General features: G+C 44.5%; 3 protein-coding genes and 2 pseudogenes across 5 annotated transcripts; all 5 read left to right on the forward strand.

The window, feature by feature from the left end:
• Positions 1–6,404: 6,404 nt before the first annotated feature.
• On the forward strand, positions 6,405–8,514 carry LOC136484840 (putative F-box protein At3g58860). Of its 3 annotated transcripts, none has more exons than XM_066481798.1 (5): positions 6,405–6,543; positions 6,627–7,018; positions 7,201–7,629; positions 7,758–7,919; positions 8,010–8,514. In XM_066481798.1, the coding sequence occupies exons 2-5, from the start codon at positions 6,659–6,661 to the stop codon at positions 8,259–8,261; spliced, it is 1,203 nt and encodes a 400-aa protein (XP_066337895.1). In that variant the 5' UTR covers positions 6,405–6,543; positions 6,627–6,658; the 3' UTR covers positions 8,262–8,514. The 3 variants fall into 3 exon arrangements, with proteins under 3 accessions (XP_066337895.1, XP_066337897.1, XP_066337896.1); XM_066481800.1 differs by having other exon boundaries at positions 7,988–8,047; XM_066481799.1 differs by having other exon boundaries at positions 6,441–6,506.
• Positions 8,515–8,870: 356 nt separating this feature from the next.
• Positions 8,871–19,608, forward strand: LOC136490239 (F-box/LRR-repeat protein 13-like). Its single transcript, XM_066486726.1, has 5 exons — positions 8,871–11,814; positions 11,917–12,841; positions 13,006–13,167; positions 13,530–13,683; positions 19,290–19,608. The coding sequence occupies exons 2-5, from the start codon at positions 11,945–11,947 to the stop codon at positions 19,304–19,306; spliced, it is 1,230 nt and encodes a 409-aa protein (XP_066342823.1). The 5' UTR covers positions 8,871–11,814; positions 11,917–11,944; the 3' UTR covers positions 19,307–19,608.
• A 1,129-nt stretch (positions 19,609–20,737) lies between these two features.
• Positions 20,738–27,509, forward strand: LOC136490241 (uncharacterized). The gene is made up of 4 exons (XM_066486727.1): positions 20,738–21,829; positions 24,111–24,220; positions 25,673–25,794; positions 26,824–27,509. The coding sequence occupies exons 1-4, from the start codon at positions 21,120–21,122 to the stop codon at positions 26,845–26,847; spliced, it is 966 nt and encodes a 321-aa protein (XP_066342824.1). The 5' UTR covers positions 20,738–21,119; the 3' UTR covers positions 26,848–27,509.
• Positions 27,510–31,200: 3,691 nt separating this feature from the next.
• Positions 31,201–34,379, forward strand: LOC136488639 (F-box protein At4g22280-like; annotated as a pseudogene).
• Positions 34,380–64,839: 30,460 nt separating this feature from the next.
• Positions 64,840–68,701, forward strand: LOC136490243 (F-box protein At5g03100-like; annotated as a pseudogene).
• The last annotated feature ends 2,885 nt before the right edge of the window (positions 68,702–71,586 follow it).

Raw genomic sequence — 71,586 nt, forward strand, 5'->3', positions numbered from 1 at the left:
AACCGGGACTAAAGGTCCTCTGCCACAATGGCCTGACGCAGGAGCCATTGGGCAGGGACCTTTAGTCCTGGTTGGAGCCACCAACTGGGACTAAAGGTCTCTCTAGTCCTAGGCGCAATATTTATCGGGACTAGAGCCTGGTTTGGCCCTTGGATCAAAGGTCTGTTCTCTACTAGTGAATATCACAAGACGATGCACCTGTTCTGTCTAAAATATGGAGTTGTCTTTGTTGTGTACTATTTTTGACAACCTAAACTACAGAATTTGGAAAAGTGTTCTGTAAGGAAGTTGTAGGGAATTTCATCAGCTTTCCAACGGTATAAGCTACAACTTCATTGGATTAACAGAATGAGAGTTACGGCTGTTTTACTACGCTGCTGTTTTTCATACCGCGAGGAATTTCAGATTTCTTGTCCTTGCCCATACACAAGAGTATCATTGGGATGTCAGAGTGTCTTGATACTAGTTCGCTCATCTAGAAGGAGGTGTAAGCTACCCTTTTATAACCTCTAGATGATTTTCTTAAGAGGGTAGCCAAGTTGAAAAATTTGCGAGATGAAGTATCATATGTTCTAGTTTGCGCAGCAGAAGCATGGTGGACCCATAACCCATAGGTTCTAGGATCAAAACCTTTGGAGGAGATCAATAAGGTAGACAACCATGCATGTGCAAACTATCTAACTAAGAAGGGTCCGAATGCTCAAGGTGCCATATGAAGTTCAATTATGCTCTCTAGCTCTCACTTGTAAGAATCGGTTAATCTGATAAGAAAGGTGGTACCAAGAGGATGTATGTCACTTAAGGGCTTCATCATCTAGAGTAAGTATCCTTTGCTCGATTGATAAGTTATTAGATCATCTACGAGGAATGGATGCATTCATCAATATGGCTCTGTAATTCAAGCTATCCTCAGCTGGGAGTCCAATCTTCAACATATCTAGGACAAGTAGGCGTTGATGACAAAGGAAGGAGATATCTGATAACTACATATGGTTCTATGGAGTCTCAGGAAATCCCAATAATATACTAAGCATGATAGGAAGGTTTGGATTGAAGAGAGTTAATTGGAATCCACTCGAAGATGTGAGTGGAATTCAGAGTTTTAATAATGAGATTTGGTTAGAGGTTCAAGGGAGGTTTATCCAAGATCATCAAGATATTGATAGAGTTACTAGAGAAGGTTTCAAGTTAGTTGGGATCAAGAAAACCTTATGTAGGTACTTGAAGGGGTTAGAGAAGAGGTTGAAGTAAAACATATGCATTAGCTTGGCCAGATCCAGACAAAGAGCTTTATATCCACTATGATGCACCCTGTCAAAGGTGTGGGATGTGTTCTTATGCAAGAAGAAAAAGTAGAGGCTTATGCAAGAAGACATGAGATGGAACCTCTGATGTGTGATCTGGAGTTATCCATTGTGGAGCATGGAGATACTATCTACTTGGGCATGACAAGTGACATCTAAGTGGATTACGAGAATCTAAAGGACATCTTCACTAAGATGGTTTTGAGCTTGTGATATCCTCGTTGTAATGAAATTGATTATGACTTAGAAAAGTGCTATCACTTCGAGGAGCAAAGTCACGGCCGATGACCTTAGCAATAGAGAATTGTGCTAAGAAGATTCGGACGACACCATGGACTAAGAATAGTTGTTTGAGAGTTGAGCAACTTGATCTGAGCATCTGAAGTCATTAATGTTTTAAAGTTGGCAATAGAATCTACTTTAGACCAAGAAAGTAAGGAAGCTCCGTTGGAAGGTGAATATTTTAAGAAAAAGAATTGATATTATGGACTAAAAAGGAAAGGTGGGCTAGTGATTGGAGATACCTAAGAGTTGTTCAATGTGCCTGTTAAAATTTTAGAATTAGTTGAGCAAGTTACTTGGAGTAAGGTTAACAGGTATGCAAAGTAAAGTGGGATCCTTATCAAGACGATGGAACTACACGAGGAAGTAAAGAAGAATCTAAAGATAGAGTATCCCTATCTCCTAGTCGAAGTCTTCCGAATCTCGAGTACGAGATTCATCTTAAGGGGGGTAGAATTGTAACACTCTAAAATTTGCTTCTTTTGAAATAGATATAAATTGAGGTAATTTTGAATTTTTGTGCTCATGAAAACATAGGGAAATAATAAATTTTCATTAAATTAAAATTCATCATAAGGAGTAGCAACATGGATGTGCATACATGCTAGTGCATTTGATTTATTGCAATGAGTGGTTGAATCCAAAATTCAAAATGAATTCAAAATGCTTTGGAAATAAATTGGAAAATGGCTTTGAAATAAAAGAAAGAAGGAAAAAGAAATTGGAAAATAAAAGAGTTTAAAAAGTTACAAAATTTAGTTTTGAAAGCCTACCAAAATTTCTCATTTTTATTTGAATTGAAAAGTGTATTTGAAACCATATTCAAATTCGATTTGTATTTGAATTGGGTTTTGAAATATGAAAAGAAAATAGAAAAGGAAAATGGAAAAAAACCCTTCCTCTCTGTCTCTGCTAGCTCGGCCTGCTCTCCCTCTCCTCCGCGTCACGGCGCGCACCGGCCCAGATCGCCTTCTGGCCCAGTCACGCCCAAGCTTCCCCTCTCTTCCGCCTTGAATCATCGACACCCTAGGCCCACCTATTAACACCAACTCCTACCTCCATCGTCTTCCTCCTGGACTTTGCTCCACCGTCGGGACTCACGCCGCTCCCGCCTCGTCCGTTGTCATGCCACCCACGTCTTCCCACCCCTTATAAGCTAGAGCCCCTACGTCGCATCACCCCCCCCCCGCATAGCTCTAGAGCAAGCCACATTCGCCGAGTCGCTGCACCGAGCCACAACCCTAGCACCCACCGCCGCACGTGATTCCACCACGGCCGTGCTCCGTCGTCGATCTAAGCTGCTCTCCGGTCTTCATAGCTCGGTAAGGAAGCCTCCATGTGCCTGTGCTCTCCCTCTCTTGCTCTCATCTACCGTAGCACCGCCGCCGTAGTTTCGTCAGAGCTCCGAGCCGCCAAACCGAGCCTAGGCTCGCCTCTGTAACGCCCGCTGCCACTTCTGAACCCCTAGCCACGTTAGCCGGTTCCTCCTCTAGCTTTTCGTGCTTCTCCTGTGGCTTATGACGTTCGAAACGTCGAAATCGACGAACTCCGATGAGTTTTCTCATCGCCGACCAGGGTGCCGCCGCCAAGTTCACCATCCATCGATGCCGGTCCACGTTCTCTCTCTCTGATCTATTCCTGGCCGTCCGAATCTAGATCAATGGTCAAGATTAGATCGCGTTAATTCGTACCCTTTCGGTCCACGGCATAGTGGTGGACTTGGTCCATTTTCCCACGTCAGCTGGTCCACGACCGACTCACCACCCCGGTCCACTCCCGCATTGCCACATGGCGCTCATGTGGACAATGACCCAGTCAACCCCGCCGGCGCCAGCACTTTTGCAAAAAAGCCCCTGAGTTTCCTTGAAAACAACCTGCGGTCCACCCTCTGTTGAAATTATTTCAACATATGCCCTTAGATCTTCTGCTTTAGCCCCTTAGTTTTTATTAAAATGGGGCCCGATCCCGTTAATGTTTTATTTCAGTTTTCTGTTAATTTAAATACGAAATTGATTTCCAAGTATTTACAAAAATGCCATTGATCTTATTTTATGCGTAGTTTCTCCGTTTTAGCTTCGATTTGACTCGTTCAAGTTGTGTTAGATTCGTAACGACATAACCTACACATTAGTATCAATGTTTTTCATGTCAAGAGCTCTAGAATTTCATGGTTTAAATCCTAACTTGAATAATGATTATGCAATTGGATTTTTATAATTAAAAGTAACTTAGGGTTTTTCACCTCTGTCTTTTGTAAGTAAAATAAGATTAATCTTATGTTGGTTTTCTAATATAAATATAATTTGGCTTAAAATAATTTAGATATTTCTCTGAAGTATCTTATATATGTTTTATAATTAAAATAAATAAAGCCTATAGTTTCTTTTTGAAGCAAATCTATCGGTAGATGTATCTTTTTTGTTATAGCTCCGATTAGAGTGCTTTTCGCGTCTGTGTGTTCGTAGCGAGATGTAGATTCGTTTTACAAACTTTTCATCTTGATTTTATGTTTGGTGTACTGTTCTAATTTAGATCTATTGTTTGCTTCGTGCATGATTGCATGGATGCTTATGTGGTGCTCTATGATCATGTCCAGTCGGTGAGCTATACGTGGTGAATCTAAAAGCAGATCTTTGAAGTTTTGTACTTGAATAAGGATCTAAGTTTAAGGCAAATATAGCATGGGATCTTTCTTATTGTCCTATTCACATTAATATCATTTAATTCATACTGCATGTGTCTACCTTGACTACCATTAAGGATTTCCTAGTACTTTGTTACCTCGTACCTTGATTCCTATGGGTTATTACATTGGGTAGTATGGTGCTAATGCTCAACTACGACTATAATCTTATAACTTGACTAATGGTATATGCAATAAACACTTATAGTTACTTTTTAGCAACATAGAACAAGGGGGCTAGAGCATTTGGCTATTTTATGGTGCTCTAGATTTCTCTCTCTAAGGATTTATCTGTAAGTGATCATCCGGAACTTACAGTACAGCTGTGAGGGCTACATGGCTCTAGTTTTAGCTCAGTATGAGGACCTTTTCTACCTTGTTAGTGATTACCTTTATTGGCGTAAGAATAACTTGCTGGATCCGGTATAGTGTGGCCTCTATCCTCTTTGTGTATATGCTACGCGTCATTGTGCCATCGGGAAGAGGGGCTCTACATCTGTTTGCCGAGTAAATCTAATGGCCCTAACTTGTTAGACGAATCTTTGAAAGGCTTCATAGTGAACCCTGCCAACCTTCCTTGGTAGTGGGTCAAGAGGCTAATCACCTTAGGCGAAAGGGTAAATCATGACTCACGGTAAAAATGTACAACATCTGCAGAGTGTAAAACTGTTATAATAGCCGTGCTCACGATCACGATCGACCTTGGAACCCTTACGGAATAGATGATGAACACTGATGATACTGATGATAAAGGTGCTCATTAATGGTTAATTGTTTATGCTATTTATTATTCATGTTTACCTGATCATGTGTTTGTATGGACTTATGATAAATTTGTTGCTACTCCAGTGCTAAAATTGTGATAATTAAAAGCTAATCATAGTTAAATCAGTGTTAGCCTTTTGAGCCTCATGAACACCATGTTGTATTTGTTGAGTACGACATGTACTTACGCTTGCTTTATTTTTCACATATTTAGAAAAAAATTCTGAATGGATACCAGATTATTAGAGTTTGGAGGAATTAGGCTTGTGATCAATCAGTCAGTTGTCCCTATAAAATTAGAGTCTTCACCTAAAAATTAAAGTTGTCTTTCCGCTGTCTATACTCTGAGGTTATATTCTTTATACTAATACGCTATGTAATAAGCATTGTTTTATGATATTACTCTTATTTGTAGCTATATGTGAGATTTGACTTTCTGGGCTCATATATGGTGTGTATCTGGTTTTATTCTAAAAACCGGGTGCTACACCAACTAGCATTTACAATTATGATCTACATGTCAGCAAGATACATCATCCAATAACATGTATTTAGTTATCCACATCAGCGTGCCACGTCATCCACTAACATTAACTTATAATTGTCTATTTCTCTAAACATGCAAGTTGTCCACCTAATCAGTCCATTATCGGATGTATTTATGACCAACTAGTATTTGCAATTCTGATCTACATGTCAGCAAGACACATCATCCACTAACATGCATTTAGTTGTCCACATCACCGTGCCACGTCATCCACTAACATTAACTTCAATTGCCGAGTAAATCTAATGGCCCTAACTTTGTATAAGTAATTTTATTCTACATCATCAGCAATTCCACGGCAACGCGTGGGATATTCACCTAGTATCTAAAAAACTAAAGTACTTAATTAGGTCTATATTTGTTACTCAACTCTTGCTTTTGTCTAAATTTGGCACTCAAATATTAAAACCGTTCAACTTTGACCTAAGATACATAGCCTGTTCGGTTGGCTGGTTCGTATCGTTGCTGGTTCATGAAGAAATACTGTTGGCTGGTTTGTGTGAGAGAAAAATACTGTTCCAGCTGAAAATTTACGATCAAACAGGCAACAGTTTTGAGCGGTATTTAGATAGCTCTGGGTGAAAATTAAAAGGATTTAGACAGTCGAGCTGTTAAAATTAGACGAGGTTGTAGTTGGGTTAAAATTAGACAAAAACAAGGACAAAAATAGACTTTATAATCCTTTTAAAATGGCGCTACAGCTAAAAGCTTTCGTGGCTGCAGAATATGATATGTGGAGCCCGCTTGTCAGTGCGGCGACTCGACTCCCAGAGTCCCACTGCCTCGTGGCTCGTGCCCTGCTTCGCCTCGACACTTCCGTTTCCCCACCACCCCTCTCAGATTCTGACTCCAGTGCTGACCACCGGCAGGCCGGCACTCTCGGCCTGAAATTTCTTCTGCTTCTCCCAAGCTCCACACGTCTCGGGTGAGATTACAGCTAAAGCAGCCGCCGGAGAGTTGAGGTGGTGGCCGCCATCCGAATCCGCCTTCCTTCTCTGCTCGCTTTGCACCGCCTCTAATCGTTTCTTCTTTCTTGGTTCCGCAGCGTCAGTCGCCGCCCACCACCTGCTTGACAGAATGCATCGAGTAAAAAACAGCAAGATGGCGGTGCCTCCGGCGGATGGCAGCGGATGCAGCATAGACGCCATGCCGGACGGCATCCTCGAGCACATCCTCGGCTTCCTGCCGGCTCCGGAGTTCGTGCGGACATGCGTGCTTGCTCGGCGCTGGCGCCATCTCTGGAGGTTCGCCACGGGAATGCGTGTCGGGTGCGGCAGTGACGATGATTTCCTGACGCCGGCGAAGGAGCGCCGGGAGTTCATGGACCACGTGCTCCTCGGTGGAGAATCGCCCCTCGACACGTGCGGCCATGCTTATCCTACAATGTTTTTCTCTGACAACGAAACAGCATCAGCCGGTGAACAGGGTGCGAGCTCGGTGAGTTCCAGCACGAGGACGTGCCCCGGGTCAACCACTGGCTCCGGCATGCTATGATGCGCAAAGTGTGTGTGTTCAGTCTCAATATGTCTCCAGGGGAGGCTCCAACTCCATACCTCGAGCTAGATGATCAGCCGCTCGCTTCCCAGCACTTGACAAGGCTAGATCTCTCTTATGTACAGGCCCGCAACAGTTTCCTCGACTTCTCGAGCTGCCCGTCGTTGGAGAATCTAGTGCTGCGATACTGTGAGTTCTGGTCTGCCACCATGATTTCATCCAAGTCACTGAAACATCTAGCCATCATTAGCTGCAGTATCACAGCTTCCGCATCCGAGCATCCCCGCCTCCGAATTTATGCCCCACATATGGTTTCTCTTCACATAGATGATATTGAGGGGAGAACTCCCGTTCTTGACAGCATGCCATCATTAGTGGAGGCTTTTGTCCGAATAATTGATGATTGTGAGGATACTTGTGACAAACTACTGGATAACTCACAGTGTGGTGAGTACTGCACCACTTCTGGTAATGGCGGTGATGATAACCATTGTGTGCTTCTAAAAGGTTTATCAGAAGCTAAGGATTTCGAGTTGATTTCTTCACCAGAATTGGTACGCCTACATTTTTCCCTCAATTATTTATGACAAGTCGCTCCCCCTTTTCCCTCAATTTTAGATGCATTCTCACAAACTAGGCTTATTTCAGATCATTTCGTCTTATTTGCTTGCAATTTGTCCAGTTTATCTTCAAAATGGATTTGAGACTGTGCCCTACATTTAGCAAGTTAAAGACTCTGTTTCTCAATGAGTACTGGTATATGCCTGATGACTTCACTCCGTTAGCTTGTATCCTTGAACACTCACCAGTTCTAGAGGAGCTCACACTTGAGCTCTTTTGTGAGGTACGTGCTTTATTAATGAACAATTGCTGCCTATCCGAATAGTTACACTGCTGATTGTTCTTGAGAAGAGAATGTTTCATTTCATTGCAGAGTTCTGAGTATGAAGTGGAAATGGAAGGAAGATTTAGTGTGGAGCGACCAACTAAAATTTCAGAACACCTTGACATTGTTGAAGTCAAGTGTCAAGATGTTGATAAGAGAGTTCTCAAAGTTTTAAAGTTCCTGTGTACCTTTAACATACGTAAGCTAACCTGCAACTTCACTCGTGCTTCTGTCCATATGTTCACTAGAAAAATCAGGAATGCTAGAAGCAAAGATACAAAACTGTTCACCAAGATATAATGGAGTTATGTGTGTTATCTAAATTAAGTTGCATTGCATAGACATTAATATGGTATATTGATTTCTAGAATAGTTCTAAACCTTTACTTAATGAGTTTGGAATGGACACAAATGACTCAATTGACTTGTTCTGACAATATTCTAGCTTTCTGGTTAGTACTAGTTGACTTGTTCTAAACGGTACATAGTAGAAATTATGTATTTAGAAAATATCCTGACTCAATTGACTTGTTACATAGTTGACTTGTTCTAAACCGATTGTAATTTGGTACTTCCTCCGCTCCAAATTGTAAGTCATTCTAGATTTTCTAAATACATAATTTCTACTATGTACATACATATACACTTCTATACATAGTTGACTTGTTCTGGTTACATACACTTCTATACAATATTCTAGCTTTCTGGTTACATACATATACATAGTTGACTTGTTCTAAACCGAAAGCTAGAATATTGTCAGAACAATTCTAGAAATTATGTATTTAGAAAATATCCTGACTCAATTGACTTGTTCTGACAATATTCTAGACAAAGTGTATATGTATGTACGTAGTAGAAATTATGTATTTAGAAAATCTAGAATGACTTACAATTTGGAGCGGAGGAAGTACCAAATTACCAATTGGAAAGATTAGTATTTTGATGTAAGAAGGCTTTGAAAATGCCAAATGCATGTACAAGTATTGAAATTCAATTTTCTGAAGAGAGTTGATTTTAATTTGAACACATTAACTGTTTTAGTTACAATATACAAATTATTCCTTATTCAAATAAATTATATCTTCTAGTTTGTTAAGTGCAATTTCCTTTTTAGCCTTGGCCATGTGGGCCAAGAAACGCCATAATTTGTTTTGCTCCATTCTGGAGTCTTTTTGCAGTATATAGTCGCTAGTTTGAAATTTATGAAAAGGGAAAAGGATCAGTGTGAGGGCTGAAGGGGCGCTGGCTTCTCAAGGCATATGTTTGGTTCATAAGCCTAGGAAAGCCAACCAAAATGAATTTGGCTTGCCCAAAAAATTTAGCCACCATTTGCTTCACAACCAACATTTGATGAGAAAAAATGACACTTGCCTATTTGGGCACAAAAGGTAAACATGGCAGATGACGGCTGGCCGAATTGGCTCCTTGAGTTTTTCGTCGCCGGGCGAAACAAGAGATGGTGAGTGGCAGCTGCGAGAATGCTTGTACCCAGCCCATCGATTTTTGGTTTAGAAGCTTTGAATGGCATTATTTTCTAATCCATGTAGCTAATATACACCATGATGTTTCTTATGTTTTTATTCTATAAAATATATAAGACATATGTTGACTATACTTTGATGTTTTAAATATTAGGGATATATGGATCCCACATGTCACGCCCCTCAAAAAAATAGCTGATTTTGGGATTTTAGCTTGGTCACTATTCAAACATTTCTAAAAGCAACTCCAGCAAAGGCCTCTAAATGAAGGCCCCTACTTGGTGTTTGAGCCTCCAAACTTTTGGAGCCCAAATTCTATCATCAACTCCAATAGCAGCCTATAAAATCCAACTTCTAATTCATTCCAATAAACACTAACACGTGGCACTCACCTGTCTGTGGGTCCAAATAGATTTTCCATGTTTTCTCTCTTCTCTTGCCCTCTCCTCATCGACACTTCGTGCAGCAAGCACACTACAATGCTGTTAGCTCTGGTGCTCGCACACGATCATTGTCAAGCCTATCGTCGTGTTAGCTCTAATGCTCACACATGCTCCCGCACGAGTTCTCGAGAGCGGGGAAGAAGACTTCCAATGCAGGTAGGCCAAGCCAGATCAGGGGATGGCCAGTCGTGGCTGACCTTGGGGATGACAACCTCCAGTACGAGAAGAAAAACCTATGGCGCAAGAGGGCGAGCTTTGATGCGCGCAGGAACGACAACCTCCTGTAGGGGTAGATGCGGCCCCTCCCCACCAGACTCAATGGCGGTCACTGCGCCCGAGACCCAAGAGGTGGTGTAGGGTGTTGCCAAGCAAGAGAGTGGTACCGGGGCACCAAGCAAGTAGATCCACTAGCAAGGAGGACTGGGAGGTGAAGCGCGAGGTGGATCTACTGGTCCTAGGAGTGAAGCATGATGGCTAGCGACAGCGTAGGTGGCTGGCGACGCAAGGGAGATCAAGTGCGAGGGCAGCTGTGTGCGTGCACGTGACTTGGTGGCGGCGGGGAGAGGAAAGAGGGGAACGTCCACAATAGGCAAGCAAGAGCTCGAGGAAAGACCCATGAGAATGTGGACCAATATGGACGATTTGGGATTCTCTGGTTCTGCTAGAGCAACACTGGAGCTTTGTTTTTTTCGAAGTCTTAAAATTTAGGTTTAGCAGTTCAATGTAGGGCCTATTGAAGTTGCTTTAGGCATGTTTAGTTCCTCTCCAAAAGTTTATACCCTATCCTATCGAATGATTGGATACATGCAAGGAGTATTAAATATAGACTAAAAAATAACTAATTACACAGTTTACGACTAATTTGCGAGACGAATCTTTTAAGCCTAATTAGTCCATATTTGACAATGTGGTGCTACAGTAATATATGCTAATGACGAATTAATTAGGCTTAATAAATTCGTCTTGCGGTTTACTGACAGATTCTGTAATTTATTTTTTTATTAGTATCCGAACACCCCATGCGACGCCCCCATGTGACACCTGACGTGACACCCTAAAACTTTACCCCTGGATTTAAATAAAACCTTAATGTGTTCAAATTTTGATCCTAGTCTGATTCAAGGTCTATTTAGTACGACTCCTCATCAAGTGCTCATGTGGAGGAGCCAGAATACTTGAGCAGAGTCACTTTTCGTAGCTTTGGCTCTTGGTTTAAAAACGACTTCTACTTTTTTCAACAAAAGAGTTTGTCCTTTTAAAGTGTTTGGTCTAATTATATATATATATTTTTAGGAGAGACTCTAAATTTTATATGACCAAAATTTGGCTTGGCAGCTAGTGTCGGCGGCCCTCAAACTCAAAGTTTCATTGGGCCAGATTTAGCCCGCGGCCCAAAATGGATATAAAGGCCGTTGCTCGTCGACCCAAGCCAAAATTTCCTCCTCTCTCAACGACTCAGCCTTTCCGCCTTTCGCGACGGCGGCGGCGGCGGCTTATCTCCTCAGCTCCGCTCCTCATTTTCCCCTGCCACCTCACTCCTCCCCAGCGGCGGATCCAAAGGGGGGGCTTGGGGGCTCCAGCCCCCCCCCTAATTTCTTGATTTCAAGCCTAATTACTGTAGCAAAAGCTTGATTTCACCGTTAAATTTTCGTGCAAATCAACATCTCCGTTGTTTTAGCCCCCCTTATCCCGCATTCAGCGTCCGCCACTGCTCCTCCCAACCTCAAACCAATTTGTGCAAAGGTCTTCCATGCTCCAACACCAATCCCCGCACCTCCATCTCCACACTCGTCTCCATCAAAACGGAAAAGTTTCTACACCGGGTTTCTCTTCTCCTTGAGGCCTAGTTGCCCGGACAAGCTAGGCACGCGTCGTCGGCGTTCTTGTTGCAAACCACTAACCACCGCTAAAGCCATTGGCGACAAGGTAAGGTGGTCTTCCCCCCGCGCGATGCGGCTTCGATTTTTGTCATCTCCTGATTTATTTTCCCTGCCATTGCATCGACTTATCGTTTCTTTGCCCCTGCAGCCTTGGCGCCCGCCACCTGTTTGATAGAATGCCTCCAGGGAAAAGGAACAAAACCGCGCATGTGGCGAGGAGCAGTAACGGCATAGATGCCCTTCCAGATGGCATCCTCGAGCACATCCTTGGTTTTGTGCCCGCGAAGGATGCCGTGAAGACATGTGTGCTTGCTCGGCGCTGGTGCAACCTCTGGAAGTCAGCCACAGCCTTGAGTGTCTCGTGCGTCGGCAACTCCAATGAGGATCCAGCCTTGTTGAAGGAGCGACAAAAATCTGTGGACCATCTGCTACGCATTCGTGGCTTCCAGCCTCTTGAAAAGTTCGAGGTCAGGTTCAGTGGCCTGTATGATGACGACACCTTTAGCCTAATCCGCTGGATCCAGCATGCTGTAAAGTGCCGCGTTCAGATGCTCATTCTTGATAATGTTTACCAAGATGGCATTGATCTAGGCAGCCTGCATCTCGTCTCACAACACTTGACCAAGTTAGAGCTCATTGGGATAACTCTACACAACAGTTTTTGTGACTTCTCAAGTTGTCCAGTACTGGAACATCTCGAGATTGACTACTGCTATTGGTGGACTGTCGAGAAGATTTCATCAGAGTCCCTGAAACACCTGAGCATAAAACGTTGTGAATTAACAAGAGAATTCCACATTCTTATTTCTACCCCGAGTCTTGTTTCACTAAGGCTAGATTGCCATTTGCCCATGGCTCCTGTTCTAATGAGCATGCCCTTACTTAAAGAGGCTTTTGTTAGAGTTACCCATTGGAATGCATACACTGGGGAATGGGGTGATTACTCTGGGGATTGTAGTTTTGAGGATTGTTACTCTTGTAAAGGTGTGGTAGGTGATAATGACAATAAGTGTGTGCTTCTGGAAGGTTTATCGAATGCTGAGAACATGGCATTGATACCGGAATCCACAGCGGTATGTTTACATTTCTTTCGTTTAACTCGATTCTTTGGGTTACTTTTGTTGCAGTATATATATTAATTCTGGACATTCATAATAAAGCTCAGCAAATGGATCCTGTAATCATTGTAGTCACAGTGAGTATTATTTTAATTTTTTTGTAACTCCATTGTGTGCAGTTTATTTTTGGCAAGGATCTGAAACAGTGTCCTACATTTAGCAAGTTAAAGACTTTGTTACTTGATGATCGATGGTGTGTGGCACCTGACTTCCCTGCACTAACTTGCATTCTCGAGCACTCACCAGTCCTAGAGAAGCTCACACTTCATCTTTTTTCCAAGGTATATATTCGTTCTCTAAACTCCCCCTATGGTGGGGCGCCTATGGTGTCCCCGCATAGCAGGTCCCAAGCTCTGGTAAATGAGGAGGGTTGTGGTAGGCTTGGCGAGCCAATGTAAAAACTTAGCTACTCTTATGGAGATGAAACCCAAAAGAATCCCGTTGGGGCGTAACCCTTAGACGTGCCTGAACCGTGACTAGATGCTCATGTTGGGTTTCAACTCTAGCTTACCCCAACTTGCTTGTGACTAAAAGGCTTTGTTGTTGTTGTATATGTTCGTTCTCTAGATGGACAACCTCTGTTTTTTTGAAGTTATTATACATTTGTAGATTATTCCTGGTGAACTGTTTTTGCTTACTACAGGGACCTAAACATAAGGTGGAAATGCTTGGAAGATATCATCCAACTGATGGTTCAGCTGCAGTTTCAGAATGCCTCAAGGTTGTTGAAGTCAAATGCCAAGTGGTTGATGAGAAAGTTCAGGAAGTTCTGAAATTCCTCTGTACATTTAACATATGTAAGTGAACTAATGACATTCTTGATGCTCTCTATATTTCTGAAATTTTTGTTTCAAATGTGGGAACAGAAGCAGCGAATAAACTTCGATATGTGTTCAAAAAGCATTGAATGTTTCAAGTGCGAAATGTATTGAGCAATGAAACCTCCACTGCATTTAGTGGTGCTGGTCTGGCATGGGGAACAAAAATAAACTCAGTGCAATTGAAAAGTATTTTCCACAAATTCCTTCACAAAAACTCAGTGTTTAAATTGATTTCGTATTAGTGGAAACACAATATCTTCAGTTCTTGTCACTCCTGAAATTTGTACTTGTTAATAAGTTTGACTGAAAAAATAACACAAATATCTGAATTTAGTTTATCTATGCAATTAATACTATAATATGTTTTTTTAATAGTGTTAATTTTGCTCCCGTAGAGTTGAACACTAACAAGGTACCAAGCCCAAAGGAAAATTCTGAGAATAAGCTAGTTACTAATGAAGTGTGAAGGTCTAAGCAAATTGAACAGAAAAAGTAAATGCAAAGAATAAAGATGACCTTTATTGAAGATCTCCTAGGCCAAAACAGCTTGTTCCATCTGTAACAGGCACACCCTATTTATAGTGAAGCGAATCAATGTTTGGTCGCTTTACGATTCATCCAACTCAATCACTACACTCCGAATATTCAGTTGCAAGATAGTCATTACATAAAAATTGCACCCTATTACCATTTTCACAAGAATGGACCGAATTCGGAACGATGGTATACGTGATCGCCTAGGGGTAGCACCAATTGAAGAAAAGCTTGTCCAGCATCGGTTGAGGTGATTTGGCCATGTCCAAAGGAGACCTCCAGAGGCACCAGTGCATTGTGGAGTCCTAAGCCAAGCTAATAATATGAGGAGAGGTAGAGGAAGACCGAAATTGACATGGGGGGAGGCAATAAAAAGAGATTTAAAAGCTTGGGATATGCCTAGAGATCTATGTTTGAATAGGAGTGCTTGGAAAGCAGCTATTGAAGTGCCTGAACCGTGACTTGGGACTTTTGGTGGGTTTCAACTCTAGCCTACCCCAACTTGCTTGGGACTGAAAGGCTATGTTGTTGTTGTTTTTGTTGTTGTATTACCATTTTGTTACAAGAGACCAATGCCTTAAAAGTTGTGACTTGTGGCTGACAGCCGCGTCCCTATTCAAGCTTCGCTTCCCTTCTTTTCTTGAGACCCTTGCTCAGCCACTCCATGCCAGACCTTCAATTGAACCTTCATTTGAAGCTCCATGCCAGACCTTTCCTCAGAACCTTAGCTAATAACGAGAAGCTTTGCTTAAAGTTGCATGCTCATCAGGGCTTGTTTGGTAGGGATCCAGATTCTCCTAGAAACGTTTTGTAACCAGATTCTCCTAGACCGTTTCTCTATGCAGATAGCAATCGTTTGGGTTTGGCTGCCAGTTGTTCAAGATCCAGATTTTCCTTGAAAACATATATGAACTGGAATCAGTGAGAAACACCTTTTTGGGTGAAAATGGGAAATGTTTCAAGGTGGGTGAAACTTTTCTCTTTTTATTCACCATTTGGTAGAGATTTAGGAGAATCCAACCAGAATTAGAAATGTTTAACCCATCCAAATGGGATCTACATCTCTGTTGGAACCTGTGTCACTCTATGCGTGACCTTCTCTTGGAAAATTAGTCAGAACTTTGGCTTGAGCTTAGCACTAGATATTCTTTGGAAGCCTTGCTTGAGACCTCTTTTTGGAACCTTTGCCCAGTAGAACTTGCGTTTGCTTTCTTCAAATCAATCATGACCTCACAAAACTGGCCAACAGATTGGCTAACCGGATGCAACAGATGGTCTTCCCATAATTGAGTGTATTTATCAAGAGCCATTTTGTCTTAGATAATTTCATTCTTGTGCAACAAAATGATTGTTTTCACCATCAAAAGGAACTCTGTGTTCTCCTTAAGTTGGACATTCACAAAATCCTTCGAGTTGGTTTCCTGGTTGGCTGGTCCTTTCTATTACCAGACATGAAAAAATTGGGGTTTGGAGATATGGTGTGATCTGTTCATCTTCAACTCAGATCTTGCTAAATGGTATCCCTAGTGAAGTTATTAGACATCGGCGAGGGCTAAGGTAATGTGACCCTCCGTCCCTGAGGCTCTTCATATTGGTTATGGATATTTTTGGTCACATGGTGTCCAGGGCCTCTGAGGGGGTGTTGCTGTAACCTCTCTTCTCTAGGAATATTCAACATCCGATCTCTACGGATATTGTGGTCATCTCCGTCCGGTCAGTAGCTAATGACATTGATATTGTGCTTGATATCTTAAGCGGTTTGGAGATGCTTCAAGTCTCAAAACTAATGTAAAGAAGAACAATGTGTATCCTATCCAGTGTACATAGGAAGTATGATTCAAGATCGTTTACCTTGTAGCCTGCATGATTTTCCTTGCAGGTATCTTGGGATACCCATGTCATTACAGAAATTAGCAAACTCTCAAATCCAACCTATCATCAATTGCATTGCAGACCATTTACCTGGCTGAAAAGGCTGATTTGATGACAAGAGCTGGCCACAAAGAGGAAAAAACATGAGCTGGAAGGAAACAATTATAACTGTGTTCTCTGCAATAGCAATGTGGAAGAAACTGCTTTTCACTTGTTCTTCAGCTGCACCTTCAGCCTAGCTCGTTGGCAGCACCTGGGCATCCAATGGAATTTTGCAAGTGATTTCTTCCAGATGTTGATACAAGCCAAGCAACAATTTCGGAATCCTTACTTTATGGAGATCTTCACCATTGCGGCTTGGCAGATTTGGAAACAAAGAAATAACTTCATCTTTGATAGGGGTCGTCCTTCCTTAGATTCTTGGAAGTTCAGCTTTAGTGAGGAAGCTCGACTTCAGGCCCATAGGATCTGTGATCCTCAGCGTCCTGCTTTCTTATCCTGTATAGATTCCCTAGCCTAGTTTCCTTGCCTCTCTTAGGCTTCTAGTTTTTGCTGTTCGTTGTTTGCTTGTACAGCTTTGTGTGCCTTGTACAGCTTCTTTTACTTTTATTAATATGAAAGCTTACAGTGGTGGCTTCCCCTGCTGTACTATTTTCAAAAAAAAAAAAAGACGAGCTGGCCAGGAAGATCAGGTTCAATATGGCCTAACGTCTATGCTTATCTAAGTTACCATGACCATTGACTTGTTACCATGTGCCATCAAGGGTGTAGATAAAATATGAAGTTTCCTTTGGAAAGGAAGGACCGCATGGGTGTCCATTGTGTTATTGCTTGTGACAAGGTCCAGCAACCTTGTGAGCTTGGTGGTGTATGCATTTCTTATCTTAAAACCTTTGTTTGGGTTCTCAAGTTGCAGTGGCTGTCGCTCCGACAAAACTGAGCCTAATAGGCCCTAGTCGACATTCTTAGTCCAAGTGCATAAATGTGTCCCCAGGTCTTTGTTTTCTACGGCAGTTAAGACCGAGATTGGCAGTGGAGGAGGGATAGGTGGCTTCATGGGTAGCAATTAGTTGATCTGGCACCTCAATTGGTAGATGATGTTCCCACAAGAAAACCTAATTATTGTACAAGCTTGAAGCACTAACCAGTCACAACTGGATCAGAGATATTCAAGGGGCACTTTCTGTTGGAGTTCTTGTTTGAGTAGTTGGACTTATGGGACATCTTGTCAGACATTGTATTGCAGCCAGTTGTTGATGACACACTGATGGAGGCTTACCCCCTCGGGACAATATTCAGCAAAATCATCATATGAGGGATTCTTTCATGGTTCCATCCAATTTCAGTCATGTGAACACATCTTGAAGCCCTGGGTGCAAGGAAAGTGGCGGTTCATTGTTTGGTTTGTGGTGCACAAGTGCTGGACCGCTGATCAGCTTGCTTGATGAGGCTTACCACATCTAGAGTTATCCCCTATGTGATGAGGCTGAGGAGACCGCATTGATCATTTGCTCACCGTGTATTTGCATTCTTGTCCAGTCTTCTTCAGTTGGGCTTCAAGCTCTTTGACCTTCAATCGAGGAAGTGTCCTTGATGATTGGTGGAGCAGGGTTAACGGTGTTGTTACTGGTCCGACCGCCTGGTACTTCAAGGACTCAATTCCCTCATCATTCTTGGTTCATCGACCCTTTAGAAGAACTGGAACCATTTTATCTTCAATGGTGATCACACAAATATGGCTCATGCCTTGATAGTAGCTGAAGAGGAGGCGCAGGTTTGAGAGATGGCTGGGGCTCAAGGGATTTCCCTTAACTATCCTAGTTCCTGAGGTTTAGCTCTAGTATGTTGATTGTATTTTGTTTGTCTCCATGGGCGTGAATATAATCTAAGAACCCATGGTGTGTATAGCTGGGTGTACTTGGAGTTTCTTCTACCCCTTCTTAAGGAGCTCTCCTCCATGTTCGAGGAAAAAATCATATCCTGCCACTTTATTAAAGATCACAGACTACATATGGACCTATAGGGGCTATGTTGCAGGCTGATTCCCCAACAGTTAGCTTCATACAGAGTCTACAGGGTTTGCTGTTGAAATATTAGTTCTCGTTACCATTTCTTTTACTGTTGTGAATATTACATTTTTTTTACTGTTATGAATATTACCATTTCTTTTAGTGCTAACCAGTCATAATATAGCATATTTGACCAGCTGCATGCTGGACCGAATATTATCTATGAGTTTCACGAAATATTTAGTGTTCCTACTTCCTATGACGATATATGCTCATCCTGTTCTCTAGTATAAACTAATTCCCTGCGTTTGATCAGCCACTGACAAAATCCTTTTGTGCATGCATTTGTAAGCTAGTTATTATATGTGATTGCAAAAGCAATAGCCGTATTTTGAATCCTGAACTACTATGACATTTTTAATTATGCTTTTTTTCTTGAGAACATAACTTGTGCACTATTGTCCGCTAACATTTTTTCTTTCACCAATTTTTGGGTTTCTTTGCTTTACAAGTGATTCTAGGTCATGATATTGTGGTACCTGACCAGGGTAACATCATGTTAAATTATTTTATTTGATTTCCCTTCTCTCATCCAAAATGAAAAAAAGTATTACCCCCTGAACATGCAAGATTATCTGGAAATTAGAGATGAGCATAGTTATTGTACACTTAGTTGAGTTTAGTTCTTTAAATTTATATTCATTGCATTACATATAACTTTCCAAACTTTTGAGATTATTTGTAATGGACAATTATCGAGTTGTCCCTCTAAAGGTTTATCCTTTGTGGAACTAGCAACCGTACCTATCCATCTCCTTAATGCTGCGTTGCCTCGCAATCCTCATCACATTTGCTGCCCTTATGTGGACCAAGGTTCATAATATGTTGTCATTTGGTTGTCCAGTTTGTTTTGGTTCTCCATACCCACTAATTGGCTTCCATGCAAACTGAGACATTAATATATTGCTTGTTTTGAACATGAAACTCTTAGTCCTTGAGAGGATCTGGGTTCTTGATTCTTGTCAGGCAGGAATAGAGCCAGACATAACTAATATGAAAAGAGCCAGACATAACAACTATGAAGTCTCTTTGTTTAGTAATTAAGCATCTTATTTTCTAAACATAAAATCTGTCTCTGAACCATTGTTTCTTTTCACTATTGTACAGGTTTCATTTTCAAGTAGGTGGGGGAAATTTTAGCTTTTGAAGCAAGGTTATCAAGTCGTCCGACTAATCGCGATTAGTCGCGATTAGTCAGGCTGATCGGTGCCATGGCAATCAGCTATGCGCTACGATTAGTCACGATTAGTCGCGATTAATCGTGATTAGTCACGATTAGTTGGGCTGATCGTTGCCATGGCGACTAGGATCGATTAGATGATTTGAAAACATTGTTTTGAAGGAATTACCATCTTGACAGTTTGGAAATGTAAGGCTAAAGTCGGCTAAAATATTTGACAAGGTTTTAATCAATTGTCTCTGGATGTTCTAAGTCAAGTAGGGTCGGTGAATAGACATGCAATATCGTTTGTTCTACTTGGACCTGGTGTATTTTGCTATGTTACTTATGTTGTGTCACTTATGTTCCTGTTATATGGGTTTACTGAGCTACATTCAACGAGTGCGTTTTAGCATATCTTTTTAATAACCGAAAGGTTTGTATTCTCTGGACCCTAAAAAATAATCTGTGTCCACAATTTAAGATAAAAAATTTGTAGTCTTTGACCAACAATTAGTATCATGTAATGATTTTTTTACAAAAAATAATATGATTGAATTGGCATTCAGTTTTTTTCCCTGTGGCCATGACTTTTTAGCTGCAGAAATTGTAGTATATTAGGTATTAAGAGTCATAGGCTAGTTTTGAATACCGAACCATGTCATATGCTACGCCTTATATTCTGGAACAGTGAGTTATGGTTGTGGAGACGTTGGAGGTTGGGGCAGTTTAGTGTGTGTGTGCAGTGTGCTGCACAGGTTGCTGATTGTTTTCTTTCTTTTGCGTTTTTTTTTAACCCTAGTGATAGAGGATGTGTTAGTGGAATGGTGGCTATGAGGTGTCGGAAGCTGGTCACATAGCGAGGAGAAGGGCTTTCAGACTCGTTGGTAATGCTTATGGTGGAAGTTCTGGCCGGTACCCAACAGCATGGGTGGTGTTCAAGAGCAAGGCACAACCGGTGCCCAGTCACTGTCAAGAATTACCGAACCCAAAAATACTAGACCTAGCTCTGCCCGTGGCCAGTGGGTACCAATTTCAGACCTGAAAATTTGTGAGTAATTTTTTGGACTGGCTCAAAAAACACCATTTAAGCCATCTTCTTTATTAGAGACCTTATTTGCCTAATGTTGCTTATATACGTACAAGTTTGTTGAGTCTTTTACCAATGTTAGAAAAGATAGGCCTGACCTACATGCCACTAAAAAGTTCGATCGCATCCAAGTGCCACTAGCCGAAACACTTTTGCCCTTCATGTCATTATGTCTGCATTTTGTTTGGTTTTCACGGTATAGGAGCCCTGACATGTGGGACCGGCCAAAGAAGATGTCCAAAATGCCCCCTCTCTCCCTTACTTTTATCCTCTCCTTCCTCTTCTCCTTCACCCGATCCACCCAGCCACACCCGTTCTCTACCAATCGCGTTCTCTCCCCATGCCACCACTGCCGTGGCGACGGCGGCCGTCGGCACCTTTCCCCAATCCTCCCACTCCTCCCGGCGACTCCCCATGTCGTCTGTCTCCCCTCGCCCCCGTGCTCCCTATGCCTCGACCATGCCGCGCCGCCGTCCCTCTCCCCCGCCACCGTGCTCGCGCCCGACGGCCTCCTCGCCGCCACCATCGAACACCTGGAGCGTGAGCCGGCCTCCGTCGCAATCTACGAGGCCCCGCTCGTGGTGCAGTGGTGCGACAGCTGGTGCTCGTCTACTTCGCGCAGGAGGGGCGCGACGCCTACTGCGCGCTCGACTGGCTCCTCTGCGCCAACCGCGTCGACAGGGAGACCATGGAACTCATGGCCGCCATCGTGTGCGGCTGGATCGAGCGCCTCGTGGGGTCCGGCGGAGACGTCGCCGACATTGCTGCGCTGCTTGGGGCGATGGACTACGTCGGGCTGCGGCCCGGGTTCGGGGAGACGGAGCTCGCTGTCGAGTTCGTCCGCGACGTTCTTAGGAGAGGAGGAGACCGAACTCGCTGTCGAGTTCGACTAGAGAAGGCGCCAACGACGCCTCTATCGCCAGACGCGCGGTCCGCGGAGCTGAGACAGAGCAACAACTGCCCGCGGGAGAGACAACACGGCAAGCTGGCGGCGGCCTCGACGCGGAATCGCGCTCTCCGTGTTGCGCCACGGAAGGGAAGGAATGAGAGCCGCACTGACCGAAGACTGACCTCGGTCTCGGTCACGGCCACGGCCACGGCGACACCATCCCCGTCGGTGTCCCTCGCGCGGCCCACCTTCCGCAAGAAGACGCACGATAGTGATGCATCTTGCGTCATTGTCCTCAGGGTGCGACGGAGGAAGAAGCCGTCGGAGCACCTAGGCCGTGTTCTCGGCGAGCACGCTGGGTTTCCTCTCGCGCTCGAGCAGAGCGCCGACCCCGCATACCGGTTCTCCTTAGTGGCGCTGCAAGACAAGAGACGAGATGCAGGTTCGGCGAAGCCATGCATGGTGGATGGGATCGGAGCAGGCGTAGAGCGCGGCAACCAGCAGTACAGGTGTAACATCCCATATGTTAAAATGCAATTAAAACTTGATCATGAGCATTATCAAGCATAAACACCAAGTATCATGCCATGTATGCACTCCATGTTGCATTTATAGCACTTATATGTTGCATATATGAGGTGTTTCATATGTTACATGAAATGATGTCATTAATATTGATTAAGGTTCTTTGTCAATTTCTATATGAGAATTTGCTTAAACAATGAAAATTTGGTTAATATAAACTTTGTTGTTCAAAGTGAGCTCTATAATAGGGTTAAGTCCAATTTACACCCTCCAACTTGCAGCAAAGTCCGGATTTCAACCTCGAACTTCAAAACCAAACAACTTTGGTCCTCCAACTCTCGAAAAAGTTTAACTTTCAACCTTCTGGGCGGTTCTGCGTATGAACAGTAACTTTTGATATTTTCGGAAGCGCCGAAATTTTATATTATTGTTTCGAGCATCTTAACGTCCTCAAATGAAAAAACTCAAAACTACAAAGTTGTTGACCTCATCGAGGTCTACAATTTACATATAAAAATTATCTTCATCCGATATCGTATTGAAGGGTTTTCTATTTTTTGAAATTTAAGTCTCATCACGCGATAAAATATGGTGCTGAAATTTTATATTATTTTTTCGAATATCTTACTGTCCTCAAATGAAAAAACTCAAAACTACAAAGTTGTAGATCTCATCGAGGTCTACAATTTACATATAAAAATTATCTTCATCCGACATTGTATTAAAAGGTTTTCTATTTTTTGAAATTTGAGTCTCATCACGCGACAAAATTGTTTCACGCGTGAGGAGACTCAAATTTCAAAAAATAGAAAACTCTTCAATACGATGTCGGATGAAGATAATTTTTATATGTAAATTGTAGACCTCGATGAGATCTACAACTTTGTAGTTTTGAGTTTTTTCATTTGAGGACAGTAAGATGCTCGAAAAAATAATATAAAATTTCAGCACCATATTTTATCGCGTGATGAGACTCAAATTTCAAAAAATAGAAAACCCTTCAATACGATGTCGGATGAAGATAATTTCTATATGTAAATTGTATTCCTCGATGAGATCTACAACTTTGTAGTTTTGAGTTTTTTCATTTGAGGAAAGTAAGATGCTCGAAAAAATAATATAAAATTTCGGCGCTCCCAAAAATATCAAAAGTTACTGTTCACCCGCAAAACCGCTCAGACGGTTGAAAGTTGAACTTTTTCGAGAGTTGGAGAGCCAAAGTTGTCCGGTTTTGAAGTTCGAGGTTGAAATCCGAACTTTGCTGCAAGTTGGAGGGTGTAAATTGGACTTAACCCTCTATAATATGGGATCAAAGGTTGATGATGTTTCTAAACCAAACATGATGAAATTGGACTTCAAAGATTGAATTTAATGTTGTTTTTCCCTCAGCCATTTTGATTGTCATGGAAATCAATGTTAAGTTCAATTTTGGGAGAATTTTCATAAATAAAATTTGTCCAACTTTTTGTTGCATTGATTAGTATGGTGCCTGAGCTTTGATAATGTGTTTTTGGTTGTAATGTTTGTTAGTTAATTAATCATTAATTAATTCCAAAGTCTGCTTAACCAAAACCCTTCTCAAAGCTCTGAAAAAGGATTTCACTTTCAGTTTCGATGTTCTTACGTTCCACCCTCTTGATCTCTCAATCTGTTGGTCTTTTGGTGATGAGCCCTAAATAGAAGTTGGAGATCTAGTGTAGATAAACAACTTTTGTTAAAGGAGGTCGTCAAGGTTCTACACGGATTCGGGAGAACGAGAGGGGGGAATTGGCACTGTCAGTCGCTCAGTAGCGTTGGCAAGCAGCTGCCACGCAGCTGCTCACCGACGGCCGGCGCCCCTGTTTTGCCGCCTCCTTGCACGCCGGCACGCAGCAGTCTGCGTGGCCGAGTGCAAGTAGGAGCTGGCAGCGCCTGGAAGCCGTTCTCGTCGATAAACAGCCCGAGCCGCCAATGTTCTTCTTCTTCTTCCTTTCCTGCTCGCCGCTGGCCATCTTTGCCCGCTGGTAAAATTGGCCGCCGTCCTTGCACCTCCGCCCGTTAGCTCGCGTATACAGCATCGCCTCGCTCCTACGCATCGCCTAGCCTCTCGCCGCCGCAATCGCCCGCACGTGCCGTTTCCATCGCGGCCGCGCCGCCATAGCCGCCGTGGGCAGCTTGCCGTGGCCAGCGCACTCCGAAGCTCCTCTCGCCATGCCGTCTTTCGTTTCAGCTTCGCTTTGACTCCGTGAAGCTCATCAACTTCTCGCTTTTACCTCTACCGTGTAGGTCACGCCGGAACATGAGCTCGCCCCAGTTCGCGTCGCCGTCGTCGTCCTCACCGTCGGTAGCCGCGTATGCGCCGTGCCTGCTTCCACCATCAAGCCGGTCAGATCAAGGTGAGCACCGCGGAGCCATGTCGTGCTTTAGCTAGGTCAATTAGGAGCCGTAGCCACAGGTCCGCCGTCGTGCAGCGCATCGCCGTGCCACCATAGATGTCGCCGAGCTCGGATACATGGGTTAGGGTCGTTAGGTCGTGATGGTGTTGTTGGTACCTTTTCCCGTGCTGGAGACCTCACCGACGGGTACCTCTGCCACGCCGGAGCGCCGCCGTCCGCCATGGCCGGCATCAAGCTCACCGGGGTGTCTTTTTCGTTCAACCGGCAGCAGGGTTACGTGCGGGGGTTGATGGGGATCTCGCCGAGGCAAGCCACGTCGTCGGAGACCTCACCGGCGGCGAGTTACGCGGCCAACCTACCGGCGTACCCGCGGTCAAGGCGGGCGGGCGCGGGGTTGACCCCAGGTCCATGTGTCAGTGACTGGGGTTAAGGCTGTGCTGGGTGAGATTAGTTTAAAATGGTTTATTCTTTTCAGAAAATGCTTTTATATGCTGATTATTGTAAAATTCACAAGTAATTATGGATGATGATTAAAATATGAAACTTTTTGTGTAGCCTCTTCATGATGTGCTCTGTCTAGGAAAAATATGAAATGGTGAAAATCAATAGTTTTTGCATGCTTTAAAATTAACTCTTTTAATTAATAAATGCACCTTCCATGATTTTTATAGGCTAAAATATTAATCCTTTAATCATGAAACTTTGTGTGTATGTTTTACATGCTTAGACCTGCCTTCACAAAAAGTTTGGTACTGTTTTGATAATTATAACTTGGCTAATTAATTTAAGCATGTTTAAATACCTTTTATGGATTAATAAAAACAATAAATGATTTGTATAAATCCCTAAATGGCTTTGGTGTGGTTTTGGACTTGACTGTGGACCTTGGAACACTAATCAATTTGCTGTTCCTTGGCAACTTAATCATTTTGATGATATGCTTATAATTAACTTGTTAGTTAATAAATAAAAGAGTTTACTCAAAATGATTACTTAGTGAATGCATGTGGTTAGATCATGTTTTGATCCTTGCTTGTCTTCATGGTTGCACTTGGTGTAATGTTAGTTATATACCTTGCCCTGTTGACTAGTGTAATGTGAAAAGTGTTACTTTCTTAATAATCACATAATCATCTTGTTTATATAAATAAATAAAATGGCTTAATTAGTATTTAGTTTTATGAGTTCCTTATAATGATCTTGAGTTAAGAAATATGTTAATCTCTTGTTGATCCATGTTAAGTTATGCCTTTCATGATAAAAAAACTAATTAACTTGATAGTTAATTAACTGAAATGCTTTTATAATACAAACCTTAGTTCTTTGGTGAAGGAAAGTTGTACTCAACTTTCTTGAGTTTGTTAAGTTTCATTTATGCACTTATATGTCTCTCGTCATGCATCATGGCATGTAGTCCATCATGATAAGCAAAGCATCATTTATTACGTGTAGTATACGGGAGTGAGAAGACTCGTGTTGATCAAGTTTCGGAGAAGGTCCATCCACCAGTGGTGTTGGTGCCATGTCTGACTAACTGGATCTCTCTGTGGAATCTAACCTTCTCTGCAACGCAGGCAAGCCCCGGTGCATACCACCCTTCTATAGCATTTATAAATCTTTACAACACTTTAAGTCTTGTAAGATGTGCATTAAGTAATTAGAAGTTGGTCGAATACCGTTGCTGCATGATTACCTTGATATACAGGTATCCTTAGTTATACCCTGCTAGTATGGATAGGTCGATACCTCTAATGCTTAGTAATGCTCAGACTTCGGTAGAAGTCGAATGATGGTTTCATCATTCACGAGAATTAGGTTTTACCTTGGTTCTTCTCGGCTCTGTTTATGGGTCATGAGAATACCACGATAATGATAATGTTTAATCGGAGACCGGGCGGACTCTTTGCTTGCGTCAAGTTTGAGTCTTGACGTAGTGCCCCGCCTGTATCGATTGAGGACCGTTCGTTGTAGGACACCGTGTGGTCGAGACTTTGCAGTACTGGCCACATACTCCGGTAAACCTGATACATCGGCTATTCCATTATGTGAAAAGACAACTACACACTAGGAGTGTGAAGATGGTGAGAGTAGCGTGTACACATCCTGTGAATCCGTCAAGGACGAGCGACGTGGGGAGGTGGAGTACTGTGCTCTCGGGTGGCGCTGACCGGTTCACGTTTTGGAGGATCCAAGTGAAGGTTGATATATGTAGGTCTAGGACCTGCATATGTCGTGTGATAAGGAAACCCCAGCTAGGCCTAATCGATTCGAATCGTCGTGCTCCTCGGTTATGGAGACTCGACCCTCTGACCATACATCGTAGTTAATCAATGGAAACATGGTTACTTATGGAAATGATATAAGAGATGGGATGCTTAATGAAGTGATTGAGTTAGACCAGGTGCAAAATGGATACTGATAATGACTCAGTACACAGCTAAAACATTGAAAGTAAGGATCCACTCATAGTAAGCTTTTCTGCAAAAGTTATTCTTGCTTCTACCTTACCTTTAAATCTGCATACCCTTGGAGTCTTTTCTTTTAGTCGGGTAAGACTTGTTGAGTACCCTCAAGTACTCAGGGTTTGTTAACCCCTGTTGTAGGTTCTGACTTGTGCTTCTAGTTGAGGTCATGTCGGTGGGCTCGATATGGTATGTACATCTCTTCTACCTTAGATGCTTTACCTAAGTCGTTTCCTCAATTCTACTCACATTTTAGAACTTAAGTTAAGTTTGACTTTAATCTGTTTTATAAATTAATGTTATAAATCTTCCGCACTTCGATGTAAGTTAATTCTTGTAACAAGTATTGTAATGTTGTGATAACTCCATGTTGATCCTATATGAGTTGTAAAATGTGGATGGCTCGGGGTTCTCCGAGGACACCCGACAGACTACCTGAGTTATCTGGCTCTCGTGTGCAGCAGTTAGAGGTCTTAAGAATAATGACAGGTATACATGGGCCATATAATTAGGATGGTTGTGCCACAGCAGGCTCACAGCATGGGCTGATCGAGTCCATGGAGATCGAGCTGCTCTCCTGGCTATGACACCGCCACCTGGTGTCGCTCATCGTCTATGGCACTGAATCTCGTTCCACGGCGAGCAAGAGCGAAGCCCTGAGCTGTTGACACGGTGCCACAGTGGTGCTGGAGGAAGACGACGCACATGCACACCATATGTTTGAGCGAATGTCTGAACTATGGGCTACCACCCGCTCCATATTATTCTACTGTTTGCAACTATGCTTGCTAATACAAGGAGATGCCTGATGAGATTGTTCATGTTGTTCTGGATACCCATGATGAGAAAAAATATTTTCAATATTAGTTTAGCTTAATATTATTTTTATTTTGATTTTAGTCTTGGATACCAGCTAGATCAAAAATATTGCTGTAGATTTGTGTTGTTTGATATAAGAGCAGCGAGATTTTCAAATTTGTAATATTTAAAACTAAAACATATTACAAATAATTTAAATACCAATTAAATTAGCGCGGTCAAGAATGGTCAACGACAATCAGTTGGTGCCAAACACTCAGCCAGGGAGTGGCACAGGGAAAAACAGAACTGTATCTCGCTTCTCTAGCCTGAGGGCAATTAAGTCCTTTCGTAGCTCTGTTAGCCATCGTTAGTAGCGAAAGTGGACGGAATGGCTTGGACGACAAAAGAGTTTCGGGCGATGATACCTGGGTGCGCTCGAACTTTTTAATGACTTGTAGGTAACGGTCATTTTTTTATAATAGCACATAGGTAAAACCCTCAAGTTTGTTTGCAGGTCATGTGAAAGTGAAATAAAGGGAAACTCAAAGTACTAATCGAAGGGTGAGGCATTAAAAAAAACAATAGGCTCCAATCCAAAGCCCTCAGTTGCAGCCGCCACACTCCACAGACCACGAGCACAGGAAAACCGGCGCGCGCCAAGAGCAGGGCACGTCCCGCCCGCCGGCCGCCACATCCCCGCGCGCTGAGCTCGCCGCCACCGCTCTAAGTTTTTATAATTTCTTAGAAAGATATATTGGGATATGAAGAATCTAAATAAAATATTTATACCTCATGAATATATCTCTAGATGCTTCAGAAAATAGATGCAATAACAAAAAATATCAAAAAAATTCTAGAAAATTCCTAAAACATCATAATAGATGTCTAACCGTATTTTGAAAACTTTTTACAACAAAACATAATACACCACTAGCTCGAATGCATAGCATGGATGTGTTCAACATTATTGTGTGTTGCATTCATGCTAGTGTCATCTCATTTTTTCATGCAAAGTTTTTAAAACATGTTTATACATTGATTAGAATGTTTTGTGATTTTTCTAGATTTTTTGGATATTTTTTCCAGTTTTTAGAGCTAAATCTAACTTTTTGAAGCTTCTAAAGATACTTTCACGGGATCTAAGTATTTTATTTGAACTTTTTTTATCCCAAGCCATCTCTAGAATATTTTTGGAATTTCTAAAAGCTTACAAACATTTTATGTGATTTTAAAACCTTATCAAGTATTTACTAGATTTTTCAATGAACAAAACTACAAATCTGCCTTTAAAACCACTTTAAAATCAGATACTCAGGTAATTTGAACGTGTCCGAGAATTTAAGGGGTAAGATATCTGATTTTAGAGTTTGAGGAGAAAAAATATATATAGAGAAATGAGCGGCTTGGATCAACCTGACACCGTTTGTACAATTTTTTTTTCAGATGCCCCCGGGTCTAACCCAAAAATACTAGACCTAGCTCTGCCCATGGCCATATTTATGAGTTTTTTTTTTGCCTGGCTCAAAAAACGCCTTTTAAGCCATCTTCTTTATAGAGTACCTTATTTGTCTAATGTTGTTTATATATACGTACCAAATTTGTCTGCATGTCGTGTGAAAAGTGAAATAAACGGAAACTCAAACTCAAAGTACTAATCGAAGGGTGAGACAATAATGGTAATGCGCGTCCAACGCCAGCGACATCCCTCCAGACGCGTGGCGTGACGTGCACCACAATTTTACCTTACTGCCGCACACGCCACTCGTCTAAATAAATAAATAAATAATAAAATCAACTCTTGGCCACCTCGTCTCGCTCCGCATGCGTCACCTGCTCAACGAGCTCCTCTATCTCGTGCTTCTCTACTGCTCCGCTCTCTCTCGCTCGCTCGCTTGCCCACCTCGGCGTGCGCCCTCCCCCACCCCGACGGCTCATTCTCGGCGTCCTCATCCACTGGGAGCCCTAATCCCACAGATCCGATGGCCCTCTCTGCCACCCCGACGAGATCCATGAGGTGGCGCCGCAGTGTTGCAGGGGTAGTGGGCGGCTCTCCCCCACCCCGCCGCGGCGCCCTCCCCTCCCCCGGTGACCGAGCTCCTGCGGTGGCCATGGCGCTCCTCGCCCCCATCCTCCACCGTCGCTGCCGAGCCAAGCCCGGCACTGGTGGCGGTGGTGCTCGCGCGCAGCTGCTCGCTGTTGTCTCCGACTGGCCTAGTCTTCCCCCTCCCCTATGTTGCATATGTATGTTTCAAGTGTTTCAGGCGTTTCAGATGTATGTTGCAATTTATTTCATATAGATGTTACAAATGTAGATCGGGAGATGTTACACATGTTGCATATGTTGTAAGTATTTTAGAGACATGTTACTAGCGTTTGTTCAAAATGTTTCATTTGTTCCCAAACGTATGTTGCAAGCATTTTGATCCAGATGTTGCATATGTTTTCACATATATGTTGCAACAGTACGTTTCAACATGTTTCATTTGTTTCAGTCTTCTGTTGCAACAAGTGTTTTCATGTTGAAAATGTATGTTCTAGATGTTTCATCTGTTTTAGATATATCTTGCATTCAAGTGTTTCATGTTGCACATGTTTCATGCTGTTCGGACAGTTAAAGGGCGCCGGAGAATAGGGCGCCACGAGCCGATGGGTGGAGGACGTGGCACGCGGCGCAATGGGGGCCGACGGTCGGGGGCATGACAAGGTGGGGTTCCGCCTGCGGGACGATCAGATGAGGATGGGGGCGGGGTGCGTGGATGGGCAGGTCCGGCGTCGGGGCGGGCGACTCAGGCGTGCGAGTGGATGTACGATAACCATGGTGAGGTGTGGGATTTTTTTATTCGCATACTATCGTTTTAGCAGAAATTTTACACCGTCCGATGCTAAACGCCTATCGAACGGGTGCTAGCAACTCCCATAAAAAAAGAGACTTTTCTCTGTGTGCCCTTATAAAAGATCGTAATTCCCTGTGTGTCCCTGAAAAAGTTCAGCGGTCTTCAGCGCCACTACTCTAACTTTTTCGGGTCCTCCATGCCACTTCCGTCAGTTTGGGCTCTAACGCCGTCAAACTGCAGGTGTGAAAAGACGAAAATACCCTTAAGTCTAAATATGTTATTAATTTTTTTAAGCATCTTAACGACTTCAAATGAAAAAACTCAAAACTAGAAAGTTGTAGATCTCGTCGAGATCTATAATTTTCATATAAAAATTATTTTTATTTAATTCCGCAAAAAAAATGATTTGATATGATTAATATATCTTAGAAAAATCATCATTTTTTTTGTGGAATTAAATGAAAAATAATTTTTATATGAAAATTATAGATCTCGACGAGATCTACAACTTTCTAGTTTTGAGTTTTTTCATTTGAAGTCGTTAAGATGTTCAAAAAAAATTAATAACATATTTAGACTTAAGGGTATTTTCGTCTTTTCACACCTGCAGTTCGACGGTGTTAAAGCCCAAACTGACGGAAGTGGCATGGAGGACCCGAAAAAGTTAGAATAGTGGCGCTGAAGACCGCTGAACTTTTTCAGAGGCACACAGAGAATTGCGATCTTTTATAATGGCATACAGGGAAAAGTCTCAAAAAAAAAAAAAAAAAACCATAGGCTCTGATGCCCTCAGTTGCGGCAGCCACACTACACAGGCCACGAGCACAGCCACAGGAGAACCGGCGCGCGCCAAGAGGAGGGCGCGTCCCGCCCTCCCGCTCGCCGGCCGCTGAGCGCCACCCCCCACCCCCCCCCGCAGCTGCACGCCGGCGCAGGCTCCAGATCGAGAGGTGCACGCCCACCAGTAGCACATCACAAACAAGAAAATAAAGGAGCCGAAGGAGACGGTGAGCGGTACCCCTTCGCTGCATCTCCTCCCGATTCGTTTCTTCCTCTCCCATGTCCCGAGCACACCTGTTCGACTGTTCCTCAAGCTCCTCACCCCGGATTCACTTGTCTCTGCTCTTCTCAACGCAGCGTTCCATTGCTCAGATCCTGTCAGCTCGCGTACGTAATGCTGCTAGCGTCGGCGTCTTTGCTCTGCTCCGCGTGAACTGAAGCTGCTGCGGCCTCCGGCTAAGTGAGGTGCGACAGTATTCCGGCGTGCCTGCCAGCCTCTCCGCCATATTTTCATTGCACGCTCGCCCTTTTGCAGTGCGCCTCAAACAACAATTCTATGTGTTTTCGTATTCTGCAGAGGCTGGGAGCCGACAAACGCCTGCGGCCTGTTCGACGGAATGCCTCCAAGGAAGAAGAATGCCAAGAACGCGCCACTGGCGATGGCGGACGGCATCGACCGACTTGGCGCGCTCCCGGACGAGGTGCTCCACCACATGCTCTCCTTCCTCCGGGCTCAGGATGCCGTGTGGACGTGAGTGCTCGCCCGGCGCTGGTGCCACCTATGGAGGTTTGCCACTGGACTTCGCATCGGGTGCGGTGAGGACGATTGGGTAGTCGTGCATGAGCTCCGTGAGTTTGTTGACAACCTGTTTCTGCTCCGTGGGCTCACACCTCTCGTCAAGTGCCAGTTCTCGTTTGATGAATGCCGCAATGAGGACGTGCCCCGCGTGATGCTCTGGATCAAGCACGCCATACAGTGTGAAGTACAGATGCTCCGTCTTAAAAAGATTTGGTTTGAGGGGTGACCTTTCATCTCCCAGCATTGGAGAAAGCTAGATCTTGAAGACATGCTCTTGAAGGACAAGCTCTTTAACTTTACAAGCTCTTGTCCAGCACTGCAGAATCTGACTCTTACCAACTGCTTCATCGAGTGTACCAAGATCTCATCCGAGTCTTTAAAATATCTGAGCATCACCGAGTGCCATTTCAGCCCCAGGTTCCGCACTCATGTTTGTGCCCCGAGTCTCATTTCACTCCGTCTTGAGGATCACTGGAACAAGGCTCCTGTGCTTGAGGGCATGCCATCATTAGTGGATGCAATTGTCAGAGTCATCCATGACTCTCCAGATTGCTGCACTTATTCAAACAATTGGGATTGTGGTTTTGAGGATTGTGAAGATTGTTACGGTGATACACATGATAATGACAATTGCGTGCTGCTGGAAGGTTTATCAGAAGCTAAGATTTTGGCATTGGTAGCTGAAATAAATACGGTGCGCTTCAAACACTTTTCCTCTTTCATTCATCTATGTTAACCCGTGTAACTTGACTGCACTATGCACATCAATTTGTGGGCATCCGTAGACACTTGTACAGTCTTTTCATATGCCTTTCCACTGATTGGGTTTCTTGTATCATCATTTTTGCATTTTCACCATGAAGGATTGCTTGATCTTTTATATATTTTGTTCAGATCATTTTCACAAGGGATTTGAAAAGGTGCCCCACATTTAGCAAGTTAAAGACTTTGCTACTTAATGAGTACTGCTGTTTGGCTCCTAGCTTCAGTGCACTAACTTGCATCCTCAAGCACACACTAGTTCTAGAGAAGCTCACTCTTCAACTTTTTTTGAAGGTCGACACCTTATTATTTACTTTAGCAGCATTAAATTAGTGTTAATTATCATTCTTGTTTAATTGTTCTCTTTGCCACAGGGACGTAAACATGAAGTGGAAATGAAAGGAACATACATTTCAATGCAGAAATCAGCGGCAATATCAGAACATCTTAAGACTGTTGAAGTCAAATGTAAAGCAGTCGGCCCGAATGTTATCAAAGGTTTTGAAGTTCCGTTGCACATTTGGCATATGTAAGCCAACTAGTGATTTTTTTTTCATTTGTTTCTCAATCTGAATTTTGCTCTCGTACACATAAAACAAAGGAAGGAATAATGAACTTCATATGTTAGGATCACAAATTTAGTGAGAAATGAAATAGGTGCCCTGGATTTGCTGACGCCCAAAATATAAACGCAATTAGACAGCTGTGCTGATATAGACTGCAGTACTGATAGTTATTCAAATTTAATTGCATTTTATATACATAGCATAAAGCTAAATACTGCTGATTATGTTGACGCAAAATAATCTTAAATGATTAGTTCTGAGCAGAAATAGATTATGCTAGCGTGCTGCTTAGTTCAGTAGAATAACACAAACATGACCTTTTTTAGTTCCATGCACTATAGCTTTATTTGTGATTCTTCTCTTTGTTCATCCCTGAGTCTGTATGACTCTATCTAATGTAATTGTCTGTCAGCATTTGGTAGTAATATCTTTTTACTTGTCCTCCCGTTGTTTCGTATTTTTTTTTCTTTTATGAACTTTGAAACATTAAACTCTGATGTGATGAGGGGGGAAAAGCATTCTCTGCAGCTTTTTCATGGAGGAGTTTACTAACAAGATGCATTCTTGGTATTGTTGTTGGATTAAGCTAGAAAAGGTCGGAAAATAAGTCTAAGAAATGGTTATTATCAAATGTAATCAATCTTCTGGGCTTCTGGCTAAGCTTCATGTTACTAGAATCGTTTAGACTTGGAACAATCAGATTTAGCTGCATGCACCATAAACCTTTCCATGCACTAAAATCCATCCTAGTATTTCATTTGCACTATCAACTGAACATTTTATTTCTCCTGATGGCTCCTGAAACTAAAATCATAAATTATTATGCCTCATGCAGATTTCTGTTTTGAGTAGGGGTGAGCAAATATGGATTAAGATTTAAGAGTGAATGTTGTGACAAGGCTGACTTTTCAGATGGCTCCTGAATTTCAGAAATGTCAATGTTGAGCACGAAAGATGTTGTGACAAGGCTGCAATCTTTTGTCTACAAAGAGTTCTTATGTGGGTTCTAGTCACAGGAACAATGTATAATTGGCATTCCCTCAAGCTTTTTTATTTATTTATTAGATATTTAGATTCTGGGAGGTTTATCGTGTCATGCTATTCTTATTGCTCCTTTGATTTTTATTTATTCATCGTATTAATTATGTGGTTGTTTTTATCAATTTTTTCCTTCAGTCCAGAGCGCGGAACATCACTTCTCTTGCAAATTATGAATGTTGCTGCAAACCATTGGTCAAAATAGCAAGGCACTATTTTGCATTTACATGGATACGAACCATTTGAAAACTTTGTAATGTAATATTGAAACTTGGAGTTTGCCCCCCCCCCCCCCCCCCCCCCCCCCCCCCCCCCCCCCCTAAAATCATCGGTATGATTATGCCAGGCGTATATCATAAAAGAAGGATATTGAAATTCGGTGTTACTGTATGAGCTACCCTTTTATTTACTTATGCTTTGTCAGTTTTTTTAATTCATCTACGTTTGTGCATGTGTAATTGTGTATTGCCATGGAGAAGAAAAAATCAGCACAATAAGAATAAATTTCACTGGCGGCTTAAATTTGTCTCAAATTCTCGTCCGAGTTTCTGTGCTTGCAAATTACACTCTCTAAACTTGTCCCTAGTTCTGATCTCGGTTCTGGTACGCAAATTGCATATTCGGCTTCCTAAACTTGAGGAGTTTGTGGCCAGGGTGAGTGAGGTCTAGGGTGCGGCTGATCGTTGGATGTCCTGTCCATGGTGTGAGCTTGGGCCCCTTTGAACGATGGCGATTGGCGACCCTGCTGGTACGGTGGCACGGTGCTTTGTGTCATACCCTACCTGCAAGCCAGATCTTGCTTCTCCCAGTGCAGTGGCGGTCATCCATGGGTGAGGTGAGCTCATTACTTTTGGCCCAATGGCGGCTGTCCATGGAGTCCACTGCTCTTTGTGCTCGGTCCACGAGCGAGCCCACGGACCTCCTCTCTGCTCCCCTTACTGTGGCTGACAGTCGACCCCCTTGCTGATGGTGGATGACAGACGAGGAACAACCAGTCCATCCTCTCTCTCTTTGTGTCCCTCCAACCAAAAAGAAAACATAGATAACCTCGTACCTTTAACGGAACAAAGAGATTTGACCATCCCTTCCCATAAAATTATAATTGAACTTTGTTGTCTATGTTGTCTGCAAACCAAACACAACCTTAGAGTCTTATCCGATCCCAAATCTCCACTAGATCGGTAATGCTCCATCGCGGGCGTCTGTCCCACGTCGGGACGTCAGACGCTATGTGGCCTCACGTGGTCTACGAATTTTTTTTCACCACACAAATATCTACTCCCATCAGGTGGCTACTTAGACTTATCCTCTTCGGTTCCATCTCGCCTCTCTCTCCTCTATCTCTCCATTCAAAGCAACAGGGAGAGGAAGAATGTCCTGGAGCTTGTGCATCTCCTCCCTGTCTCGAACTCGTGCACCCACGCGCCCCTCATGGCCATACCCCACTCGCTCTCTGCGCGTCGCCGGCAATCTCCGCATGCACTGCTGCGGAGAGCACTGTGTTGCCGGCAAGCTTCGTGCCGCCAACATCCACACGTCGTCACTGAGCGCGCGCTGCCACCGGCGAGCCTCGTGTTGTCGCCGAGATCCGCGCCACCGATGAGCTCCACACTAGCGACCTCCATGGCATCGAGCTTCGTGCCGGTGTCGAGCTCCACGACGACGAGCCTCGATTCGCCCAAGCAGCAAGAAGATGTTGCGCTGAAAGCGCATGTTGCTAGCATATGTTTCAAATGTTTTATATGCATGTTGCAAGGTTTCATGTGGATGTTGCATATGTGAAAGGTCGAGATGGCGGACTAGAGGGGGGGGGGGGGGGTGAATGGTCCTTTCTAGAACTTAATTGCGCCGGCTAACCAAAATAAGTGCGGAATTAAAACAATTGGTCTAGCCAAGACTACACCCCTCTATCTAAGTTCACAAGCACCTAATAAAGATCCTAATTAGGCAACAAAGGTGTCGAGCTAGCTAGAGCTCACCTATCCAATTCTAAGAGCAAGGTCACACAAACCTATGCCATTAGTATTTCGCACACCGGGGAGCTCCTACACAATTCTAGTAAGCAAAAGCACAAAGCTTCTAAGCTCACTAGCAATGCTCAACAACAAGGCAACCAATGCCAAATTAGAGAGCGCAAATACTTAGCTACACAAACTAAGCAATGTGACTAACAAGGTTACACAAACCAAATTAGCCACGCAAGGGAGCTACTTCTATGCTACACAAGCAAGAAGGTAACTAGTGAGCTATACAAGCTAACTAATTACAAGAGCAACTACACAAGCACAATATATATGAAAGTAAATACAAGCTTGTGTAACGAGGATGCAAACCAACCAGAATACAAGGATGACACGATGATTTTTATCCCGAGGTTCACGTGCTTGTCAACACGCTAGTCCCCGTTGAGACAAGCTCTAAGGTTGTAGTCGGTCGTCTTGCTAGTGGTGACTCACAAGTCACACTCTCCCACGTGGAGTGCTTACCACAAGCTCTAGCACTTGACCCGGCCGGACCACTTGTCGCCCTTTACGTCTCGCTCTACTAGAGTTGCTCTTCGCTGCTCCCGCGGGGTGAGCACAATGCCCCTCACAAAGCTCTTCTCCGGAGCACCACTCAAGCTTCTTGCGGGCTTCGACGGAGACCACCACCAAGCCATCTAGGAGGTGGCAACCTCCAAGAGTAACAAGCACCACCGGCTTGCAACTCGATCACCTAGTGCCAGGTTGCGATTGGACGCGTCAGGTGAGTCACGATCGGACGCAGCACCTAAATCCGGTCCTTCACCGCCTGCCATGTGTCAACGCTACGCCCACGCCACTACGTCAGCGTACGTCAGAGATGACCGAACGCGGCCCCTGCTCGTCAGGTCGCTCTTCGCGCCAGCGTTCGGTCACAAGACCGAGACCGCACGCTCTCTGCTGCCACTGACCGGACGTGCCGGCCCTACCGAGGCCAGCGTTCGGTCACTCACAGTGACCTTCTTTCGTCTCCTTTTATTCGCCGAGTTGATCCGTTTCAACTCCAACTTCTTTCTCCTTTGCAAATGTGCCAACACCACCAAGTGTACACCACCATGTGTATGTGTGTTAGCTTTTCACAAACATTTTTTAAAGGATTAACCACTCAACTTGCCACGCCACTCGATCCTAGCAACGATGCAAAGTTAGATCACTCGACTGGCACTAGATGACCGATATGCAAACAAGTTTGCCCCTCTTGATAGTACGGCCATCTGTCCTACGCCCGGTCATCAATTTCTCTACACACCTATGACCGGTGAAATAAAATGCCCTAGGTTATACCTTTGCCTTGCGTATTCCATTCCATCTCCTCCAATGTCGATGCAACACATGCACCAACACGATCAACAATGATATGATCCACTTCATATCATCACGTGATCATATTGGTTCATCGATCTTGACTTCACTTGCTTTTCACCATTGCCTTCGTCCATCGGCGCCAAGTCTTGCTCAAGCTTCACCGCAACGCGGTCCATCGCTCCAAAGCCTCCAACTTGCCCTTTGTAACACCCCTGGTGTTACGATCTCGTTTAGTACCAAGATTTAGACCTAACAGGATTTACCAAAACGAGTTTCTCAGATTTAAAAAAAATTAACTTATGTTTAAAAGTGTCAATTTTGGCGAATTATACTGCACGATGAATTAATTAGTTCCTAGATGTTTTGTTTCTACGAGTCAGTATGATGTATGGACTAGTGTATGAAATACATAGTGGTTGAAATTGATTCGGTTTAGGCATGTTAAAAATTACGACAACACACACGCACGCCGTGCTCGTACACAACGCACTCGTGGACGCATGTGTGCACGCCTAGCCTCGTCGTTGCCTCTGTGCCGTGCCGTAGCGCGTGGAGCATGTGCCGTCCTTGCGGCTGCCGCGCTGCCCCTGCTTTTCTGCTTTCCCCTTTTTGCTTCTACCAGACAAGCAGCTCAGAGCCATTACCACCAGAGCAAAGCACGTACGCAATCCTTGTCGTGTACGCTGTGGTCCGCTGCCGCCGTGACGTTCCAAGCCGGCCGAGCCTCGCACTGCTCCCCTCCCTCTATTTTTCTGTTGCCTTGGTCTGGTCCTTGCCTACCTTGCTGTCTCTGCGGCCATGGTCTTGTCCGTGCCAACCGACACGTCCTGCTGGCCATGCTGTGCCACGTGCGTTTGTTTCCTCGCGGCCTTGCTTAAAGACCACCGAGCCTTTGTCGCATCACCCTCTCTGTTGCCTATCTTGCCTGCCTCTACAGCTGCCCTTGTGTGTCTTGATTGATCCTGCAGAACTGAGTACCGTCGATACAGTGGCCGTGTCGCCGTGGCCTACTCCCCGCGTCCCTCCTTTTTCCTCTCCACGGTGCACGCCATGCGCAAGCCATAGCGCTACCCTACCTGTTTCCTCCTCCTTGATCTAGAGCCGCCCATCTGAGCAACCAGCCAGGGCCGCGCCCGCCGTCGCCCTGTCTCCCCGCGAGCGCGCCTGAGCCACTGCGTCTCCTCCTGTTCCCCTGCATGCGCGAGCCCAGAGATCCCGCGCTGGAGTCCCGTTTCTGCTTGCCCTCCCCCGCTGCTCTGCCCCGCCGTTGCAGCGTCCTGTGCCGCCCGCCCGGCCAGCGCCGCTGCATGCTGTGGTCACCGTGCCGTGGCTACCGCCGTCCGCGTCGGTACAGCTTCGCCACCGTGGCTGTTTGTCTCGTGCCGCGTGTAGCTCCGTAGCGTCTTCTATCCTCCGTGTGCAGCACCGGCGTCCCCTCCTCTTCCTCCCCGTGCCACATTCCCGTCCGGCGCTCTCGTGGCCTGCTGCTCCATGGCGCTCCCTCTCCATTCACGGCCCGGCTGCGCCTATCGTCGTGCACGCTACAGCGCCCTGCCGCGGCTAGCCTACTGCCTAGAGCCGGTGAAGCACCGCGGCTGAGCCGCTTCACCTCCGCCGCGACCCGCACGACACCTCTCCACCTCCGTTGCCCAGCGTCGTGCACTACCGCCGTTGTCGGCCATCGAGTGCGTGCGCGCCCGTGCCCCTTTGGTCCCTCATGGAATCGTTGCTCCGGGCGACCTCCTGCTGGCTCCGCGGCCGCCCCTATCGCCGACCGTCGCATGCGTAGGTGCGCCGGGTCCCACGCTGCATCCCCACGCTAGACCTCGATCCCGCAACGACCGCCGTCATCCGCTTCTGCCGCCGCCCCCACGCGCGCGTGCACACCATGCCGCCTGGTGCCGAGGAGCTTGCTGCGCCGTGGCCGCCACCGCCGGCCGTGCACTCCTTCCCCGCGCGCGCACCGCTGTTACACCGCCACCACGCCTGGATGCGCCGTTCCTATCGCCGATCGGTACTCCCTGTGTGTGCTCTGCTTTTGAGGATGACGATAGGGGTAAGAGTCCAAGTAAAATCTTGTACAGGGTCCTCAATGCTAAATACGTGACTCAAGTGAATAGTGCTTGTGTCCTGCGGGTTAGTTTTGGGAAAACGCAGGGGTATCTTCGCATAATGGCACCGCCGTCGCTGGGCCTCCCCTCTTGGGCTGGCCTGCTCACCGGTTGGACCGCGCGTTCATCGTTCTGGGCCAAGTCGCGTGGCCGGCTTGTTGCCGACGTGACTGAGCCGCTCGCGCCGCACCCCGCCTGGGCCACTACCTGCTCGCTGGGCCATCCGCGCCTTTACCCGCGCCTGGGCCACCGGTTGTGCCGCGTTGGGCCGCGCCTGCCCCGCCGTGGCCGCTGGTCCAAGGATCTTTTCTTCTTTCTTTGGTATTTTGTTAATATTAGTAATCGGCTGAATGTTTGGAAATTCGTAGTAAATAGTAGAAAAATCATAAAAAGGGAGAATTCCTTATTTGACACTGGGAAAATGAGTTGTTCCTTTCTTGGCCCTAGAATTTTCTTCGTTCCCTATTTGACACTCACTTCAACTTTCATCCCTAATTTGACACTACCGTCAAATCCGTTAGCTAACGGTGTTAACTGGCTGTTAAAAAGACGTTTTTGCCTGTCACTCGCGAGAGATAGGAAATATATCACTGCAGTATTATTACTTGCGGGGCGTGTGTTTTCAGGGTACCCAGCTGGGGGCATTGATTCGCGAATCGCCGGGAAATCCGGTACGGCTTGTATACGATTTAGCATCGTAGTAAGAACTGAAAGATGAAAGATGGAAGATGGAAATCTGATTGCTTACCACCTGCTTGAAAGTAGCACAGGTGCTTACATAGAATGGTTAGTTAATGAACCAATGCGGCTATTAATAAAAATCAAATATAAGGACGCACGCTTAGTAATGCTTCCTGCAGATGCAATAAACCCACAAGCCAGATAGCCTTGCATATCCTTGGAGTCTTTTCTTTCCTCCTATTGGGTAAGTCTTGTTGAGTACAATTGAGTACTCAGGGTTTTATTCCCCCTGTTGCAGGTGACAGGTGGAGGCTAGAGCTGACCTTTGTGTGTGGATTCCTCCTGGTGGGCTTAGAGAGGATTTCCTTTACGCTGCGATCATAGTCTTTATTTATAACTCTCACTAAATGTTTTCTAAATAATAGTTTTATAATCTGTTGTCATAGTTTATATATCAATGATTCATCATGCCATGATTAGATAATTATTTCCGCTGTAATTCGGATCACATGTTTATATTCCGCTGTAACTTAAATTATTCATAACTCTGATAATATGATTACATTCTGCTGTTATACAATAGCTCTTATACTCTGATGTTGTATTAAAAGTGATGTAAGAAATGGTCAAGAATGATGTAAGCTTTATTCTCTCATTTGTGATCCTGATGGCAAAAATGTGGATTTTCGGGTTCTCCCCTGGGGTGTGCCCAACAGACCGTGTAATTTGGTGTCCTCCCTTGGGTGCTTAGTGTCTAATGGAAGACGAGCACTCCTAGGAGGCATTAGATTAGGCGGTTCTGCCACAGGTGGTATCAGAGCATAAATGAGGACATAAAGCTTCGAAAACCTTTTCTAAAATAAAATTTGACAACAAATTCTTTTCAAAGAATAGGACGTTTATGTAAAGTTATATAAGTAGCCCTATTACTATGGTTATGTATCCAGGATAGATGGCACTCTGCTGACTTAGTTAGGTTTAATCAATTTTTCTACAGGTACACTGACCCCGAGCATAGTCCGATAGTACCGACTAGCTACAGGGAGATAACGCTGTGCCAAAAATCTAAGAACGGTTGCCCTATATGTTGGCAACAGTGGAAGGACGTATAGGACGTGCATTCATGCATATCCTATTTGTGCATTGTAGCGCTCGTATTGCTTGCAGATACGCCATCCATATGTGTCACACGTGTCGTTTTGTGCACGACTGACTCGTTCCTGTTCTGGAGATAGGTCTGCACTGTGGCTTCGTGCTCCGTGTTCGCCCGTGGTTCACATTGGTCGTGACCCACGTCTCCTTGTACCCCTTTTCTATGCTCTTGTCGGACCCTTGCCCTGCAGTCATATAAGTCAGTAATGACATCGCACGTCGCTTGCCTCGAACGCGTGGAATTTGGTCGATTCATCATAGTGATCTCACGCAGGAACCCGGGTGGACCGCGCCAGGACCACAGAATGCTCCGCCTTTATAAGCAGAGTCTAGCTTAGCCATTGGTATCACCACTCGGTGCACTTTAGCTCGCTTAGCTTTTCCTTTGAGCAAGCTTTTCGCTCAGTCCTTCCTCACCACCATCGCTAGGAATGGTAGGAGCCTGGGTTAGTAGTTACTGCCTGAATGTTGAGGGTTTTCCTAGAATCCTGCATGCCACTCTACAAAAGCTTGGAGTCAAAGATCGTCCCAAGTATGAGGGCCGTGAGTATGAGAAGCATGGCACTGATCGGTTTGAGGTTACCGTCTATATTGGAAAGAGTGAAGAGTTCCCCAACCTCATTGAAGCCTGGAGTGTGACCGCAATCGGGTTTAGCTTCATCGACACCTACCAGGTTGTGGCCCTCAAAGTCTTGCGGCATCTCTACCAGATCTATGAAGAGCCCATTGCTCGTAACCCCATGAGGTTCTTTCAACCTTTGGACAAGAATCGGTGGGCATGGAAGGCTCGCATGGAGGCCTTGCAAGGGTGGGATGCGCAAGAAGATAGTCCTACCGTGGTGCACTTGACCACATACCTGCTTGCTCTGGATGAGCAGTATGACCGACAAGCCTTGGAGCTGAGGGCGTGCCTTTGGCGCGCCGAGGAAGCCGAGATCTTCAACCAGATGCTCCAAGTGCAGCTCGCGCGAAGCACATGCCAGTGCTACAGCTGCTGAGAGCCGAGAGACTGCCATGTCGAAAGCTCTGAAGGAGGCTAAAGATTGGCATGTCCATCAGCTGGGTGAGGCCTATCTGTTCACTAGGGCCAAGCGGAGGACGCTGGTTGATGAAAGGCAGGATGCCCCGATCTTGGAGGGGATCCCTATCCACCCGGCGGAAAGAAGGAGAACTGATGATGTAGAACCGCCAGCACCTCCACCTTCGGAAGTGTTAGAAGCAGAACCCTTGATTCCTCTCACTCAGCCATTGCCACGAGAAGATGCAGATCCATAGCCAGGGCGGTAGAAGAATCCGCCGAGCCCGAGAATGAAGCTGCGTGGTTCCAGGGTAGATTAGTTGCCTTGGGATGTTGTACCCATAGTAGTAGTGTTCTTCGTCGCTGTCCCTCCGGTATTGTACTGTTGCCATTGTTGTTGGTCCATAGTTGTTGAGATCATCCACTAGTAGGGAAGGTGAATGCTATGTCATGAATGGGAGTCTGAATGCCTATATGATGTACCCGTATAAGACTGTTGGAATGTGCATTTTATTTATTTCGTTGTGTTTATTGCGTTCATTTACCTTAAGTTTCGTTAGACGTGCTTAAAGTTTTCAAGGGCGATGTTAAGTGGGTTACAAGAGAAGCTACCATTCAGACACCAGTAGACCAGCCGTGATTGGATAACATAGGACACTGTATCGACTAATTGTGGATGTCCCAGTAGAACACTTGAATCTCTTTAAATGAAATCCACCGTTGGATTTGAATTCCTTGTCCCTTGTTGTGAAGGGAACCCTTGTTGTTTGAATCTTTCCTTGCAATACTCCCCTTATTCTATGGTCTATGACCCCACTGCCTTCATGGCGTGTAAGTTGGTAGTAGTTGCCTGGTTAATAGCTTATGGTGCCGCGACGACACCGAGGGCTCTCTGTGGAACAGCTGCCACATGTGACGCTACTTGACACGCGCTGGTATCGAGGTTGTTGACCAAGTACCTTTACCAAGTTACACCGCCATACCGCTTTTACTACAAAATATTCTCCTTGTAAACATTCAGGTGTTCAAATGGGAAATCTACAACAGGTTGATGACATAGTGTTCTCTCAAGGTAAGCAAGAGGAGGTGGTTTTGGAGGAAGAAAGTATGACATGGTTTTAGTCTACATGAAAGACGGATGTGGTCGAGTAAAGGAAAGAAAAAGAAGAGTAGTAAGGAAAGTTAGCCTCGGGTAGTCAGGAGTGATTGTGAAAGTCCGAGTGGATGTCATGTCCCAATCCCTGTGTTTAGTTGACCGTGATGGGTCATTTCACTGCGTGCCCTGTGAACGCTGTCTGTATCGGGCCCTTAGCTCCCCGTTCTCGCGTAGCCGCGGCATCGTGCCACACTTGCCGTCTTTGTGCACTGTGTGTTTCTCCTTTTCCCAACATCCGGTAGGCTCTTGAATCTCACACCTCGTCCCTCGTACCAGACCCCTTCCCTCTCCTTTCTTTCTTCTTTTGTGAACATGGTCGCCCGCACGCCTCCCTCGTCGAGCGCACCCTCTTATCTCCTCTCCTTTATTCCCATCCGCTCACTTGTGCAGGGAGCGCACCATGGCTGTGTTATCCCCACTGCATGAACCGTTTGTGTATTCCATCCCCGCCGCATCTGCCTCTGGTGTGTTTCTCCCCACCTCTATTCGCCTATATAAGATGCCCTTGGTCCTTGCTTTTCTTCTCCATCCTCATTTCCCTCACATTCGGAGTAGAGCTAAGAGATCGGGTCATCATCCGAGGAATTAGGTTCGTCAGTCTGAGGTGATGGTGTAATCTAAGAAGAAAGATCTGGTTTCCAAAGAAGTTCAATTCCTCTTTGGTTAGTTGGTCTTAGGGTTCCCGATGTTTGAGTTCTGGGAGTCCTGTTTCTGGATCTGTTGGTGCTACACCATGTTTTGGATAATCATTATCTTGTTGTTTCTCCATTGCCCTCGTCTATCTCGACTTCTAGATTAAGTCTTAGTTGTATCAGGTTGCTCTTAACCATGTATCCCTAAATTCCCGTGTAGTTTAGTATCCGAAGTCATGTAATCTTTCGTGTAATCCCTGATCTACGAAATGTAATCGCGTTTCCCCTTTTCTGGTTCTAGCTTTGAATCTCGGGGCAAGATTCTTTTTAAGGGAGGTTGGTTGTAACACCCTTGGTGTTACGATCTCGTTTAGCACCGAGATTTAGACCTAACAGGATTTACCGAAACAAGTATCTTGGATTTAAAAAAAATAACTTATGTTTAAAAGTGTCAATTTTGGCGAATTATACTGCATGACGAATTAGTTAGTTCTTAGATGTTTTGTTTCTATGAGTCAGTATGATGTATGGGCTAGTGTATGAAATATGTAGTGGTTGAAATTGATTTGGTTTAGGCATCTTAAAAATTACGGCAACACACACGCACGCCGTGCACGTACACAATGCACTCGTGGACGCATGTGTGCACGCCTAGCCTCATCGCTGCCTCTGTGCCGTGCCGTAGGGCGTGGAGCATGTGCCGTCCTTGAGGCTGCCACGCTGCTCCTGCTTTTCTGCTTTCCCCTTTTTGCTTCTACCAGACAAGCAGCTCAGAGCCATTACCACCAGAGCAAAGCACGTACGCAATCCTTGTCGCGTACGTCGTGGCCCGCTGCCGCCGTGATGTTCCAAGCCGGTCGAGCCTCGCATTGCTCCCCTTCCTCTATTTTTTCTGCTGCCTTGGTCTGGTCCTTGCCTACCTTGCTGTCTCTGTGGCCGTGGTCTTGTCCGTGCCAACCAGCACGTCCAGCTGGCCATGCTGTGCCACGTGCGTTTGTTTCCTCGTGGCCTTGCTTGAAGACCATCGAGCCTTCGTTGCATCACCCTCTCTGTTGCCTGTCTTGCCTACCTCTGCGGCTGCCCTTGCGTGTCTTGATTGATCCTACTGAACTAAGTACCGTCGAGACAGCGCCAGTGTCGCCGTGGCCCACTCCCCGCGTCCCTCCTTTTTCCTCTCCGCTGCGCATGCCATGCGCAAGCCGCAGCGCTTCCCTCCCTGTTTTCTCCTACTTGTTCTAGAGCCGCTCATCCGAGCAACCAGCCTGGACCGCGCCCGCCGTCGCCCTGCCTCCCCGCAAGCGCCTGAGCCGCTGCGGCTCCTCCTGTTCCCCTGCACGCGCGAGCCCTGAGATCCCGTGCTGGAGTCTAGTTTCTGCTTGCCCCACCCCCCGCTGCTCTGCCCCGCCATTGAAGCGTCCCATGCCGCCCGCCCGGCCAGCGCCGCTGCATGCCGTGGTTGCCGTGCCGCGGCTATCGCCGTCCACGCTGGTATAGCTTCACCGCTGTGGCCGTTTGTCTCGTGCCATGTGTAGCTCCGTCGCTCCTCCTCTCCTCCGTGTGTAGCACCGACGTCCCCTCCTCTTCCTCCCCATGCCACGTTCCCGTCCGGCGCTCCCACGGCCCGCTGCTCCATGGCGCTCCCCCTCCATTCGCGCCATGGCTGCGCCTACCGCCGTGCACGCTGCAGCGCCCTGCCGCGGCTAGCCTGCTGCCTAGAGCCGGTGAAGCACCGCCGCTGAGCCGCTTCACCTCCGCCGTGACCTGCACGGCACCTCTCCACCTCCGTAGTTCAATGCTGTGCACTACTGCCATTGTCGACCATCGCGCGCGTGCGCGCCCACGCCCCTTCGGTCCTATGTGGAACTGTTGCTCCGGGCGACCTCTTGCTGGCTCTGTGGCCGCCCCTATCGCCGACCGTCGCACACGTAGGTGCGCCGGGTCCCACGCCGCGTCCCCACACCAGACCTCGATCCCACAACGACCGTCGTCATCCGCTTCCACCGCCGCCCCTGCACACGCGTGCACGCCATGTCGCCCGGTGCCGAGGAGCTTGCTGCGCCGTGGCCGCCACCGCCGGCCGCGCACTCCTTCCCCACGCGCGCACCGCCGTTACTAGGCCACCACGCCTGGATGCACCGTTCCTACCGCCGGTCGGTACTCCTTATGTGTGCTCTGCTTTTGAGGATGACAATAGGGGTAAGAGTCCAAGTAAAATCTTGTATAGGGTCCTCAATGCTAAATACGTGACTCAAGTGAATAGTGCTGGTGTCCTGCGGGTTAGTTTTGGGAAAACGTAGGGGTGTCTTCGCATAATGGTGCCGCCGCCGCTGGGCCTCCCCTCTTGGGCCAGCCTACTCACCGGTTGGAGCACGCGTCCGCCGTTCTAGGCCGAGTCGCGCTGCCGGCCTGTTGCCGACGCGACTGGGCCGCTCGCGCCGCGCCCCGCCTGGGCCACTGCCTGCTCGCTAGTCCGTCCGCGCCTTTACCCGTGCTTGGGCCGCCGGTTGTGCCGCGTTGGGCCGCACCTGCCCCACCTGGGCTGCCGTGGCCGCTGGTCCAGGCGAGCTGGGCCGCTTCGGGCCCAAGGGTCTTTTCTTCTTTCTTTGGTATTTTGTTAATATTAGTAATCGGCTGAATGTTTGGAAATTCGTAGTAAATAGTAGAAAAATCATAAAAATGCCAAACCAGTTCCGTTAAGTTTCTAAAATCATGATCTACCTATTAGTATATTTTGTTCACATAGTTCAATAATATTATTGGAAGCTATATAATTAATTAGAGATACTTAATATTGTAAAAATATAAACTTGTAGGAATTATTGTGATAAATTGGTAATAGTGTTGAATCTAAAATTTTTACAGTAGGCTCCTAGCAATATTAGTTACTCACTGTAATTTCTGTAGCTCTAGAATAATTAGTTTTCTATATTAATAAGGATGCCCTATTTGGAATAAAGAAACACCTTGGTTTATATAATTAAAATAATTATTGGGAAATAACGCCTTATTCGACAACGTGTATATGTAGCCTAAGTACGGTCGTCGTTAGAACTAGCTCGTTAACTCGAGAGGCGTACGTCGTATTTTACGAGTCACGACTGCAGTTGATTAATTACATCTTTGCGTTGCATCGCATGCATATCATATAGGTACGATGATGAATCAACAGATTGGTTGAAGGATGATTGGGAATCCGAAGATGGTGTAATGGTATTCTCTCTAGGAGATGATGCAATGGGCTTTCTATTTGGATGATGGTGGATGATCTGAAGATGCAGATACTAACTTTTTAATATATCTTACCCAAGCAAGCCCCGGTGCATAACTCCTACTTTTCTGCAGTTTAAATTATATTTGTGCATTAAGTTTTAAGGAGTTGAATGAAACCCACTTGCATATATATATATATATATATATATATATATATATATATATATATATATATCTTTATCCTATGAGTCTTACTAGTATGACATGATCGTGTAGAATGCTATGCTACAGGACTCTGGTAGAACTCGAGTGATTGCCTGTCACTCGCGAGAGATAGGAAATATATCACTGTAGTATTATCACTTGAAAAATATAAAGAGTGGAAAGGAAAATAGTGACTGGATAGGGATATGGTTTGGGTATTGGTGGGTGTAAGAGGTTGTGTCGCCGTGGACGCGGGGCATAGCTTAGTTACACTGCTTTCCCTATCTGTGTCGGTTAAGGACCAGCCATTGCATAAGACTCTAGGCAAGTCACAGACTTATTATCCTGAGCACATACTGGGGTATGGACGCTTAGAAGACTTGTTGCTCTCTTGTCGTGGATCCGGCTCTTTCCGGACCGACTGTCAGGGTTTCTTTTTGGTGGAGGAGGTCCTTGCACCGCACTGAGTCCGAGACTCAGGGGTGGGGACTTGGAGTCCCAGTTTGGACGGGGACCTGGACACCCAGGATAGGAGGGTGATGGGTTGCTCCTGCTTGTGCCTTGGGTACAAGCGGGGCGTGTGTTTTCGGGGTACCCAGCTGGGGGCATTGATTCGCGAATCGCCGGGAAATACGGTACGGCTTGTCTATGGTTTAGCATCGTAGTAAGAACTGAAAGATGAAAGATGGAAGATGGAAAAAGGGAATCTGATTGCTTACCACCTGCTTGAAACTAGCACAGGTGCTTACATAGAATGGTTAGTTAATGAACCAATGTGGCTATTAATAAAAATCGAATATAAGGACGCACGCTTAGTAATGCTTCCTGCAGATGCAATAAACCCACAAGCCAGATAGCCTTGCATATCCTTGGAGTCTTTTCTTTCCTCCTGTCGGGTAAGTCTTGCTGAGTACAATTGAGTACTCATGGTTTTATTCCCTCTGTTGCAGGTGACAGGTGGAGGCTAGAGCTGACCTTTGTGTGTGGATTCCTCCTGGTGGGCTTAGAGAGGATTTCCTTTACGCTGCGATCATAGTCTTTATTTATAACTCTCACTAAATGTTTTTCTAAATAACAATTTTATAATCTGTTGTCATAGTTTATATATCAATGATTCATCATGCCATGATTAGATAATTATTTCCGCTGTAATTCGGATCACATGTTTATATTCCGCTGTAACTTAAATTGTTCATAACTCTGATAATATGATTACATTCCGCTATTATACAATAGCTCTTATACTCTGATGTTGTATTAAAAGTGATGTAAGAAATGGTCAAGAATGATGTAAGCTTTATTCTCTCATTTGTGATCCTGATGGCAAAAATGTGGATTTTCGGGTTCTTCCCTGGGGTGTGCCCAATAGACCGTGTAATTTGGTGTCCTCCCTTGGGTGCTTAGTGTCTAATGGAAGACGAGCACTCCTGGGAGGCATTAGATTAGGCGGTTCTGCCACGCCCTTCATGCTTGCAACCGGACCTTCAAGCCAAGTCATGTTTTGATCTTCTCCACCTTGATCACATGACTCAATGTCATGTCTCATGTGCAATGAGTTCCTTCATCATCACATGTGTGAGCTTTGCAACATCTCCGAGCCATTTCCACCTCCATGGCATATGTTGCTCACACACATGTACCTATGGACTAATCACCTGTGTATCTCATATAAACACACTCTGTCCACCTAGGGTTGGCACTCAATTACCAAAACCACACAAGGACCATTCAATCTCCCTCTTTTTGTTAATTGATGACAACTCTACAAAGATATGGAAATTTAGCTCTTTTGGATTCATGTTGCTTGCCCAAGCAATTTTACCATGTGTAAATGATTTTGGACAAGTACCACAAACCCGAAATGGTAGTATTAGCTCCCCCTACATATCTGCTAGAGTGTTTGGTTTGAAGCTCGCACATATGTATAGATTGGAATTGTGGGAGAGTAATTACTACCAAATGATGCTAAGGTGTATAGAATAAACCTTTAAAGTGTGATACCAATCGGAGTTGCTGAAAGGTCCTTGTTTGGTTTTGGTAATTGAGTGACAACTTAGGTGGACTAATTGTGTTTATGTGAGATACATAGGTGATTAGTCCACAGGTACATGTGTGTGAGCAACATATGCCATGATGGTGAAAATGGCTTGGAGATGTTGCAAAGCTCACACATGTGATGATGAAGGAGCTTATTGCACATGAGACATGACATTGAGTCATGTGATCAAGGTGGAGAAGATTAAGACAAGACTTGGCTTGATGGACCGGTTGGAAGCGTGAAGGGCAAGTCGAAGGCTTTGGAGTGATGGACCGCATGGCGGTGAAGCTTGAGCAAGACTTGGCGCCAATGGACGATGGCAATGGTGAAAAGCAAGTGAGGTCAAGATCGATAAACCAACAAGATCACGTGATGATATGAAGCGAATCATATCATTGTTGATCATGTTGGTGCATGTGTTGCATCGACATTGGAGGAGATGGGATGAAATGCGCAAGGCAAAGGTATAACCTAAGGCATTTCATTTCACCGGTCATAGGTGTGTAGAGAAGTTGATGACCGGGTTTAGGATAGATGGCCGTGCTATCAAGAGGAGCAAACTTGTTTGCATATCGGTCATCTAGTGCCACTTGAGTGATCTAACTTTGCATCGTCGCTAGGATTGAGTGGCATGGCAAGTTGAGTGGCTAACCCTTTGGAAAATGATTGTGAAAAGCTAACACACATACACATGGTGATGTATACTTGGTGGTGTTGGCACATTTACAAAGGAGATGAAGTTGGAGTTGATGTGGATCAACTCGGTGAAGAAACGGAAGTGAGAAAGGTCCAACAGAGTGGACCGGACTCTGGTCACGCAAGTGACCGGACGCTGAGGGCCAGCGTCCGGTCAGTTGTGGCTGACAGTGTGCAGCATCGGTCAATCAACCGGACGCTGACGCTAGAAGTGACTGGACGCTGGGGGTGCGTTCGGTCATGTCGTTGTTCGGTGGTGCAGAAGCTGGAGAGTGACCGGATGCTGGAGCTGCGTCCGATCACGTTCGACCGGACGCGTCCGGTCATCTCTGGGAGCTTACTGTAAATGACCGGACGCTGAGGGTCCAGCGTCCGGTCAGGTATGCTGCAGCGTCCGGTCAACTGATGACCATTGAGATCGGGCGGCTTCGGTTGAACACAGGAGGACACGTGGTTGTCATCGGTCGACCGGACACTGAGGTCCAGCGTCTGGTCAACATGACCGGAGCGTCCGGTCGGCCCGACTTTTGCCCAGTGAAGGGGTAACGGCTAGTTTAGCCCATGGGGATATAAATAGAAGTGGTGGTCGGCCTTGGACCGGCAGCTTAGCACACTAGAGCCTTGGTGGCTTATGTGGTAGTGCTTAGGAGCCTTCCATCTCACACATACTTGATAGTGATCATCCGATTGTGTGAGTGAGTGATTCTTGTGCGATTGCATTGTGAGGTTGCATCAAGTGGCACTAGGTGATCGAGTTGCAAGTTGGTGGTGCTTGTTACTCTTGGAGGTTGCCACCTCCTAGATGGCTTGTTGGTGGTCTCCGTCGAAGCCCACAAGAAGCTTGTGCGGGGATCCGGAGAAGAGCTTTGTGAGGGGCATTGTGCTCGCCCCACGGGAGCCGCGAAGAGCAACTTTAGTAAAGCGTGTCATTGAGCTACCCTCACCTTCGGGGTAGGTTCTTCCGGTGCCCGACGTGCGGGCTTGGCGGGTGATGCCAATTAGCCACCGAACCACCAAGTGAGCGGTCGACACAACGGGGACTAGCGTATTGGAAAACACGTGAACCTCGGGAGAAAAATCATCGTGTCAACCTTGTTCTTCCCATTGGTTTGCATCCTCGTTACACAAGCTTGCAATTACTTTTATATATATTAAGCTTGTGTAGTTGCTCTTGTATTGAGTTAGCTTGTGTAGCTTACTAATTACCTTCTTGCTTGTGTAGCATAGAAGTAGCTCCCTTGCGTGGCTAATTTGGTTTGTGTAACCTTGTTAGTCACATTGCTTAGTTTGTGTAGCTAAGTATTTGCGCTCTCTAATTTGGCATTGGTTGCCTTGTTATTGAGCATTGCTAGTGAGCTTAGTTTGCTTTGTGCTTTTGCTTACTAGCATGTGTAGGAGCTCCCTCATTGCTTAACGTACTAGTGGCATAGGTTTGTGTGACCTTGATCCTAAAATTGATTAGGAGAGCTCTAGCTAGCCCGGCACCTTTGTTGTATAATTAGTAACTTTGAAAGGTGCTAGTGAACATATATAGTGGGGTGTAGTCTTGGCTAGACCGATAGTATTAATTCCGCATTTGTTTCGGTTAGCCGACGTGATTAATTTTAAAAAAAGACTATTCACCCCCCTCTAGTCCGTCATCTCGACCCTTCAATTGGTATCAGAGCCCGGTCTCTCATTAGTGGTCCTCACCGACCCGAGAGGATGGCGTCTAATGGGCTAGATAATTGTCCATACATTTTTGATGGGACACACTTTACACGATGGAAAAATTGGATGATATGCAATTTTAAGTATGTTTGCCCTCAAATGTTGTGGATGGTAGGTGTAGGCTTTTCTCATGTGTTGGATGAAGATAATCTAACTCAAGCACAAGAGAAATGCCTAGATCTCGACATCCATGCTACTAATATCATGTATAGATCTTTGTATGATTGCATATTTGGAGAGATCATTGACATGAAGACCGTCCATGAGATTTGGAGTTATCTCAATGAGAAATATGGGACGGTCTTCGATGATGATGATGAGCCCAAGAAGGAGGCGCATGAGTGTGTTGAGCATAACCACAATTTGGTGATTGTGGAAGATTGCTCCACCTCATGGTCAAGTGAGGATGATGATGATCGATCCACTACAAGTTCACTTGACAAGGTTGATGATGATGCCACAAGTGTTGCACATGAAGATGCTACCTCAAGCACACTTGATGGTGATCTTGATGATGATGGTTCATGCTCGGGCCATGATTGTGATGCTACTACAAGCCCATCCACTACACCACATTGCTTCATGTCACAAGGTGACACCAAGGTATCAAAAACTAATGTGGTTAATCATGTTGATTCATATGATGAGCTTGTGAGTAGACTTGCTAGCATGAACATGTCTTTAGAAAATGAGAAAGCTAAAACAATCAAATTGGAAAATGAAAACTCATTTCTAAAGAACTCTTGTGAAGAACATAAGAATTTACTTAATGCTTATAAATCTTCACTTGATGAGCTAAAATTGAATCATGAGACACTTCTTGCATCTCATGATGAATTATTAGAACGACATGCTTCTCTCATTAAAGTGTTTACAAAGAAACTTAAAAATAATGAGAGCTTATCACATGGATCAAATGATCAATTGTAAAATGTTGCTAACCCTTGTGATGTAGACAAGAAGCATGTATCCACCTCTTGTGATGATTTATTAGATATGCCCTGCTCTTCACATATAGATGCTTGTTCTACTTCAATGTCTTGTGAGACTAACCTTTTGAAGGAGAACAATGAGCTTAAAAATTAAGTGAAGAAATTGAGCAATAAGTTCGAGAGGTGCTACAACTCTCAAGTCACCTTTGAGCATATGTTAAAGACTCAAAGAAACTATGGTGACAAGTGTGGCCTTGGCTTCAAGAAGAAGATGACAAAGGGTGAAAGAAAGAGAGAAAGAAAGATAAAGAAGCTACAACAAAGAAAGCACTCTCATACCATGTGCTACCGGTGTCATGAAGCGAGACACCTTGCAAATGTTTGCCCTAACATTGAGAAGCTCAAGATGATAAAAGAAGAAGAGAGGCTAAAGCATGTCAAGTGCTTCAAGTGCCGCACTTGGGGTCACCTTACCTCAATGTGCCCAACCAAGCAATTGGTGAAGCAACAAGTAAAGCCTCAACCAAAGCCACATGTTGAGTAAGAGAAGACGCCCCAAGAGCAAATCAAGATCAACCATGAAGATGGTGGTGATTTGATGATAAAGATGAAGAAAACAAGAAGGGGTGGAAAGGCAAGGCATCCAATGCAAATTCAAGATGCCAAGATGATGAGCAAGAATGAAGATGAGAAGAAGGTCTATGTTCACATCAAGTGCTTTAAGTGTGGAAGTACGGGACACTTTGCCTCTAAGTGTCCTAACAAGCTTGAGAAGAAGACTCAAGCAATCCATGAGAGGCAAGGCAATGAGAAGCACCACATGAGCAAGGAAGAAAGGCTCAAGCAAAGAGAAAGTGCTACTCATGCCGGGAAAGGGGACACATGGCACATTCATGTCCCCTAGGTGACATTTCTAAGCATATTTCAATTGTTGATAATAATGTGCTTAGAAAGGATGGTAATGGTACCTCTATGGTTGCTATTGCAAAACATCCCGCTACTCATACTAAGGCATTGCCTAAGTATGCTGCACCTAACTTGAGAGGACCCAAAATTGTTTGGGTACCATCAAAAAATGGATGATTGTTTGTAGGTACCATCGGCATTGAAGGCTTGGTTCAAATGATATTCACCGTGTTGATCATATAGTTGAGCCAAGTATTGCTAAGTGATGATCACTATCCCAATGCCATGACAAATTGAGTGAAGTCCAAATGTGCTAAACATACAAGTGTCAATTCAAGTTGTTGGTGATTCATTGGACATATTTGATGACTTGCAAATAATTAAGTTAAAGCTTGCTAATTGGATGATCATGAGCTAATTAAGATATATCTCTTGTTGATCATTTCATTTGGGAGCATATGAGTTGATTGAATTGGATTAATATGCAATGTTGCTTGCTATAAGATGATTGAATGTATAGTTGATTAGTAATCAAGTTTGGATTGATTTGTGTTGGATAAGTTCATAATATGATATTTAGTAAGTGGTTTGAATGGATATATGTCTTATGAAAGTATTCAAACAAGTTAGCTTCAAGTTTGATTCATATTTGATGAAGTATAGCTCAAGTGATTGAAATCTGTCCTATAATTGAAAATCTGAGCTAGCTGTGATCTTAGCCATGTTTGAGTGATCAAAACTTATTGGATTGGTATGAAAATTGGTATACATTCTCTAGACTTATGGTATGAGATGCTGTCGAAATTTCATGAAAATTGGATAAGAAATGCTTCGGTTTTGGAGTAGTTCTTGTCAGCTATAGTGCAGCAGTTTTCAGCATGTAGCAGTGATGGAAGAATTGAAATCTGGTAGCAATATTGAAGTCAAATGAAGCTAAAATTTTTACAGCTGCTAGATATCTGAGTAATGCACATCTCCACCAAATTTTGTGATATTTAGATGTGTACTTTGGGAGATATGCTTATTTCTTTGAAGAGTACAAAATCTGCCAAGAAAGTGACAAATATTGGATTGATCTAGAGTCACTTTGATTGAAAGGTCCTCAAGTTGGAAACATGTTTACAAGTGATTGAGGTACCTAAGTTTGGTTTTGAGATGATCTAGAAGCATGACAAGAAAAGAGTACAAGACCATTTGATTGAGGAGTGTATTTTGCACACTTTGGTACTCAAGGTGAAGATCAAGATCAAACTCAAGATGAAGATGAAGTTTAAGTTCTAGATATGATTGGAGATCATTTGGTAAAAAGAAAAGGACTTAAACAAGTAGAAAGAAAAGGACTTAAAGAAGGAATCAAGGTTACTGATCAAGTTAAGTCCATCACTTGGATCAATCAATCAAGTTATTTCAAGTGAGTATCAAGAATAGTTCTTGGAGAGAGGTCACTTCTCCCTAGTGTAGGGGCTTGCCGCCTATGTGTAGGTAAACCAAGTGTGGTACTTGGAAGGCTAACATGGAAGTGGTGATCCAAGGAATATTTGAGATGCTTAGTTGAAGCTATCAAAAGGGTTGATCAAGAATAGCAAGCAACACCCAAAAAGAGAGCTAATCATGATATTTAAAGTGGTATTCTCAAAATTGATGCTCTCATGCAAGCAAATATCAAAAGATGAAGCAAGCCAACCACAACAAGAAAGTGCACTTGATCATAAGTGGTATTCATTTCATATGGGTGAAGAATGGAATTCAAATTGGTATCTATTGGTCTTCACCAAGCTTATAATTGGACTTCACATTGCTATTGGAGTAATGAATTGGAATCTATGTGACTATCCTCTACTCCAACATAGCAAAGGTATAATTGTAATGTGCATGATCATTTCATCCCTTACTAGTATAAGGTTAGTGCATATAGTACATGCTTCATAGGATCATGCATAACAAATGAAAAGTTTAAAATCATAGCCTACCACTATTACTTGAATGATTACTTGATCTAGTGGTTAGTATATGAATTTGTTCATGAGCTAGTGAACCCAAGTACTTGATTTAATTTGAATTGCTAAACTAGTGACAAGTACAACATTGGCAAGATAACCCTTGCAAGAGGTGTGAAGAAGCTTGTCATTGGTTCAAACCGGACTTGGAAGCTTAGGCAAATCAATTTAGTTCAAGTCAACATTAGAAGCTCATGATAATGATAAAGAGTACAAGCACAAGACAACAATGAAAATGGATATCTAGTTTGTATGTTTCAAGTGGTATCTAGACTCAAGTACTTCATCAAGAATTCACAAGTGATGTCTAAATTAACCCACAAGTGATATCATATAAGTGGTACTCATGAAGATAGCAAATGTTCAAGAAATGGTCAAAATTGATAAATCCAACAAGTGGTTCCAAACTAGAAGATTCTTTCAAATGGTATTCACTTCATATAAGTGGTATCACATATACACATGGTATCAATCATGGAAGACGATGGTTCCACAAGTGATCCTCAACTTTAAGTGATCATCAAATGAAGAATGTATCCCTCACCTACAAGAGCTCAAGTGTATCAAATGGATGACCCATGCATAGAATGAAAAGATACAAGTAGCACAAGTGGTATAAGTTACAAGTGGTATCTTCAAGTGGTGTCATTCCTACAATCAAGTGATGTCCATCAAAAATGCAAGATTCAAGCCTCAACCATCTACCCCAAAGTGCATACCTTTGCATCAATAAGAAGCACACCTTTTATGGAAATTGATGACAAAGGGGGAGAGATTGTACAAAGATATGAAAGTCTTGAGATTAAGATTGTACAAGGGGGAGAGATAAATATAAGTTGGACATGGACATGGACAAAAGAGGGAGCAACATTGGAGAAAAGAAGGATCAATCAAAATTCTTGAACAAGAGAAGCACACAAGTAGGGGGAGCAAGCTCATGAAACTTTGATTGATTGCATTTGATATGTGCATATTCATGTGCTTGCTTGCATTGCATAAGTTCTTACATTTAATATATGCATGCTTGTGTGGTGTATGCTAGTTATAGAACATGAATGATGATTTGATAACTAGCATGCATAGGATGATAGCTAGACACTTGGTATGTTTTTTCAAGTAATGCTAGTACCTTGCTTTTAATGTTGATCTCATGAGGTATCTAGTGTTTTTTATTTCCAAGTGTTATCTAGCTAACCATGGTGCTAAGGATGAACTTAAAGGTGCAACTATGATTGGTATCACACTTCAAAGGTTTACTCTATACACCTTAGCATCATTCGGTAGTAATTACTCTCCCACAATTTAAATCTATGCATATGTGCGAACTTAAAATCAAACACTCTAGCACAAATGTAGGGGGAGCTAATACTACCATTTTGGGTTTGTGGTACTTGTCCAAAATCATTTACACATGGTAAAATTGCTTGGGCAAGCAACATGAATCCAAAAGAGCTTAATTTTCATATCTTTGTAGAGTTGTCATCAAATACCAAAAAGGGGGAGATTGAAAGGTCCTTGTTTGGTTTTGGTAATTGAGTGACAACTTAGGTGGACTAATTGTGTTTATGTGAGATACACAGGTGATTAGTCCATAGGTACATGTGTGTGAGCAACATATGACATGAAGGTGAAAATGGCTTGGAGATGTTGCAAAGCTCACACATGTGATGATGAAGGAGCTTATTGCACATGAGACATGACATTGAGTCATGTGATCAAGGTGGAGAAGATCAAGACAAGACTTGGCATGATGGACCGGTTGCAAGCGTGAAGGGCAAGTCGAAGGCTTTGGAGTGATGGACCGTGTGGCGGTGAAGCTTGAGCAAGACTTAGCGCCGATGGACGAAGGCAATGGTGAAAAGCAAGTGAGGTCAAGATCGATGAACCAACAAGATTACGTGATGATATGAAGTGAATCATATCGTTGTTGATCATGTTGGTGCATGTGTTGCATCAACATTGGAGGAGATGGGATGAAATGCGCAAGGCAAAGGTATAACCTAGGGCATTTCATTTCATCGGTCATAGGTGTGTAGAGAAGTTGATGACCGGGTTTAGGATAGATGGCCGTACTATCAAGAGGAGCAAACTTGTTTGCATATCGGTCATCTAGTGCCACTTGAGTGATCTAACTTTGCATCCTCGCTAGGATTGTGTGGCGTGGCAAGTTGAGTGGCTAACCCTTTGGAAAATGATTGTGAAAAGCTAACACACATACACATGGTGATGTACACTTGGTGGTGTTGGCACATTTACAAAGGAGATGAAGTTGGAGTTGATGTGGATCAACTCGGTGAAGAAACGGAAGTGAGAAAGGTCCCATAGAGTGGACCAGACTCTGGTCACACAAGTGACCGGACGCTGAGGGCCAGCGTCCGGTCAGTTGTGGCTGATAGTGTGCAGCGTCGGTCAAACGACCGAACGCTGACGCTAGAAGTGACCGGATGCTGGGGGTGCGTCTGGTCAGGTCGTTGTTCAGTGGTGCAGAAGCTGGAGAGTGACCGGACGCTGGAGCTACGTCCGATCGTGTTCGACCAGACACGTTCGGTCATCTTCGGGAGCTTACTGTAAATGACCGGATGCTGAGGGTCCAGCGTCCGGTCAGTTATGCCATAGCGTCCGGTCAACAGACGACCGTTGAGATCGAACAGCTTCGGTTGAACGCAGGAGGACACGTGGCTATCATCGGGCGACCGGACGCTGAGGTCCAGCGTTCGGTCAACATGACCGGAGCGTCCAGTCATCCCGACTTTTGCCCAGTGAAGGGGTAACGGCTAGTTTAGCCCATGAGGCTATAAATAGAAGTGGTGGTCGGCCTTGGGCCGGTAGCTTAGCACACTAGAGCCTTGGTGGCTTATGTGATAGTGCTTGGGAGCCCACCATCTCACACATACTTGATAGTGATCATCCGATTGTGTGAGTGAGTGATTCTTGTGCGATTGCATTGTGAGGTTGCATCAAGTGGCACTAGGTGATCGAGTTGCAAGTCGGTGGTGCTTGTTACTCTTGGAGGTTGCCACCTCCTAGACGGCTTGGTGGTGGTCTCCGTCGAAGCCCACAAGAAGCTTGTGCGGGGCTCCGGAGAAGAGCTTTGTGAGGGGCATTGTGCTCGCCCCGCGGGAGCCGCGAAGAGCAACTTTAGTAAAGCATGTCATTGAGCTACCCTCACCTTCAGGGTAGGTTCTTCCGGTGCCCGACGTGTGGGCTTGACGGGTGATGCCAATTAGCCACCGAACCACCAAGTGAGCGGTCGACACAACGGGGACTAGCGTATTGGAAAACACGTGAACCTCGGGAGAAAAATCATCGTGTCAACCTTGTTCTTCCCATTGGTTTGCATTCTCGTTACACAAGCTTGCAATTACTTTTATATATATTAAGCTTGTGTAGTTGCTCTTGTATTGAGTTAGCTTGTGTAGCTTACTAATTACCTTCTTGCTTGTGTAGCATAGAAGTAGCTCCCTTGCGTGGCTAATTTGGTTTGTGTAACCTTGTTAGTCACATTGCTTAGTTTGTGTAGCTAAGTATTTGTGCTCTCTAATTTGGCATTGGTTGCCTTGTTATTGAGCATTGCTAGTGAGCTTAGTTTGCTTTGTGCTTTTGCTTACTAGCATGTGTAGGAGCTCCCTCATTGCTTAACGTACTAGTGGCATAGGTTTGTGTGACCTTGATCCTAAAATTGATTAGGAGAGCTCTAGCTAGCCCGGCACCTTTGTTGTATAATTAGTAACTTTGAAAGGTGCTAGTGAACATATATAGTGGGGTGTAGTCTTGGCTAGACCGATAGTATTAATTCCGCATTTATTTCGGTTAGCCGACACGATTAATTTTAGAAAAGACTATTCACCCCCTCTAGTCCGCCATCTCGACCCTTCAATTGGTATCAGAGCCCGGTCTCTCATTAGTGGTCCTTCAATATGCGAAGAACATGGCATAGCTAATAAATCATCACAAGAGGTGGATACATGCTTCTTGCCTACATCACAAGGGTTAGCAACAATATGTGATTGATCAATTGACCCATGTGATGAGCTCTCACTAGTTTTAGATTTTTCATTTGAAAGTTCTTTAGTGAGAAAAGCATGGTCTTGTACCAAGTTATCATGAGTAACACTAAGTTCCTCATGAGCTAATTTTAGCTCCTCATGTGAACAAGTAGTAACATAGAGTAGATGCTTTTGTTGTTCACATGTGTTCTTTAGAAAAGAGTTTTCAATTTTTAATTTCTCGGTTTTAGCCATCTCTTTTTCTAAAGCTTTGATCATGCAACCATATCTATCTAGAAGCTCCTCATATGAATCAAGATAAATCACATTTGCATTAGATACCTTAGTGTCACCTTGTGACATGAAGCAATGTGATGTAGTTGGAGAGCTTTAAGAAACATCACTCTCATAGCCCGAGCATGATCCATCATTATCACCATCAAATGTGCATGGAGTAGCATCATCATTGGCATCACTTGTGACATTATCATCCATCTTGCCAAGTGATCTTGTGGTATGATCATCATCATCATCACTTGACCATGAGGTGGAGCAATCTTCCATAATCACCGAATTGTGGCTATGCTCAACATCCTCAGGTGCCTCCTTCTTAGGCTCATCATCATCATCATCGGAGACCGTCCCATACTTCTTATTGAGATAACTCCAAATCTCATGGGTGGTCTTCATGTCAATGATCTCACCAAATATGCAATCATCCAAAGATCTATACATGATGTTAGTAGCTTGGATGTCGAGATCTAGATATTTCTCTTGTGCTTGAGTTAGATTATCTTCATCCAACACATGAGAAAAGCCTACATCTACCATCTACCACATTCGAGGCCAAATAAACTTAAAATTGTGTATCATCTAATTTTTCCATCATGTAAAGTGTATGCCATAAAAAATGTGTGGATAATCAATATCTAGCCCATAAGTTGCCATCCTCTCGAGTCAGTAAAGACCACAAATGAGAGACCTAGCTCTGATACCACTTGAAAGGTTGAGATGGCAGACTAGAGGGGGGTGAATGGTCCTTTCTAAAACTTAATTGCGTCGGCTAACTGAAACAAGTGTGGAATTAAAACAATTGGTCTAGCCAAGACTACACCCCTCTATCTAAGTTCACAAGCACCTAATAAAGATCCTAATTAGGCAACAAAGGTGCCAGGCTAGCTAGAGCTCACCTATCTAATTCTAGGAGCAAGGTCACACAAACCTATGCCACTAGTATTTCGCACACCGAAGAGCTCCTACACAATTCTAGTAAGCAAAAGCACAAAGCTCCTAATCTCACTAGCAATGCTCAATAACAAGGCAACCAATGCTAAATTAGAGAGCGCAAATACTTAGCTACACAAACTAAGCAATGTGACTAATAAGGTTACACAAACCAAATTAGCCACGCAAGGGAGCTACTTCTATGCTACACAAGCAAGAAGGTAACTAGTGAGCTACATAAGCTAACTAATTACAAGAGCAACTACACAAGCATAATGTATATGAAAGTAAATACAAGCTTGTGTAATGAGGATGCAAACCAATACGCTAGTCCCCGTTGAGACAAGCTCCAAGGTTGTCGCCGGTCCTCTTGCTAGTGGTGACTCATAAGTCACACTCTCCCACGTGGAGTGCTTACAACAAGCTCTAGCACTTGACTCAGCCAGACCACTTGTCGCCCTTCACGTCTCGCTCTACTAGAGTTGCTCTTCGTGGCTCCCGCGGGGCGAGCACAATGCCCATCACAAAGCTCTTCTCTGGAGCACCACACAAGCTTCTTGCGGGCTTCGACGGAGACCACCACTAAGCTGTCTAGGAGGTGGCAACCTCCAAGAGTAACAAGCACCATCGGCTTGCAACTCGATCACCTAGTGCCACTCGATGCAACCTCACGATGCAATCGCACTAGAATCGCTCACTCACTCGATCGAATGAACACTATCATGCTCAAGTGAGTTGGAGGGCTCCCAACCACTACCACATAAGCCACCAAGGCTCTAGTGTGCTCTACTTTGCTCCACACCGACCAAAGGCCGACCAACACTTCTATTTATAGCCCCACGGGCTAAAATAGCCGTTACCCCTTCACTGGGCATTTTTCGGGATGACCGAACGCACCCGTCTAGCGTCCGATCAATGGATGCACGCCACGCGTCGCCCTCATTCAACCTCAGTCACTTGATCTCAACGATCGGCTGCCACGCGCCAACGATCAAGTGATGACCGGATGCTCCTGCATGACCGGACGCATGCCAGCCAGAGTCCGATCATTTATAGAGAGCTCCCCGAGCCTCTATTTTGCGACCGGACGTGTCAGGTGAGTCATGATCGGACGCAGCACCTGAGTCCGGTCCTTCACCGCCTACCACGTGTCAACGCTACGCCTACGCCACTGCGTCAGTGTACGTCAGAGACGATCGGACGTGGCCCCTACGCATCAGGTCGCTCTTCGCGCCAGCGTCCGATCACATGACTGAGACCACACGCCCTCTGCTGCCATTGACCGAACGCGCCGGTCCTACCGAGGCCAGCGTCCGGTCACTCACAGTGACCTTCTTTCGCCTCTTTTTCTTCGCCGAGTTGATCCTTTTCATCTCCAACTTCTTTCTCTTTTGCAAATGTGCCAACACCTCCAAGTGTACACCACCATGTGTATGTGTGTTAGCTTTTCACAAACATTTTTCAAAGGATTAGCCACTCAACTTGCCACGCCACTCGATCCTAGCAACGATGCAAAGTTAGATCACTCGAGTGGCACTAGATGACCGATATGCAAACAAGTTTGCCCCTCTTGATAGTAAGGCCATCTATCCTAAACCCGGTCATCAACTTCTCTACACACCTATGACCGATGAAATGAAATGCCCTAGGTTATACCTTTGCCTTGCGTATTCCATTCCATCTCCTCCAATGTCGATGCAACACATGCACCAACACGATCAATAATGATATGATCCACTTCATATCATCACGTGATCATATTGGTTCATCGATCTTGACTTCACTTGCTTTTCACCATTGCCTTCGTCCATCGGCGCCAAGTCTTGCTCAAGCTTCACCGCCACGCGGTCCATCGCTTCAAAGCCTCCAACTTGCCCTTCACGCTTGCAACCGGTCCATCAAGCCAAGTCATGTCTTGATCTTCTCCACCTTGATCACATGACTCAATGTCATGTCTCATGTGCAATGAGCTCCTTCATCATCACATGTGTGAGCTTTGCAACATCTCCGAGCCATTTCCACCTCCATGGCATATGTTGCTCACACACATGTACCTGTGGACGAATCACCTGTGTATCTCATATAAACACAATTAGTCCACATAGGGTTGTCACTCAATTACCAAAACCACATAAGAACATTTCAATATGTTGCCATGGCTATATACGTATGTTGCAATTATATTGTTCCAAATGTTTCAGCTATTTTAGACGTATGTTCCAAGCGTTTGATCTGGATGTTGCAATGTTTCAAACATATGTTGCAAGTGTTTCATTTTGATGTTGCATATGTTTCACACATACAATATGTTGCAAGTGTTTTATCTGGATGTTGCATATGTTTTGCAATGGCTACACGCATGTTTTTCTGGTGTTTCATACGTATGTTACAAGTGTTTCATCTAGATGTTGCAAAAGTAAATCTGGTGTTACACATGTTGCAGTGGAACCTATTTGCCGCAATCGCCTGTTGTAGTTGTTGGGCCTGCTTGCATGCGCTTGGGTGTGAAGGGGGTGCGAGCGGCTGCTGCGGGAGACAATGTTTGCGCAGATCGAGACGTGGCCCCTACGTGGGCGCGTGCAGGCGCGGGCAACAGAGCGGCGCTGCCCCCACGTGAAGCGGGTGCAAGCGTGCAGGCGGGCGCAGCTACATGCGTACGTGGGGGCGTGGGCAGGCGCAGCAAACGCGGGCGTTCGGACGCTGCCCCCCGTCCGGATGTCCAGGGGCTAGCCTGACTACCACTAGATAGATCTTGCCTCCTCCGTTATTACTTTTAGATAGAATCATGCTAAACTCTCTTCTAATTTCTTCTAATTTTTATATACTTGGTCGCTTTATCGTGAAACAAAATTATACAGTATATGCAAATTGAATGTAGCTCTGTTTTTCGTTTTCTTGTCGAAGCTGCCGAAAGTCCTTGATTTGTCATCGATTTCTTGTATTTTTTGTAATGATAAGTGAGGGATGAATCAAGGGCAAAGAGAATACAGTGCGGCGGTGGCGTAGCAAGCCCACGGCAAACCAGGTAGATCGGAGTACGCACCCCACGGCTGCGGCGACCCTCTATCTGGACAGCGAGCAATGGAGGAGTGACTTTCTTCGTCTACGTCCGCGACAAATGAACTGGCGATGGGGAGCACGCAAAGGAGAGACTCGCAGCAAAAGAGGGCGCGCCAAGATAGACGCCGCGTGGGATAGATCTATTCACGCGACAGTGAGTACGTGCAAAGTTACGCGCGACGGAGCGATTTTCCAAGAGCATAAATTTTAGGAGTATGGAATATGAGTTGTTGGAAAGAGATTTTTTTTCATCTTACTAAAAACTAAGAATTGAGAGGAAAAATATGGAACTGTCGGAGATGCTCTAAGCAGATGAATTAATGGCAAAGACCAGTGAATCGAAAAGAATTGTGGTTTCACCGGAAGTGCTGACCATCTTTTTTTTTTGAGGAAAGAAGAGCTGACCATCCTAATGATGCAGCGATTGGTGGTTTGCCACCCTTCATTCGTTCGCTGACGTGTGGGGCCACAAAATATGGGCCCACCTGTCGGTGTCTAGTTTCCCGCAATCGTAGCTTCGTACCCTCCCCACCGGATGAACAACGGTCGTCTTCCTTTACCCCTTTTTCCCCACCCCACTACGCTCCACAGTTCTCCAGGCCTCGGGTTTCCTCGCCGCGAGATCGCAGCCCAAGCTGCCGCCGGTCAGGACGTCAGAGGTGGCCGCCCATCCAGTCCTTGCGCCCTTGCTCCGTCTTCCTCCTCTGGTCTGTTTGCAACCCTATCCTCTCGCAGTCTCGCGTCTGATGATATCGTTTCCTGGTTCCGCAGCATCTTCGCCTGAAATCTCTGCTGATTCGTCCAAGCTACACGTCCTGGGATGGCCGCCGCCAAGTTGAGGTAGCCACAGGTCAAAGCCCCTCCTCCTGCTGGTTCCAGTTCGCAACCCTACCCTCTCATTATGTCTGCTGATCGTTTCTTGGTGGACGCCCGCCACCTGCTCGGCAGAATGCATCCAGGGGAAAGTAGCAAGAGAGCTGTGCCTCCAGCGCTCGGTAGCGGAGGCAGCATCGACGCCCTGCCGGACGGCGTCCTGGAACACATCCTCGGCTTCCTTCTGGCGCCGGAGGCCGTGCGGACGTGCGTGCTCGCCCGCCGCTGGCACCACCTCTGGATGTCCGCCCTAGGCCTGCGCGTCGGGTGCCTTGGCAACGACGTACATGACCCGCCGCCGGTGGAGGAGTACCGGGAGTTGGTGGACCGCCTGCTCCTCCTCCGCAGAGGTTCACCGCTGAACACCTGCGACATCAGGTTGGGCATGTTCAAGTACGACGACGTGCCACGGTTAAATGCCTGGTTCTGGCACATTACATCGTGCAAAGTCAGGCTGCTCACGCTCCGTAACCATTGTTCTTACTATCTTGTGCTACACGATCTGCCTCTTGTCTCCAAGCACCTGACCAGGCTAGAGCTGCGCGGTGTATGGCTCCGCAGCAGCTTTCTGGACTTCTCCAGCTGCCCAGCCTTGGAATATCTAGAGCTGCTTACATGTAGTCTATTGGGCAAGAATATCTTGTCCAACTCTCTAAAGCATCTATGCATCACGGACTCCCAATTCCATGCTGTTGTCCGCACTTGCATTTATGCGCCTAATCTGGTTCACTGCGCCTAGATGGCCTAAAGTTCTCAAGTCCCACGCTCGACAGCATGCCATCATTAGTGGAGGCATTTGTCTGGATAACTGAGGATTATGAGAACTTCTGTGACAATTCATCGGAACCAGGCCTTTTGGATTGTCTTTGGGAGTCATGTGACAGTGCTCGTGGTGCCACTGGAAACAGTTGTGTGCTTTTCAAATGTTTATCAGAAGCTAAGAGTTTGATGTTAACGTGTACTACATATGACTCGGTATGGTATACTTACACTTTGCCTTTTTATATTGATAAGTGATTGCTGAGTCATAACCTCATTTCCAAAGCATTATCTACACCGTTGCTCATAGTTCTTAAGGCGTCGCCTAGGCGTCCAGGCGTGCCCAGCTCGACTTGGAAACAGTGGCGCCTTGGCCCCAAGGCGTCGCCTAGGCGCCGCCTAGGCGTCCAGGCGTACCAAGCACTCGCCTGGACGCCTAGCCGCCTTAAAAACTATGCCGTTGCTGCACATTGATAGATGTCAGTTAGACATGACTTTCCTTTTGCGTGCCTTGCTACCAACCATGCTTATTAAACTCAAACCATATGTTCACAGTGAACATCATTCCGTCCTCTTTTCATGCTGTTTTTCCAGGTTCTTTTCAAATGGGATTTAAGATGGTGCCCTGTGTTTAGCAAGTTAAAGACCTTGGTGCTCAATGAATATTGGCGTATGCCTGATGACTTTGGCCCATTAGTCTGTATTCTTCAACACTCACCTGTTCTTGGGGAGCTTACTCTTGAACTTTTTTCTGAGGTATAAATGGAAAGTTGCTACATTTACACTGCTGATTGATCTTGGACATTTGTTTTTGTTCACTAGAGGGGCCTAAGTATGAAGTGGATATGAAAGGAAGCATCAGTCCAATGGAGCGATCAACTACAATTTCAGAACACCTTAACATAGTCAAAGTCAAGTGTCAGGCTGTTGATGAGAGAGTTCTCAAAATTTTGAAGCTCCTGTGTACCTTCAACATATGTAAGCTAATTAGCAACTTTCCTCATGCTTCTACCTGAGAGTTCACTGCAAAATTATTGACACACTGCATTGACATTTAGTTGGCAAATAAAATCTCAAAGTTACGTATACATGGAGTTATCCAGTTGAACATATTGCATAGCTATTGAGACATTTATGTTGACTTCTAGAACAGTTCTGACTGTTTGACTTTGTTCTTACCATATTTGGCTCGCTTGTTAGTACTGAACAACAAAACAAATATCAGTTTTTAATTAATTTAAGTAGTAACAGTGTAACATTATCACACACTATTGTTCTGCGGCTGATACGGTTTGATACGGCGTGGACGGCGGGGAGAGCGTAGAGGAGATCGGAGGAGCAGCTGTGATTGAGAATTAGAACGCAAAGGATATCAAGGCAAGGGCGTTGGGGGATTGTCGCCGGCGGCTACGGCTGAAGCGCTCGCAGCCACCATCGAAGTAAACCCCAACCCGCCTAGGGGAGGTTTTATTTTCTTCTTCAATGATTACAAATCAATCTAAGGTGCTCTTTATATAATAGGTGACTTGCCTAACAAAAACCATTAAATCTCCTAAAAATCCTCCCTAATCTTGCCTTATTCTAACAAACCCAACTTTAGCCAACTGTAACAGTGTAACATTATCACACACTATTGTTCTGCGGCCTCCCTTTTTTTCTTGAAGGCTACTTAGTTATTACAGTTTATCATCGGTTATATGTACTACCACTATTGATTAAATCAGGGTTCACTCAATCCTTTACACAAACATGTTCATGCATTTGATTATCCAAAGAACTATTATTGCTTCTCCATACTTTTGTTGATTCAGCATACATTTGTTACTCACCTCTTTCAGATATATCATCTTATTCATGTGTCACAATCATTTCTGTGGTATCTTTACATTGCAGGTTTTCTTCAGTCCTCGCTGTGGCTAGAAGTTTGTTCATAGCTTATAGTAATGTACCAGATCTATTTTTGCTTTTTTATGTTTTTTTTTCCTCTGGCACTTTTGCCAGGCTTTAAGAGCGTAGAAATCCACATGTTTTCGGTTTCAATTTGTCTTGTTTATTTCCACAGATAGCAGGTTGCACTAATCTGAGAATAACCTCTGTCCTCACTACCCGCTAGACCTGAAAGCAAGCTATCAAATGTTCTCTTCTTCTGAAAATGCAAACTTTCTGTTTTCAGAATCAGAAAACATGTGTGTTCTGCATTCTTCTGAAAGGGTAGTTTGCCTAGATGGATTCTAGTTCGGAGTTGATACTGTTGAGTGTATCATGGTTCGAACGGAAACTATGTGTCAGGTTATTTGAACATTTCTATCAGACTAGGCTGACTGTTGGTCGATTGAATTTCCTATTCAAGAAAGCCATTTCCTGCAGTTTTAAGATTCTGTCTAGTAACTGAATTTCTGATCTTATAGATAACAATTAACTCTAAGTACCGCCGTTCATTTTTGTGCAGGTTTTGATTTCTGAAATGAGGCGCTAGAAATTTTGGGTTTTCAAGGGATCTAGCATCTTTCACTTTTAGGAAATGCAAGGCTAAAGTTCGCCGCAACAAGGTTGCCACCTCTTGTATTTCTTGTAATTGGGTGTGTCATGTCACTTATAAGCTTCTAGAGTTGCACGAATGTGTGAGAAATGGCAGCACAAATTGTTCGGAAACTTTAAATATCTAGCCAAGTTTGTATCTGGCGCATCATGTCACTGTCATTTCTTCTGCACAGAGATCATGAGGGGTTTGTTTGATAATCTGGACCATTAATGTCCCTTCAGCATATACATACTTTGGTTAGGCCTTTACGGTTGAGCTGGTAAGGTGACCTGTTTTCTTGTAGCACAGTCAGTTCCATATCTCTCTGCGTTATTACGTGCAAAGGTTCAAAAGGACATTCAGGTAGCAAGATTGGAAAAGAAGAGATGACATGTCTCATTGGACATTTGGCAAATTTATATCCCGAAAAGACTGCACTGCACGCCTTTTAAGCCATCTTCTTTAGAGGACCTTGTTTGCCCAATGTTGCTTATACGTAGTTAGTTTGCATGTCGTGTGAAATAAAGGGAAACTCAAAGTACTAATCGAATGGTGAGGCAATTAAAAAAAATGACGTGGTTAGCGCTCGGACATCCGTGCCTGCGCCGGCTGTTGCTACACATGCCCGTCTGCTGCTGCTAAGCATGGTGCTGCGCATGCACGTGGGGACCGCCCCACGCCCGCTTCGCTTCCCGCATGCACGCGGGACCGCCTCCGCCTGCGCTTGCTTTCTGCGTCTGCTAATGAAAACACTTGCAACATGAAGCGCATGTTGCAACGTACGTCTTAAACAGCTGAAACATTTAGAACATACGCTTGCAACATGTGTATAGACACTGCAACATATACAACATATAAATAAAACACTTGTAACATACGTCTGAAACAGCTGAAATATTTGAAACATGCACTTGCAACATCTGTGCATAGTCATTGCAACATATGCAACACCAGATCTACTTTTGCAACATCTAGATAAAACACTTGCAACATATATCAGAAACAACTGAAACACTTGCAACATATATTTAAAACACTTGTAAAAACACCTGAAAAGATTTAAAAAGCCATTCAAAACATATGCAACATCCATATAAAACACTTGCAACATATGTGTAAAACATATACAACATCCATATAAACACACTTGCAACATACGTATGAAAAATAGATGAAACATTTGGAAACAGACGCTTACAGGATATGTTTACAGCCATTGCAACATATGAAATATCCCGATATACTTTTGCAACATCCATATGAAACACTTGCAACATACCTTTGAAACATTTGAAACACTTGAAACATACGTTTGTAATATGCACTTTTAAGCGCAACATCTACTTATTACTGGGACGAATGGAGGCTCGTCGACACGGAGCTCGATGCCGCGGAGTCGCGCGGGGGAGGGGGGATGATGGGATTTTTTTATTTTTTAATCCTTTTTTATTCAATATTTTCAATAATAATTGCTCTAAAAAATTACGGATCTAACCCTTTTGGTCGCACTAATGCCGCTGGCGCGACCAAATAACGTTGTCGCGCCACATGCATTGGCACGGCAACATCTGCCATGTTAGACGGCATTTTTGACGTAGAAAACCTTGTCACGCCACTCCCATTGGCGTGACAGTATTATTCTGCCGCGCCACCATGAGTGGCGTGACAAGACTGAACCTTTGAAAAATCATATCTCTTCGATACGACGTCGGAGGAAGATGAAATTTATATGTGAATGGTAGATCTCGATGAGATCTATAACTTTTTTAGTTTTAAGTTTTTTCATTTGAGGACCGTAAGATGCTAAAAAAACATTATAAAACTTGAGGAGCATAATAATCGCGTACTAGTGCTTGTCGTATTAGAAAAATAATATCTTTTCTGTATGATGTCAAATGAAGATATTTTTTACATCAAAATTTTATCTCTCAATGAGATCTTCAAATTTATAGTTTTGAGTTTTCACATTTGGAGTCCAAATTCCAAACAAAGCCTAATTACAAGTGCACAACCATGGGCTAGAATGGTAACGTGATCATTTTCTAACAGGTAGATGCGTGATTCCTGAACCTTCACTGAAATAGTGCACTGAATCTATCTTGAAAAGTACAACAGCGGGCATCTGATTTTTGCTATCCAGATACTACTACTCGTAGAAAATTATGGAAATCACGCAGCAGGTAGAACACTTCATATTTTACACCTTTCCAGATTCAGGTGGTGTTTAAATCTAGCTGGTAAAGTTTAGGGATGTCACATCGGGTGTTACATGGGGTGTCACACGGGAGTATTCGATAGTAATAATAAAATAAATTACACAAGTTCATCCACGAGATAAATTTATTAAGCCTAATTAATCCGCCATTAGTATTAATTAGGCTTAAAAAATTCGTCTCGCAAAGTAGTCGCAATCTGTGCAATTAGTTATTTTTTAGTCTATATTTAATACTTCATGCATCTGTCCAAACATCCGATATGATAGGGACTAAACTTTAAGAGGAGGAACTAAACAAGACGTCAACCGGGCACCTGCTCCAGGCACCTCGCAAGTTTCATCAGCTTCCTAACTCAAATGGTACTCAGATATATAACAAGATTGGAATGAAATTATGAAACCACGAGTTCGACTTCCTGTGCCTGACAATCATTCCTAGAATTTAAGATGTGCTAGTTTGAGGTGTAACAGTTCTTTGATTTCTGGTTGATTTCATGCACGCATATTGATCCGGAGAATCCTTAAGGGGCTAAAACCAAAATTGCGCATTTAAAGCCAAAACTCGTGGCGGGTGTAGCAGCGGTTTGGAAGAATATACTACGGATGGATAGCGTTACTCTGATCAACCTGTAAAATACTCAAATAAGAACCCAAAACTCGTGGCACATATTAGGATAAGAGGTTAGCGGTCAGCCATTCAGAGATTTATTGTCCTTGGAGGTTTAGAAATATTTCTATTTTGGCAGAGTTCTAGCAGGATGTCTATTAATATTTTTAAATTTTCTTATTTATGATATGCAGAAAGAAATTATGCATGGATGGTATTTTTATTTTTATGCCACCACGGTGAATATTCCCCTGGGCTACACACCGAGAAAATTTTCACATGGGGCTTTAAGCTTTAATGACGCAATGAT

The sequence above is a fragment of the Miscanthus floridulus genome, chromosome 10 (assembly GCF_019320115.1).
Source record: "Miscanthus floridulus cultivar M001 chromosome 10, ASM1932011v1, whole genome shotgun sequence".
Taxonomy (NCBI): domain Eukaryota; kingdom Viridiplantae; phylum Streptophyta; class Magnoliopsida; order Poales; family Poaceae; genus Miscanthus; species Miscanthus floridulus.

Coding starts and splice junctions, on each gene's coding strand:
- LOC136484840 (XM_066481798.1), top strand. CDS start 6,659: ATGCATCGAGTAAAAAACAGCAAGATGGCGGTGCCTCCGGCGGATGGC. Junction 7,630..7,757: donor TGATTTCTTCACCAGAATTG/GTACGCCTACAT, acceptor CAATTTGTCCAG/TTTATCTTCAAAATGGATTT. Junction 7,920..8,009: donor CACTTGAGCTCTTTTGTGAG/GTACGTGCTTTA, acceptor ATTTCATTGCAG/AGTTCTGAGTATGAAGTGGA.
- LOC136490239 (XM_066486726.1), top strand. CDS start 11,945: ATGCCTCCAGGGAAAAGGAACAAAACCGCGCATGTGGCGAGGAGCAGT. Junction 12,842..13,005: donor TGATACCGGAATCCACAGCG/GTATGTTTACAT, acceptor CATTGTGTGCAG/TTTATTTTTGGCAAGGATCT. Junction 13,168..13,529: donor CACTTCATCTTTTTTCCAAG/GTATATATTCGT, acceptor TGCTTACTACAG/GGACCTAAACATAAGGTGGA.
- LOC136490241 (XM_066486727.1), top strand. CDS start 21,120: ATGGAACTCATGGCCGCCATCGTGTGCGGCTGGATCGAGCGCCTCGTG. Junction 24,221..25,672: donor ATCAAGCCGGTCAGATCAAG/GTGAGCACCGCG, acceptor TATTACGTGTAG/TATACGGGAGTGAGAAGACT. Junction 25,795..26,823: donor TAACCTTCTCTGCAACGCAG/GCAAGCCCCGGT, acceptor CCCCTGTTGTAG/GTTCTGACTTGTGCTTCTAG.